Here is a 72,089-nt window from a genome sequence, read left to right as displayed (position 1 = left end):
TCAACAAACCACAAGTGTTGGCAAGGATGTAGAGAAAAGGGAACAAACTTTAGTGCACTGTTGGTGGGGATACAGACTGGTGCAGCCACTGTGGAAAACAGTATGGTGTTTCCACAAAATTAAAAAAAAATGGAACTTCCTTTTGACACAGCAATCCTACCTCTGGGAATACATTTTAAGAATTCCAAAACACCAACTAGAAAGAATATATGCACCCTTATGTTCATAGCATTGTTGTTTATAATAGCCAAGATCTGGAAACTGCACAACTGTCCATTAATTAAAGAGTGGATAAAAAAGCTGTGGTACATTTACCCAATGGAATACTATAAGGCTGTAAAAATGAAGGAACTATTACCTTTTGCGACAACATGGATGGACCTGGAGATTATTATGCTAAGCAAAACAGACCTGACAGAGGGAGACAAATACCATATGATCTTACTTATATGTGGAATCTAATGAACAAAATAAACTGACAAAATAGAACCAGAGACAAGGATACATGGTACAGACTGACAGATGTCAGAGAGGAGGTGGGTGCAGCAGATAGGATGAAAGAAAGTGAAGAGAGTAGCCAAAGAACATATATACATAGCCCATGGACACAGACAACAATGTGGTGAGGGCCAGAAGGAGGGGAGGGAGGGGGCTGGGTGGGGGTGGTCAGGGGGAGGAGGTAATGGAGGACATCTGTAATAATGTCAACAATAAGAATAAAATATAAGAAGTTTTTAAATAAAAGAAGAAAGGCAGAATCGTATCAACTCTAAAAAATGTATTTTTTCTAAAACTAAATATGTACACCAAAAATCTGTCTCTAAGAAACTAGTTTAAAACATCTCTATTATGTAAATCCAAAGCCTCTTGTTAAGCAGAGAGAAATGACTGTATCCACTCACTGTGGGGCCAGTGGGTCTTCACGATTGTCCTTTCTAAGGTTCTGTTTCACGTTGCCTTTTTGTGACCTGAAGAATGTCACTTGATACATTTTCGCAATCAAATCAGCTGCCAAACTGGATAAAACCTTTCCTTACAGAAACCCAGATGCTGCCTCTAACCTAACCTGCACTGAGTACATCTTAACCTCCCGTTCCCCCTCTGCAATCAAGGAAATAGCAGTTGATATCTTAATTGCTGCTATCTGGCAGAAAAAGCATACACCTGTTGACAGATTGGCTCGAAACTATTTTAAAGGGGAACTTCAGAAGTTCGACAAGATTCTTCTCAGGCCAGCACCACCTCACACAGGCTACCGAAAGGAATGCCCAGTGCCCCGATTTGCTAGGATACGTTTTCCAGGGAGCACAGGTGCAAGTCACCATTCTTCCTGACTGACGTGTGGTCCTCACCTACTCAGATGACAGAACAGGAAACCCCACAGAGACCTGCCAGAAATCATCTCACCAGGACAATCGTTCCAGCTTTTGAATAATGCCTGGATAATATATTTATAAAAGATGTTCGAGATTTTCGAACTTGGCAAATAATATATGTCTATGAATCCGTTCTTAAGTGAACACATATTGTAAACAGGCAGGTCAGCTTAACAGGGATATCCTGTAAAATGCCTTTGGTAAATATACAATTAGAGAGGAAGGCTTGATGGCTTTGCTAGACGGACTTTTCTTCTAGCTGCCTTCAAACCCCAGAGCTCAGGTTTGTTCGTCGTAGCTTCTTCTGACCTCGGGAGAATTACTGTATTCCTGACTGCAACCCCAAGCATTTATCTCATTCTGTTTTTCTTGGTTTTCCCAAGTCCAATTTGGCCAGCTCCACCTACATGTGTTCAGCTTTGCCGTGATTTATTTCATATGTTCCTTCTGCTTATTTCAATTTGGCATTTGCTCCTATCATTCCCATATGTCAACAGGTTACTTTGAATTCAGTTGTCTTCTGTGGGCCCCCAAGATAACCATGGTTTTCATATCAGGAGAAAAAAAAAATCATTATAGAAAAATAACCTCGGTATTGGAACGAGCCGGTTAATTACAGAATGCTCATTTCCCACGGATTCTTGATTCCTGAACAAATGAAACTTGAGAACCCTCTCTTCTCATGTAGGCCCTAATGCTATGACTCCTGTTTCTCAGACAAGTCTTGTTTTCTTTTCTGTTCGACTCCAACCCTCTTCTGAGGAGTGATGATGCTGCCTGCTCCATAAACACCATCAGCTCAAAGTGGAAGCACATGATACTCAGGAGCCTTTGTCACCAAATTTTATAGATCAGCTTCTCGACACCGGTCTCTCCGCTTCTGGACCCCAGAGCCAGCTGCACGTAACCGCCTCCCCTTCTTGAGGACTACTGTTCCATTGTTGGAATGAATGAAGGAACGCTTCAATATGCTTCTTCCCTTAAGAACACGGTACACTGTTATTTTAAGACACAGTATCATTTAAATATGAAAATGTATTAATTTTACCAAAGTTCCCTGGAGAAATGACTGATCTTCAAAAGACTTTGGTTTTCACCAAAGATAGGAAGCTAGCACCCTTGCTGGCACTCAGTCAGTCATGCATTTGTTCGGCCGATACAAAGGACCAAGCTGTGGCGACACAGAATAAGAACATCTGGGTGAAAAGTGAAAAAGTCAAATATCATGATGCTTCAGTAGCTGACACTGTAGCTGTCACATTTCAGATAGAAATGTTTCTTTTTGAATTAGTCACTTTGTCATCCTGGCATTCATATAGATAAGCTTTTGCAAGGTTTGGTTTAAAGCACATTCTAAATCCTTTGGTTCCCCCTAACAGCTCTCCTGACAAAGTGACATAACACTATTTCTGTATGACAGACTCAACTGACCCACAGAGAGTCGGCTACGTTCAGTCGCCTCACATTCAAGACCAGAGAGCAGCATGGCTTTCGCCTGATTTGTCACTGTAGCGTTTCAACCCTATTGCAGTATTAAACAATGGGTATTTTGTACCAGGTTCTTTTAGGGCCTCGTTTTAAACAGAGATTTGGCAACACACTTCAGAGGGAAGTTGTCATTTCTGTTCTGCAGCCAGGGAAGCTTTGCAGCGATTTTGATTTCATCATGTTAGCTTGTTATTTCTTTGACAATAGCAGACAAACACTGCATTTGGGTTTTCTGTGTTGCTTGTGAGCAGTTACTGAAACTGACCTGCTTTTTAATGCAAACATTATGCAGACTGCAGCCAGACAATGGAAAGTCTGTTTGCAACCTGAGCAGGGCTGGATGCAATCTTTCCCAGTGGGTATCTATCATTTCAGGTGCTGCTGAAGAATTCATGTAGAATTTTCATTTTTCAACTGTTTGTTAAAATCACATACCAAGTCAAATTTAATTAGTTATATTCATGGCAGATGGTACAGTATTCTATAATAAAGTATAAATTCCTTTACTTAATTGAGTAATGCATTTCATATGATCTCTTTTACAAATTTCAAAACTGATTCTCTTCAAACAGGCCTGCACATTATTTGGATGCAGGCCCAAACAGGTTAAAATTGATTTAATACTTTCCCCCCAAAGAACACTATGTAAATGAAAGTGAGTCTGCCCTGGGTGACTTATTTTAATATCTGCTTCTACATAAATTACATCTGCATCTGGGAGAAAGAGGTGGGAGTATACTTAAATTATCTGGGAACAAGTTTCTGAAACTTTGAATGCAACAATTAGAAAGATGGTCATTTTAAATAAATTAAATTTGTTTCATGCTGAGAGAACTTAATGTTCATTATCAGTTGATTGAAACCAAGTCTTTGATAATATTGAATAGATTCCTCCTAAATATACCATTTCTTTTTCCAGAACAGCCAATTAACCTGAACATTAGAATTGAGGTGGGGGTGGCAGGGGTCTTTCCCTATATGTTAATTATATATTAATTTAGGCATCTGAAGCACCCACACACAATTTTTGGACAACATGGGATACACCACAATATTGTGCTCTTGATAGAACTCAGACTGCTACTAATACCCAGTCCTCAAAGGGGATTTCATTTCTGCCCTAAACACTGTATCATGGCTTCAGACATCTGCCCTACATTTTTCTCCAGAGGAATTTGAAACATGCTGAATTTCCCCAGCTTATATCAATAACCCATTAAAGGGTACAAACTAATTCATGGAATGCTAGAAGTAGAAGAGATTTTATGCATCTTTAATTCTAGGGAGGGCATATTTTCTGCACATTGACTGGAATTACTCTTCCCCACTGCCCATGGTGGACATTAGTAATTGATCACGTTATATGTGGCTTCTCAATCTTCTTTGACAAAACCCTCCAGTCATGAAGTGAATCCCATTTGCCATCCTTTTTAGTCTAACCCTTGAATTATACTGCTAAGGAAATGAAGGCACAAAGACCTGTAGTCCTTTAACTCAGTCACATAAGCAAGTGATGTCTAGGCTAAGGCTAACAAGTACCTCAACTCCTAGCCAGGTGTTTTTCCATCTAGGGTACACAATGACAGGGAGGAAAAATAATTTTCTTTTTATATTTTTTTTATCCTCACTTGAGGATATTTTGTGCATTTATCTTCAGATAGAGCAGGAGGGAGACAAGGGGGAAGAGAGAGAAAGAAACATCGACATGAGAGAGGCACATGGACTGGTTGCCACCCACACGACACCAACCGGGGCCAGGGACAAACTGCAACCAAATACATGTCCTTAGTGGTAACCGAACCCGGGGCTCTCCTGTCCATGGGCTGACACTCTAACCGCTGAGCCAAACTGGCCAGGGCCAAAAAAGTAATTTTCTTCTACTCTCTTATGTTAAGTAGATGGGTTTGCAAACTCAATGGCCAAAGGACAAATTAACAGGAGAAAAAGTGCAATTTATATTTATGTTAATTTTATGTGCATAGTAGCCTCACAGAAGAAAAGTGAAAACTCAAAGAAGTGGTGAGACTTAGGGGCTTACATATCTTTTTAACAAAGGGCAATAAACTGCAGAGAAGTGACTGGAAAAAAGAAAGGCAGTTTGGGTTTCTAGGGCAATAAATTATGAGCAAATGACTAGGAAATATATAGGGGATACATAAAATGGAAAATAAGGGATATTTCAGTAATATTTGTTTATGCAGATTCACTTCAGTGTGACTCCCTGTTTCCAGTGATAAGAGTAGGTAGGTCGCCTTTTCCTGGGCGCCTCCCTCGGAGGAAAGTGTGTGCCTTGATTTTAGGCCAACAAGGGGAGGGCAGAGAGCTCTTCCTGCATCTATTGATTCTCAGTTGCCTTCAGGTCAAAATAATCTTTATGCACAATTTGGGGTGGCATATTCTGCTCCCTTTCACATTACACAGTGAAGACATGTAGCAACTCTGGTTTTACATTGCTTAACGAATTTAATAAAGGCACTGAGTTATCCCTCCAGGCACATTTACCCGCTCCCCCGCCATTTAATCTCTGGATGCTCTGTCTAGACCCTGCCGCTTGAAGTTTCTATATGACAACTTTGCCAGTCTTCTTTAAATTGTCTAATCTGTTTAGCAGTTCTTTTAGTTTCTAGATAGAAAACACTCGACTTACCTGAGTTGTAGACATAGCTTTTACATGCCTGAGCCCTCACGTTTTGCAATTACATGGTTCCTTGGCTCCCAGTTTACTGGACTAGAATGTTCTACACAGGGTGGTCTCTGAGAACCCTGGTGAAGAGGGGGCAGGGCTTTGAGAGACAGAATTGGAATCCAGTCCTTGCTCTGCTAGTTACTGGCAATAAGACCTTAAACAGGGTCATTATGGACACTAGGTTTCAGGGCATGTAGGTGACCCAGCATAGAGTGGAAGCTCAATAAATTGTAGTTTTGATGTTGGTCATGATGATGATGATGATGGGGACTAGTGAAAATTTACTCCTCAGTTTTATATAGTTTTCTTTAAACAACAACAATAAACCTAGTTAATTCTCTGCAGATTTCTTCCCTCCCCCTTACATACTCCACTGACTTCATTACATGTTAAGATACAACACTTGAAAATCTTATACAAAAGTCAGGTTAGATGTCTCTTCCCCGAAGCATCAGTCTCTGACAAAGTAGATCACCAGCACCTGGTGCGGAAAGGCTGTATAGATCACTATTGCCTATGTATTCATACCTCTCTGTTTAGATTATGAACTCCTTTGGGGAAGTCGGAGTCTAGTTCGGTGTATCTTGCATCAGAGTAGGCAATTATTTCTGAAAAAATAAATGAATTAATGTTATCTGGAATGGAAGGTATTGGGGGGGGGTCAATTTCCCAGTCCTTATCATTTGGGAATAATAAAATTTGGACAAAGAAATGGAAATTACCTAATTTAATGTGATTAAATTGGAGCTATTTAATTAACACTTTTCCATTTAAACACAAATAGCTAATATACCAAGGTCCCATTCAGATGCATTTAAGCAGAAAGATTCATTTTGTTTCTTTCTTTCTTTCTTTTTTTTATGAAAGCCAAAGCTCTCAGTGATTCATATTTCTAGGAACATATTCTTACAGGCATTTTCATCTCTGAATAAACATTAATCTTCAAAAGTATGTTTTTAATAAAAAGGAAGACTGGTGCATTTATTTAATGTTTCTTGGTGAACAGTCTCCAGAGGTTTTTTAAAAATGATATCTGTAGGGCCCATTCCAGGCAAACACATGTCATAGGAAAAGCTTGTCTTTACTTTTCTATAACGGGACAACCAATCCCCGCAGCAGCAAAGGAAATGGCATGATCGTGCAATGACTGAACGGATAGATACCATGAGGGCTCCCGTAAACTCCCCAGCAGAGTGACCTGGCAATGGAAATTCTATCATTACACCTTCATTCTTTTGACAGCCCATTTATCTCCCTGTTCCAATGCAGACACCTCTATTCTGGGAAGAAAATATTTATTATATTCTTTTGCAGGAAACAACTTTTTGACTGAGGCAAAGTTAAAAATGCCACAGAGTGGGAGAGAATATTCCCTACATAGATTTAATAAATGGCTCATATAGTGGATGAATATATATTCTAAAAATCTTTAAGGAAAAGGTAGATAATCCAATAGAATAGCAGGCAAAAGACTTAAGTAGACATTAACAAATACAGGCTGCTCTGGTCCTGTCTATCCCAGCTTAATAAAAACCCTCAAAAGGATCCAACTTGTTTCCAAGTTAATATCTGAGTCTCAGAACAAACCCTGAAAATAATTATAGAAGAATAAAAATATCCAGCACTTGACACGTTAGAATTCACACTGGCTAGCATTTAATAATAAAAAAAAATTACCAAATGTGCAAAAGAAACAGTAAAATTATCCAGAATGTGGAGAAAATCAATCAATAGAAACAGATCTAGAAATTACTCGGCTGACAGTAATTTCTATTAGTAAGTTAATTAGTAAAAAAATATTAAAACAACTTTTATAACTATATTCTGTACTTTAAGAAAGAAGAAAACATGAATGCTAATAAGACAGAAAATAAAATAAAAATTAGCAAAATGAAAATTCTAGAGAGAAAATAAAATTCCAGGGAAGAAAAATAAAATAGATGCAATTAATGGGATATTAGATGTTGCAGAAGAAACAGTAAACTTGAATAAGTGGCAATAAACTTAGCAAAATTAAACACAGGAAAAATATAGAAAATAAAGAAACAACAGAGCATCAGTGAGCTATGGGGCAACTTGAAACAGCTTAACATATGTGCAGTTGGAGTCCCTGGCCAAGTGGAGGGAAGCCAGAAAAAATGTATATTAAAAAAAATAATGGCCCCCAATTTTCAAATTAGATAAAAATAATAAGCCTAAGTACAACAATGCCCAAAACAAGAAATATGAATTGACACCGATGCACCATAATCCAATGACTTAAAACCAGAGACAAATGGAAAAATCTTAAAAGGAGCTAGAAGAAACATTGTGTACATGGGAACAGACATCAGTGGTTGCCCTGCAGCAACAGGAGAAAGAAATTACAAAGGGGTGTGAGGAAATATTTAGGGGTAATGGATATGTTGTTTATTACACTGATTGTGCTAATAGTTTAGCAGGTATATACATTTAACAAAATTCATCGAATAATACATTTTAACAATGTGATTTTATTGTATGTCAGTTATAACTCAATAAAGCTGTTAGTAACTTCATCATGAAATACTACTACACAACCACTAAGATAAAATTGAAAGTAGACACTGCCAGGTATTAGCAAAAGAAAAATTTTTGCACATTTTTAGAACATATGCAATAATTCACTTTGGAAAATTATTTGATAGTGTCTCCTAAAGTTGAGCTTGTAGCATACACTATGCACCAACAATTGTATCCCCAGATACAGCAGGAAAAATACGTGCACATGTTTACCAAATTATATGCACAAATAGAACTAATAGTAATAGTGTAACGTGTCAGCGAGATAACCAGAGATGCACAGCCGAACTGTAAAGGAGCACCTCATTACACCTGCGGGCTGGGGGGTACGGCTTCCCCAGATCTTCAGCACCAGATTCTTCTTGCTTATCCAATTTTAAAGAAAGAAGCCCCATCCCCCTTCTGCCCCTCCCCACTCCCCCACCCCCGTCAGGGGACTCGCACAATAGTGGGTGTGACAGCGATTACAGAAGTCAAAATTAGCATTATTCACTGGGCTCACAAGTACCTGCAAATGCCTCCCAATACGTGGGGAAACTATAATCTTAGGCAAAATTCCTTTACTTCTAGTGGTAATTAACCTGATATTGGAAAAATATTGAGGAAGGTCCATTGTTGATAAAAATGGAATCTAGTCACTTTAATCTCAGGCCCAGGTCAATGCCCACCCTGGGAAATCTCAAAGTCCAGCGAAAAGACAATGAGTCAAGAACAGTATATTTATAACACAGAAAGGAGAAGGAAACACTGATAAATACAACTTCCTAGATGAATCTTAGAGATATCATGTGTAACAGTTACAAGGGTGTATATATCATATGATACCAACTATATCAAGTTCAAAATAGGCAAAAGCAATTTAGGTGTTAGAAGTTGTGATGGTCCTGGCCGGCGCGGCTCAGTTGGAGCATCGTCCCAGACACTGAAAGAGCGCAGGTTCAATTCCCAGTCAGCACACATGCCCAGGTTGTGGGTTTGATCCCCATTTGGGAGGCAACGAACTGATGCTTCTCTCGCACATTGATGTTTCTCTCTCTCTCCCTCTCTCCATCTTAAAAATAAATACAAAAGTCATGATGGTGGTTCCCTTTATGGAAGAAAGTGACTGTGAGGGGCATTAGGGACAGTAGGGATGCTGATAGTGTTATATTTCTTGAGCAGGATACTAGTAATGCCTGTGTATTTATTTTGTAAACATTTTTTAAGTTGTACATTTTATGTGCTTTTCTGTATATATTACACTTCAAAAATAAATTTTTGAGAAGGGATAAAAAAGTCAAATCACTATATTGTACATATGAAGCTAACATAACCAATATAAGATTGTATGTAAAAGAAATTTTAAGCCCTGGCCGGTTTGGCTCAGCGGTTAGAGCATCGGCCTGCGGTCTGGAGAGACCCGGGTTCGGTTCCCGCTAAGGGCATGTACCTCGGTTGCAGTTTGTCCCCGGCCCTGGTTGGTCATGCGGGTGGCAGCCACTCGATATGTCTCTTTCACGTCGATGTTTCTCTCTCCCTCCCACTCTATCTGTGCAAAAAAAAAAAAAAAAAAAAAAAGGATAAATGTCCTCAGGTGAGGATAAAAAAAAAAAAAAAAGAAATTTTAAAAATATATGTAGTTTTGGGTTAAAAAGTTAGAAATAATGATGTATGTATAAATATATATATGGATATGAATATATACATACACAATATTATCCTGTAAATTAAAATGCATGCATACAAAAAGGTAATACACATTTTATAAAAAGCCCCAAAACAAAATGATACATATTACACATTTAATTTTTTGTCTGTGGTGGAGAGAGGACAGAATGTGGGGAATGAAGATAAAAAGTGGTCAAAGGAAGGAAGAAAGGAAGGGAGGCATTTAACTTGTTTGTCTCATTATGAAAAAAATGATTACTTATGTTTATAAAATGCACTATTGAGTATAAAATAGTACGTGCCAGGCACTCTCAGTTTTACAGGCCCAAATCTACCCTTAACTGCTACATTTTATGCCCACTACATCATTCCTTCCATCCAACCTTTTTACTGATGTTCTCCACCTTAACAATCACACAAAGGGTCATCATTAACTAATTATTTGGTGGTAAAATTGGATAATAGGCACAGTTTCAAACACATTTTAAAGAAATCTTGTAAATCCTCCAACCAAGACGACAGTATCCCTAGAAATCCCATATATTTAGTTATATCATTTGTCCTCAAAGCCATACTTTCATGCCCATTTCTTATTGAGTTCCGGAGCTGCTCCAAGTCTGGTAACTTCGTATTTCCTTTAATAGGCAGTCCACTAATGACGTAGAACTCCTAAAGAAAATTCCGAGGAAGTTTAACTATGAGCCACTTAATATGTATAAAATATACAAAGAGAAAAAGAGGTCATCAGTCTAAACCTAAATGAAGATTTCCTAATAAAGAGAATGGAAATATTTAACTCTCTAAAGTTTCTAGCATCATCTTAAATGTTTGGACATAGAAAATCTAGTTGTAATTCTTACTTCATTCTTCTTTCCCTACCACTCACCTTCAAAGGATGAATGATAAAGATGAATGATAAAGATGTGATACATATAGATATATATATATATATACACACACACACACATATATATTCATATTCTATGTTATATATACACACAGACAATGGAATATTATTCAGCCATGAGAAAGGAAACCCTGTCATATAGAACAACATGGATGGACTTTGAAGGCATTATGCTAATTGAAATGCCAGAGAAAGACAACTACTTCATGATATCACTTATATGTGAAATCTAAAAACAAGTCAATTCATAGAAAAAGAGTAGAATGATAGTTATCACAGGCTGGGAATGGGGGAAATGGGGAGATGTTGGTCAAAGGGTACAAACTTCCAGTTTTAAAATGAATAAGTTCTGGGGATCTAACATATGTCATGGTGACTATAATTAAGAGTGCTGTACTATATAATTAAGAAAGTATATCTTGACTTTTCTCACTATAAAAAAAAAAAAATGATAACATGAGATGTGATGGAATTGTTAGCTAACACTATGGTGGTAATTATTTTATAATATGTAAGTGTATCAAATCAAACATTGTACACCTTTATCTTATACAATGTTATATGTCAACTATATCTCAGTGAAGCTGGAAAAACTAGATAAAAACTAAGTACAGATAGGTAAATATATGTAATATATTCAGATAATGGTATATTATACAGTCATTTAAAAGAATGAACTGTAGCCCTGGCCAGTTTGGCTCAGCAGTTGGAGCATCAGTCTGCGGACCAGAGAGTCCCAGGTTTGGTTCCCACTAAGGGCACGTACCTCAGTTACAGTTTGTCCTCAGCCCCGGTTGGGGTAGTGTGGGTGGCAGCCACTCGATGTGTCTCTCTAATGTTGACGTTTCTCTCTCTCTCTCTTCCTCCCTCTCTCTCTCTCTCCCACTCTATCTGAAGATAAATGCAAAAATGTCCTCGGGTGAGGATAAAAAAAAAGAATGAACTGTAAAACATAAAACAGTATGGATTGTCCACTAGAAGAGTAAGCAGGAAGCTGGAATTAATTAATAATAGAAGTATTTTGCTGCACAGAAATTCAGCTGTGAGGTTGGTTGTTTTTTTTTTTGTTTTGTTTTTTTATTATGGACATCATATTACATTAGAAAAGCTTAAATGAAGAAACTATTATATCAAAGTTTAAAATAAGTGAGAGCAGCCTGGCCGGTGTGGCTCAGTTGTTGAGCATCGACCCATGCACCAAGAGGTCACCGGTTCAATTTCCAGTCAGGGCACATGCCCAGGTTGTGGGCCAAATCCCCAGTTGGGGGCTTGTAGGAGGCGGCCAGTCAATGTTCTCTCTCATTGATGTTTCTATCTCTCTCTCTTTCTCCCTCTCCCTTCCTCTCTCTCTAATATCAATAAGGAAAAATAAACAAGTGAGAGCAGGCTCAGATATTGTGAAAGCATCTTATTACATATTGTGATATCTGCAATCTGCTAAGACAGCGCTTTCAACCTCCGGGTCATGACCCATTTGGGGGTCGAACAACTCTTTCACAGGGATCGCCTAAGACATAACAGTAGCAAAATTATAGTTATGAAGTAGCAACAAAAATAATTTTATGGTTGGGGGTTACCACAACACGAGGAACTGTATTTAAGGGTCACGGCATTAGGAAGGTTGAGAACCACTGCTCTAAGAGGAAGCAAGAAGTAACATTTAAAATGCGTGTTTGTCCATTCGTCTACTGATGGACACTTGGGCTGTTTCCAGGTCTTAGCTATTGTAAATAGTGCTGCTACAAACATGGGGGTACATATATTCTTTCTGATTGGTGTTTCAGGCTTCTTAGGGTATATTGCTAGAAGTGGGATCACTGGGTCAAATGGAAGTTCAATTTTTAATTTTTTGAGGTAACACCATATTGTTTTCCATTGTGGCTGCACCAGTCTGCATTCCCACCAGCAGTGTACTAGAGTCCCCTTTTCTCCACACCCTCGCCAACACTTGTTGTTTGATGATTTGTTGATGGCGGCCATTCTGACAGGTGTGAGGTGATACCTCATTGTTGTTTTAATTTGCACCACATACACAATGGAGTACTATGCGGCTGTAAGAAAGAAAGATCTCTTATCCTTTGAGACGGCATGGAGGGACCTGGAAAGTATCATCCTAAGTGAAACAAGCCAAACAGAGAAAGATAAGTATCATATGATCTCACTTATTTGTGGAATATAATGAACATAACAGTCTGAGGAATGGGATAGTCCCAGAGATGTGGAAGTGGGGTACAGACTGACAATCCCCAGAAGAGGGGGTGGTGGGGGAGAGATAAACCACAGAACTTCTATGCATGTATGCATGAACAATGGACATGGACAACAAAGCTGGGGACAGGGTGGGGAGGGAGGGAAAGGGGGGAACATCTGTAACAAAAATAAATTAATTAATTTTAAAAAAATAAAAAATAAAATGTGTGTTTGTGCAAAATTCCATCAGAAATTTCACTTCCTAGAAATAGGTTTCTATAATGGAAAGATACTTTATTAAATTACTAGAGTGTTCACTGCCAGACATGTTTATAATACATATTCAATATTATAAAATCAGCTTAAATTTGGATAATGTAACATTCCAGTACTGAAAACATAGATGTCTCTCCCTTTGAAGTTAATCACCTTGTATAGATGTCTGTCATCTAATCTGGCTTTAGATGTCAAATGCAAATGTTTCAAATTTGTTAAAATGAAAATTTACGTAGTAGGGAGTAAAGTAATTCTGTCACTATTATTCTTCATCACTGATAATTAAAAACTAAACTTCTTTCAAAGTGATACTTTAAAAATGACTTCCTTATCCCCACACACAACACTTAATAAATCAGCTCAGGACATTTTATGATTTTTTTCAAAAATATGAGCTCAAATTCTAGCAGTTACAGATGTATACACAGCATACAAACCTATGTTTTATTCAGTGTTTAGCAAACCACAATTGTTCTCTTTGGCATTTGCTTCCTACCTTCTATATCTCCTAATCCTTGACATGCACATTGAAAATGTCACAAAGTTCTCTGAAATTAATTGCATCTTCATGTTTGAACCAGACAAATCTTGTTTATTTCCCTGAATAATTCAGGAAATGCAAAACTTCAGAAAGTTCCTTAGACACCTATTCAGTGTCTAGAAAAATAAGACAAAAACACAAACTCACCCTGGTAGAAACCACTTTCTCTTTTGTAAGAAATATTTTCTGGTAGACTATGAGGACTTTTTTAAAGCAAACATACTTTTTCATATATTGCAGAATTATTCAACTTTGGTTAGGTTGTTCTTCTGTTAGAGTGTGATAATGTATCAAAGAATTGGGGCGTCTTAAGGCAGCACAGCGAGAAGAAAACACATTCGTGAAGAAAACCATATAAGAAAGGAAGGTGGAGAAACAAATTTAGCATCTACCCACTATCAATCTTTTTCATCACAGCACATTCAAATCTGCCCAAGACGGCAAAGCAAACAAATACATTCATCTTCTCTTACTTCTGATGTTATGAGGGTAGTTTGTGTTTAAGCTGCTTTGTAAAGTTGAGTGCTAATTTATTCCCTATCTAAAGAACCTAATTTATATCATGATTACTTGTTATGCTCTAAAGATAAATAGTTGTTCTCACCTTTTCCCTCCCTTAACTCAGCTTTTTAACACCTTTTCTAGAGTCTGCATAGATGATTTTTGTCATTTTAAAAATGTTCTTTCAGGAAGCTGCCTATCTAGTTTCCAAGTTAAAGTGCAGAAAATGTATGTTACTATTCACATGTATAGAATGGTTTTGTCTGTATTTGACTTCCATAAATGTGGTCAACATTCATTGACATTGAATGTAAACCATACTAGACAAATGGTAAGTGCCCCTTCCAGGCCAGGGGGTTACCGATGACAGACACATATATATGCACACATCCCTCCTGCTGAAAAAGTTCGTCATAATTGCACAAAATTACCTTCCAGAAGCAATTTCAATTTTCTGAAATTTTGAATTACATATTAAATACTGTTCTTGGGCAGACTAGTAATTAGGAGAAAGAAGAATGTATACACACTGTGTCATGCTATTTTTAACTTTCATTGAAAACATGGTCAAACTCATTAATTCAAATGAAAGAAAAATTTTCATGCCATTGTTTATTTTCAAAGGAATTCAAAACCTTCATTCAAATTCAAAAGACAATAATATAAAACAAAGTTTCACCCATTATATTCATTTCCTACTATAATTTTGTTGCCTTTTTACTCACTTAGAGCATCTAAGTGGGTACTTTTTGTTTTCTTGTTAGTTGCATGAAGTCATTTTTCATGGAATATAATTCTCTATAGTATTTGCTTTGACAGAATGCTTAATGTGTTTCTGATATTTAATAGGAACAGTTTTCACATGTTTTGAGTACACTATAGTGTAATATTAAGAATATAAGTTCTGGAGTAAAAATGTCAGAGTTTGAATCTTGACACCAATACTTATCAGTCATATAATTTTGTACAAAATATTTAATGTCTCTGAACTTTCATTTTCTTATTTAAAAACTAGATTAATAATACTATATTGATCAAGTTACTTTTTAGGAGGATTAAATAAGTCCATTTATGTAACGCATGTAGAAAAGTACATAGGCTATAGTACATTCTCAGTAAATGCTCTATTTTAATTATTTATATATTACTCATTACCCTTTTATTAAATATAATATTCTGACATAGTTGACGTCTGTAAACAGTTTTTAGAAAGTGAACTGTTTTTATTTGAGGAAGTATCTTGAACAAGGGATGGAATTTAGGACTAATAGCAATTTTTAAAAGGGGAAAAAATAAGAAATAGTAAACAAACTCTGAAGAAGAAATGAACAGAAATAAAGAGAAGTGGGGTGGGGAAGACTGGAGGTAAAAAGGCAGAAAAACTACAGAAGATACAGGATGGACGATCGACAGCATGGCAAGGGGCCACAGCAGAGGGGAGGGGAAAGGAGGGAGCCCCGGTCAGAGGCGGGACCTCGGTACAGCGCGGGTCTCTACAGTGCTTACATCTGTGCACAGGTCCTGGCCTAGACTCCGCTCCAGTGTCTACCTCCAATGAACCCGACCCCTACAACTACAAATCTGATGGCTGTATTATGATATTCATCACATTCTTATCTTAGAAGCTCATGAAGATGTGTACACAGTAAAAGAATGAATAATATCCTTACTTTTAATACATGTTTGATGCTTGGATAGTTTTACAAACGATTCTGCTTATGTGGGGCAGAGTTGGTCGAACAAGAAGTGTTTCAGAATTCCATGAGCAACAAGTTGCCCCCAACTCCCCTTTTAAAAACACACCTGCAACATAAAGATTGTTATTAAAAGTAACTTTAGGACCCAAATCTAATAGTCATACCTACCTGCATTCTTTCTCAAAATTTAGCTTTCCTCAGGCTGGGAGGTTTTGTGATTGCAATGATGCCTTTTAGCTCAAATTCATTTTGAGGGAAAATCAATGAAATTCCACGCTGAAGCAACACCGTGGGATTCAGTTGTAGGAGTTCCATTGATTTAATATGATATTCACTAGTTTTCAGACCTCTGAGATAGATCTCTGCTAGAAAATAATTATGGGGGGGTGGGGTGGAGAAATAGCATATTTTTACCAAAAAAAGAGTTTGAAAGGGATGGTAATGTGACGTGCGTAAAAATGCTATAGGAATAGCTTGTGCATAGAGAATCCTAAGCTTTGGTTCTGGATGTGAGAGGAAAACTCTGTTGCTCTCCATAAATATATAGAAAACTCAGAGAAACGAGAGAAAGCATAAACCAAAGCAAAGAACCAGAGTTTTAGAATAAGATAATTCTGGGCTCACATCTTAACTGAAATCTTGATTTCTTCTAGGAATCTGATTTTTTTCCTCTGTTTTTTACGAAATGTTCTTGACCAAGATGAGTCATATTGCTGCTTACCCAGATTGCTGTGTGGCATTTTTTCTCTTCTATTAAGGCCAGGAAAGCTCTATAAGGCTCTAGATTTTATGTAAGGGGCTCGGTTTCAGCTTCTGCCTCTACATGTTAGGAATCATTTCCTCTGTCCTTGGGAATGTTAGCACTCTAGTGCCTAAGACCGACAGTCGGTCCCCACTCTTCTGGAAGGGCTAAAACGTAGATGTGCTTACCCTCTGGCTTAGATTTTTTACTTCATACCTTTCTTTTGAGTTAACCTATATAATTAAAAATTTTTAGTTTAATTTTTTCTCTTTTTTTCTATTCATGTTTTCTTATGTGTTTGTGGTAGAAAGCCAAGCACCTGGCTAGCTTAATTTGCCACATTGCCAGGCATCTTCTTTCTGTAAGAGACAGTTTGAGACCACTGTATTCTCGGTTGTTCATATTTGCTTTTAAAATAACACTGCTGTGTGTTTTGTGGTGAGCCTAAAATATGCAGTTTCATGGTGAACGTGTGTAAAGACTGAAATTTGTCTGGTTTTAAGTGAATGAGCCCATTGCTAGGAAAATAAATTAAGGAAGTATTTGGACCTGATTGTTGTTAACAAATCACTAAATATTATTGCCTATAACTTATTAAACAATGAACCCAATAAATTTATTATAGAAGATAGGAAACATGTGTTCCTTAAGCTAAATATTGTCTAGTACAGTTAATTATAATTTTGAAATGGTAACTCAAAAATATCCTTGAAGATGAAGATATTTTTAAAAATCTTAATAATCCTATTTTTAGAAAAAATATTTTATAATGGGAATGTGGATAGGAAAATACAGAATCAAAAAATATATATTTCTAATGATATTATTGAAATTTATTTGTTTCTGTACAATACAATCTATTAAAATTAAAACAAAAATGTTTTCTGAAAAATTTAACAATATGGAAATATTGAATGTCTTTCTCTAAATAGAACACTAACTTTGTAGATTTTCCTAGTTGTATTTTCCTTCATATTTCTCTGAATTGATTTTCTCTTTTCTGTGTTTAATTTATGTCAGTAGCTCTGGTTAAAAATAGAAAGACAATCACTTCTCTTTATAATATCCCAAACAAGAGTGAGCCCAAATTATTAACAAATTGGCTAATCATTTTGGCATTCATAGAACTAGCTACTTTTTTCTGTGTGACCCAGCTCTAAGTTTGTTAGTAATAATAGAGTTTAGTGAAATCTTTGTGTCCTATTTTTTACTCAAACTCCACAAATTATAGAAGGTGTTCGTGGCATAACGATTTGGGGTTATAGTGATCTAACTGTCTAAATAGTTATCACCGTTTCGGGAAGTGATCTTGCTTCGCCACAAACTTGCAGCTCCATTTAATGTGCAAGTACGCAGTTATCCTCTGCATTTATAAGTGTAGAAGACTGCTGAAGTTCTCAGATCTATACTGATGTCTCTGTTCCAGGCCAGTTGTATGTGTTGATCAAATCATTGAAAATATTTTCAAATATTCACAACATTTTTCATCATAAAGACTTCACTTCAGAGTAATACATATCATTAAAAAAAAAAATACACTAACTGTGACTTGCATGATAATCATTAACAATGCAGGATTTTAAGTTCAATTTGCAAAAGAGATATTCTCCCATCAAAATTTTGTTTTTTGCCTGGCCAGAATGCTCAGTTGGTCGGGCTTGACCATGAGTGCCAAAACATTTCAGGTTCGATTCCCAGTCCAGGCACATACCTGGGTTGAGGATTCGGTCCCAGGTCAGGGCAGGTATGGAAGGCAACCAATTGATGTATCTCTCTCACATTGACGTTTCTCTCTCTCTCTCTCTCTCTTACTCTCTTTCTAAAATCAATAAAAATATTATTTAACAAAACTGTCTTTCAGTAAAGTGTGTTGGCAACTGGTGGTGTCTTGGTTATGGTTATGTTTCCCTAGCAATAGCAATTGGTTTGCTAATGCAACCACATTTATTTGCTGTATTTATGACCAAAGGTGAGCATTTATGAGGCAGAGTTGTTATCCTAGTTAGTAGTCATGGAAGTGCTTGCTTCTTGAGACGCTAAGTGGCTCTTAAGGCAATTTAACTTGCTGTGTAGACCTCATAAATACCACATTCACCAAAGGAATCGACCAACACATGAATTATCCCTATACCCTATTAACCATGGGAGAAAGAGGTAAAAATTGCTCTCTTTTCAGTATTTGCATGTATCTTATGCAGAAGTAGAAATAGAATAGAAATATAAAATAGATATGTATAGTATTCTCAGATTCATCATTGATAGTTACCTCTTTCTGTTTTATTTGAATTTGTGCTTGCATAAAATGAGAATATGGTTTAGAATATGGAGTAAGATAACTGAAGTGCTAAAATTTTGGCTGTCTTATTCCTGTTTATACTTGGGAAGCAAAGTAGGTCATGGGTGGGCTGGTGTGTTGCAGGTGTATTACAGGCTGGTCTTCCAACACAGGAGGACAGCCAGGTCCAAACATAAACAAAGTTCAAACCAAGAAGTTCAGCCCTGCAGCTAGGTTTCCAAAATGAAGGATAACTCAAAGATGCCAAATTAAAATGGGAAACAATGAGAGAAAGAGCTTAACGTTAGAATAGATTATGGATCATTCAAATGCTGGCAAGAGATTGGTCTTATATTTTAATCCAGAATCCATAGGTTTGGGGAAGATGGTGGCCTATGGAGGATTGGAGATATTTTATGGGTCAAAAGTACCAGCCAGAAAAAGACATTGACTTTAAAATGTTAAGTAAATGGAATATCTCTAGAATTTATTCACTGTAAGGGTAAACTGGGATAATGTAATTAGTCTATAACAATGCTCAACAAATTATTTGTAGTTATTTATTTGTAGTATTTTTACTTCTCAAATTGGCTGGGATTTTACATATAACAACAACAAAAGTATTAATTAAATATATTCACTAACTATTGAAGTAAAAATGTCCTATAACATAATGAGAATAGAATTTTACCCCACTTATATGACTTTTCCATCACCCATTTACTTTGGGGCAGTGGTTCTCAACCTTGGCGAAGAGCAGAACTAGTATGTGAGCTTTTAAAAAGTATCCACATGCCCTGGCCAGTTTGGCTCAGTGGTTGAGCATCGGCCTGTGGACCAGAGAGTCCCGAGTTCGGTTCCTGCTAGGGGCACGTACCAAAAAATAAGTAAAAAATAAAATAAATAATAAAAAGTATCCATGCCCTGGTGCTACCCCAGCATAATACATTCAGACCTCAGGATGAAGCCCAAGCACCAGTGTTTTTTCAAAGCTCCCCGGGTGTTTTCAATGTACAATAAGGGTTAACAACTACATTAAGGGACACTAACCCATTACCCAAGTTGATAATCTACTTGTTAGCTGAGCTGATTTGCCATAGTTTTCTCAACAATGTCTTATTCTGATAAATCGTTTATTGAAAGATAAAAATCAGGGGGAAAAGGCTCTCATCCCTTGAAATTTACTTTGGAAAATGTAATGCCATTCTGACATTGCCAGACCTCATAAGGTATCTAAGATTGGCAAACTCTTCTGATATTAAATTGAAACTGCATTCCTTTTTCTTTCTCGGAAAAGAAGTTTAGAAAGTGCTCATGTAGTATATAGTCTACCACAAAACTAGCAACAATTCAACCAATCTATGGAAAGAAAAATTCTTAATCTCCACACATTTTTCTACAGATATGTTTTGGTTTTAGAGGACTCTTCTGGCAAGCACAAATACAGCCTCAACATACAGCAATTCTCTTCTCTCTATCCCATACACAGGCAGATTCATTCTCTCTTCACCTTTCAATGCAGGCAGAAACCTTGTGGGATGAAGGACAAGGCAGCCTATGAATTATGAGCCTAGTATGTATATATCATTGTTTAATCAGCAGAATACTTGCTCTGCTCCTCAAACACCAGCTAAGGCTGAACAATGAGCAAAGCACTAACAATTCCCCAGACAATTTGGAATAAGCAGACCATTCTGCATAAATCACTGAAAAAAAGTTGCATGCAGTTCTTGAGAAAAACCTAGCTGCACAGGGTGACTGAAGTGGCCACCCAGGGTAGACTAGTAACTGTATTTTGGGTGAGAGCTCAAGGCATGAAAAATGATATTGTCACTGTATAAATCTAATTCTCTAGGTCAATGTTACTGGAAGTGTGTCTGTAGATGGGTGGTGGTCTGTGGACTATTTGTTGCCAATTGAGATAAGTACAGAAATGGAAAGTAAGCATTCGGATACATTACAAGAATTTTACAAAGTAACATTATACCTGTTAAATCTAATAACAAAAATTAGGCTTTTTTCCCATGTCTTTTTTAAATTTATTTTTCTTATAATTTCTTTTTATGATGTTTTATTTTTATAAAAATAAAAATAAAATAATTCTAGAAAGATGGCTCTAGTTTATCTCTGTAGAAAATTTTTATTTTTTAATTATTTCTTTATTTATTTATTATCTTCACCCGAGGACATTCTCGCATTTATCTTCAGACAGAGTGGGAGAGAGGGAGAAAGAAAGAGAGAGAAACATCGACATGAAAAAGATACATCGAGTGGCTGCCACCCACACGACTCCAACTGAGGTATGTGCCACCAGTGGAAACCAAACCTGGGACTTTCTGGTCTGCAGGCTAATGCTCTAACCGCTGAGCCAAATCGGCCAGGGCAGTAGAAAAAAATTTTTATGCGTTTTTTTTTTTTTTTTTTTAATCCTCACCTGAGGATATGTTTTTATTAATTTTTGAGAGAGAGGAAGGGAGGGGAGAGAGAGAGGAACATCAATGTAAGAGAGAAACATCTATTGGTTGCCTCCCAAATGCATCCTAACCTGGGATCAAAATCAACCTAGGTATGTACCCTGATCAAGAATCAAATCCGAAACTATTCTGGGGTACAGGACAATGCTCCAACCAACTCAGCCACCTTGCCAGGGCTCAGTAGGAAATTTTGTAAATGCTTGTGCTTAAATTATAATTATAATAAAAAGCAAGATGGAAATTATATTGTTATTATTCCATCATTCTGCTCTTGAACTTAATGTCAAAAATAATTTATCCTGATTATTTCCTTTATAAAATTTAAATGTTAATGACTATACTACAGGATGGATATAAAGACTAAATTAGTACACTGTTAGTGGGAATGCAGCTACTATGGAAAGCAGTATGGTGTTTCCTCAAAAAATTAAAAATGGAACTGCCATTTGACCCACTTCTAGGAATATATCCTAAGAAGCCTGAAACACCAATCAGAAAGAATATATTCACTCCTATGCACTATTTATAATAGCAAGGATCTGGAAAAAGCCCAGGTGTCCAACAGTGAATGAATGGATAAAAAGGTTGTGGTACATTAACCAATGGAATACTATGCAGCTGTATAAAATAAATATCTCTTATCTTTTGAGAGAACATGGAGGGACCTAGAGAGTATTATGCTAAGTGAAATAAGCCAGTTAGAGAAAGACAAGTATCACATGAACTCACTTGTACGTGGAATCTAATGAACAATATAAGCTGATGAACAAAATAGATCCAAAGACATGGATCAGAGGGAAGTGGGGGGGCAAGAAGAAATAAACCAAAGAACTTATATTTATATATGCATAACCAGTGGATATAGACAACAGTACAGTGAAGTGGGGGGCAGTCAGGAGGGAAGGTGTCAGTAAGGGGAAAAAGGAGAGATATCTGTAATACTTTAAACAATAAAGATAAAGTTTAAAAAATTAAATTAGATAATAAAAGTGCTTCAGTCCTTAGCAGGGCATATATATGGCCTTTCTTATCTGGTTCATATCTACATCTTCAACTTCTACTCTTACTTCTTATGCACATGAAACTTAAACTACAGTCACCTACAAACATTTTAGTTGTTTACTCTGTGCCTTCTCTAAAAAACATAACAACATAAAATTTCCCAATGTTTGTAAAACTTAACAGAAAAATATAGTCAGTTATCTGATTCAAGTAACCATAAAGTAAACATATACCAATTACTCAGAAGAAAACAGATTGTAGCAGACAGTTACACCAGAAAGAAATATATCCCATTATAATCTATAGAGAAAATATTATTATGTAATTATTGAATATTTTGTAATGTGTTGAATGTGGGGATTTAAATTAATGGCTACAAATTCTCTGATATTCCTGACATGGAAAGAGGGGTTTATAACCTTTTTACTTCAGTTGCAACTCTGTCAACCAATTGAATGTAACAAAAGTGACAGGCTGTGACTTTTAAGGCTAGTTCAAGAATGCACATTTTTCCATCTAAGTTTTTGGAAGGCTTGTTTCTGAAACATTTTCTCTTAAGCCACTTCCTCTTGAAACCCAGCATGTGTGTTGGGAGAAGCCCAGGCAACACAGAAAATTCATGTCTAGGTATTTTGGTTGAACCCAGCTTTCAAGTCATCTCATTTGTTAGTGACATATGTGTGCATGAAGAACGTTCTAGAACCCCCAGCCATATAAGTCACTTCTAGACACTCAAATCACCCTAAGCTGTTCCATTTTTCCCAGGTAATAACCAGATAGTATGAAGCTAAGCCAAGTCTTCCCACTGTTCTTGGCCCACATAATTCACAAGCATATTAAAATGGTGGTTGTTTTATGCCTTCAAGTTTGAAGTGAATTTTTTGCAACAATAGATATACTTGATAGTACAGAATATTTTCACAACATCCTTATGCATACAGATGGTTTTCACTTTTTTCCTTTATTAAAACTTTCAGAAGATTTTGTTGTCCAAGAGTGAAACAAAGCTCAGTCAATGCTGACGAAAACTTAAAAATGGAGAGGTGCTACTTCTTGAAGAAAGGTGGTTTTTAACGACTCTATGCCCTTGCAAATACTACCTTTCTACTTGTACTGCCCACAACCCCACCTCCACCTCCACCTCCAGGCATCTGTATTTCAAGGTTCATTTTAGATGCTTCTTTTTCCTCCATATTATCCCTTAAAAATGTCACCCTACTTCAGGCAGAATTAGTGGCCCCTCCCACCTGCTTCCAGAGCCCTCTATGTATAGCAGGCATAACACTGTAGTAGGGTTTATACAACTTCCCTGACACTTCTCCAACTGGTCTGAGGACTACCTGAGGATTAGGTAACTCTTTTATTCCTTGACTTACCTATTTTATCAGAGTACTGGTATATAATTCACACTAAAAAAATGCATGTTGTGTTGATTAAGCACAAAATATGTAGGGTGAACACCATTTTCTACATTCTGGTTCCTGTGTTATACCCAAATCAACAATGTTCTACACTGCTACACAAAGATTAGAAACTTTAACAAAAAGACCAGTAAACACAGACACACACACACACACAAATGATATTTGTATGTTTTGGAAAAAGCATGCTATTTTATGTGAGGCAAAAGTTATTGGTTATTAAATAACGGAACAAATTTGATTATGTGTACATATTTAGATAAACTAAAAGCATTTTCTTTTTCCTAAGTATGCCTAGTCAGAAGAATGAAATAACATTTTTTTTTACTTTTTATCCTCTTTGTACTAAATAAGCTTCTTATCTTTCCAAGTGTTCTCATGCTCTCATCTTTAGCTATTTTTTATTACTAAAGATATATTTCTATACTTTAATGTTGAAGGCAAGATAACTATAATTCTATAAATGGTTGAAAACATTAAGAAAAAAATTGTTCAGACAGAAGACTATACCTTATAAAAAATAACTACCTTCATCGCTCCTCCACCAACCAGCTCCCACCCTCAAGTCTTCTCTTCTTCCTCTGGAGAGTAAAACAAACCTGTATGTGTTTATGCACAAACTATTTCATTTATTTTTAATTTGATGTTGATTACATGCACAATGTAATGACAAATGAGTGATATTTTTATTGTTCAATTAAAATATTTTTCTATCTGTAAAAATCATTTGAATATTGGGTTGGGATGAAATGCACTAAAATTTTTTCATTAAAATCAATGAAAGTGATTTATCTTATAATGACTTTTCACTTAGTGGCAAGATTTTTAGGAACAAATTAAGGTTGTTAAAGAAGAGCTCAGTCCATATGGAAGCTTGGCTAACAAACTCTGCGATTCATCTTACTAAGTGTGGAGGAGCAAAGGACAGAAGCAACGCCACCTGTTAGGAGACTTCTTTAATGGCACAGAGAAGAGATGATGGTGACTTGGATGAAGGTGATCCAGCGGAAGTAGTAAGAACTGGTCAGAGTCTGGATATAATTTTAAAGATAGCACTATCAAGTTTTGCTCTTGGACTAGAGGTGACATGTGTGAGAAAAGGAAGAGTCACAAATAAGTTCAAATTCAGAGATATATAAAGCTTACCTCATGCCACATAAAAGGTAAATTTGACTTAGAACTGGAATCAAGGTGTGTTTGATGTCCATTCAGGAGTTCTATTCACTCTCCCCGCTACTTCAAAGGAGATCATCTTGTGTTTGAGGTCTCAGTAACCACTTTATTATAAGACAGCTGGAAGCCTTTTCAGTTACTGTAAAAGAAGGTTTTTATCAGGAATTTTTGCTTGAAGAACTTAAAATATATATTCTAGAACACTGAGGACCTGCAGCTGCTTTGAGGATTTACTCTAAAGCATTCTAAATCCTTAACCAGTTATCACCGAGGTCAGAGGGAGGAAACATTATTTTGATGTTATTGCAGATTTTCTGGTTGACTCAAAATAACTCCATTTGGAAAGAGCATTCACCTGGGAAGAAAACAAGTATTTTTGTTGTTTGTTTATTTGTTTTTGTTTCTTAATCCTCACCCGAGGATATTTTTCTATTGATTTTTAGATACAATAGAGTGGAAGGGAGGGAGAGAGAGAAACATCAATGTGAAAGAGACACATGATTGGTTGCCTTTGGCATGACCCTGACTGGGTCTAGGGTTCAAACCTGCAAGCCAGGTATGTGCTCTTGACTGGGAATCGAACCCATGACCCTTCGGTCCATCTGTGGGCCGAAGCTCTAACATCTGAGCCAAACCATCTGGGGCACGAACCAGTTTTTAGTTCTCAGCAGTACCACCAATTGGCTAAGACTCTCTGAGATTTAGATTCCTCATCTCTAAAGTTAGGAGACTGGATAAGTAGGAGTTTTGAACTACTTGCTATAAATCTTGTAGAACACTCAGAGTCCTCCCTGAAAGCTGCCTTCTCACAGTTCCTGGGCTAATAGAAAGATTTCAAATATATTGTCTTCCTCGCAATCCCAAGCTTCTGAGGACATAAAAGGTAACCCTATTTCTTAAAAAAGTGGGAAACTTTTTATAAAAATTTTTTATTGATATTTAGAGTGAGAGGAAGAGAGAGGGAGAGAGAGAGACATCAATGTGAGAGTGAAAAGTCGATCGGCTGCCTCCTGCACACCCCCACCAGGGATCAAACCTGCAAACCGGGCATGTGCCCCAACCAGTAATCGAACTGGCAACCCTTAAGTGCACAGGACAATGCCTGAACTACTGAGCGACACCAACCAGGGCAGGGGAAAACACTTATAATCAATGGTTTTCAAAGTTCTTCTAGCTCTCAAACTTTGATTTGATATTACTAAACACTTTTTAAAGTGAATGAGGTATTGATTATAACTTTTTAAAAAGTATTTGAAAGTAAGAAAACTAAGAGTTTTGAGCTTCTATTATGTGGCAAGCAATGGAATAGATACTTTAAGCTTATAATTCTATACTCATTGTAAGTAGGTTTTATTACCTCTTGTTTTACAGATAAGGACACTGAGAATTACAGAGGCCAAGTCACTTGTCCAAGGCCACGCAATGGCGGAAGTGGAGTTCAAGCCCATATCTGTCTGGCTTTAAAGCCTTTTCTATTACACCAAACTGTTATTAGTAATGAAAGCCAGCATCATTATAAAATACTATCAAAGAAGGAAAGGGGCCTGTCCAGCGTGGCTCATTGGATTGAGCATTGTCCCATGGACTGAGAGGTCCCAGTTCAATTCCCGGTCAGGTCAGGGCACATGCCTGGGTTGTGGGCTCCATCCCCTGTAGGGTGTGTGCAGGAGGCAGCTGATCGATGTCTTTCTCTCACATCAATGTTTCTCTCTCTCTCTCAAAAAAAAAAAATCATTAAAAAATATTTAAAACAAAAAGAAAAAGGATTTACATTTATAGGCTTTTACTACTCACAAAGTGCCTTCTTACTATGGGTAGGTAGAAGGATATTTGGACCTTGAGTTAACTCCCAGGAGACAGTCTGTTCTGTTCATTTCTCCAAGGCTCTGTCAACTGTCCTTAAAGGCACATTCCTTCTTGGCCACAGCAGGTGGACAGTGGTCCCTTCCTAAAAGCCAGATGCCTGATGTGCGACATTTTCCAGTATGAGAGAACTGGTTGAGTGGAACAGGTTAATTTCACTGCAATTTATAAAATCAAAAGAAAATTACATTGTACAGAAAAAGGTTGGTTTTTTTAAAGTAGGTAAAATTTTCTATGTGTATTTTCCTTTTTGTTTGCCAAAAACTGATAATTATTTATGTATTAATAGAAGGTAAAGAAAATTTTCCAGAACTTAAATACAATATTAACTTAAAAGTGAAAAGTGATTTTGTTTTTAGAAGTTGGGGAGTATATACTGATGATTGCATGAAAGAGAGTACAGGCAGCTCAGATCCCATTAAGACAAAAATTAAAAGCCAGAAATGTCACACTTTAAAAAATAGTTTTATGGAGAAAAACATAATAAAAAATGAACCAAAACATGGTTAAAAAGAAGAAGTAGAAGAAGTAAGTGGGGACTAAGGAGAGGGAAACTTGTAAGGAAAATACGCCTAGGTTATTTATTTGAGCAAGGATATTTGGGCCATTTTGAAATACAACTATAAGAAAAAATGTTCCCACATTTTAGAAATAAAGAAAAACAAATTAAAAGATATTGCTAATGGGGAAAATGGCACAAAGCCTGAAGAACTTTTGTCTATATTTGACTAAGATTGGAAGTCACATTAATTTTACATTATAATTCACCTAGGAATATTGTATTTGAAAATTAGTATATTATGATTAGAAGGTATTTGAAAGGTAACTTAGTCACTATTCTGGGCTTGAAAGAACTATTAAATCATAATTTGTGATTAGTTATTCTTTCAGAAGGAAAATAATAACTACGCTTCAATGGTGGCAGCAGGCCCTTGGGTTAGATAAGAACAGAGAGATAAGAGAGGCCCAGAAATAGTCATTACGGCAGGTATGGATGTCTGCCTCCCTCAAGAACAAGCCGGATCCATATGGAATGGTTTAGGGGAGAGAACTGGAGACTCTGGCAGGACTCTCAGTCAGGGTGCTTTGTCAGACTGTCCAGAGGACTTCGTCTCATTTACCATTCGTCTTTCATTCTTCCTTTCATCGCTTACAGTATCAGTGCTTTCCCTAAATTTGGAGTTTTGGCTCAGATCCTTACTTCTGGTCCTTCACTGGGATTCATTGTTTGATTTTTCTTTTGTTCCCATCTAATGTTAACCCTAGGTGAGGGAGAGGAGGGAGGGGAGACAGAAATTGTATCCTGGAATCAAGAAGTTTCTTCCATGCTCAGTGCGAGGTAGGGAAGAGACATACTCAGGAATGCTCCCACAGGGTGGGAAATTGCCAACTCACCAGAGCAGATGTTAGACATGCATCTGCGTAGCAATGAAATGTTATTTATTACTTACTAAGAAATAAAGTTGGAACTAAATCACTTGGCGCATTAAGACCAAATATAAAATTAATAGATAAACAATAGAGAGTTTTATTGGAGCATATTTCAACATTAAAAAGAGATTGAGGGTCTTTGTCACTTTGAGGCTTGAAAAAAACGGAACACTGAAGATTTCCAATGACTTAAGTGAAAAAGGGATGAACTGAGTCTGTTATGGAAAAATGTTAAACGCGAAGCAGATTTCTAGCTTTTTCAAGGCTGTAAAAGCCCCTTTAGATGGAATGCAAACAAGAATCCACCCTTCAGTTATGCAATTCTGCCAGAAGAATGCAACAGCGTGGTCACCAAAATAACACCGGCACTTCTGGCTCTTAGTTAGTAGTTAGGCAAGATGATTTTGAATGTTAACCATCTCTTTTATTACTTGGCAGCTTTGGGGCAGCCGATTTAATCCATGAATAATCCTCTTTGAAAACAAAACATCTCTTCCAGAGGGATAATTAGACTATTACTAAGGATAAACTATCCAACATCAAAAGCAGAGACCCTAACAAGACACACAACAGCCATTCTTCTCCCCAAACTAAAAGCATGCTTAGCATCCGAGGTCAGTGTAATAAATAAAGGGACATGAAATTATTGTTACTTAAGTTTCGGTCAAAGAGCTACAGCACACGCTATATATATAATACAAAGTGACTGGCTTCTGAAAGTGAATATGCTAATTATCTTCAGTGTTCGAATTGGTGCTTGGAAGCCTTTTCCTCTTTCTGATTAAGTCATTAATCATTCCTGTGAGGTCACTATTATTCCAGGGATCCTCGATAACAGAATCAAGGATATTGCTGCTAACAGTATTGGAAATGGGAGGAAAAGTCAACGAAAGGCCCAGATGGTAATAATTACATTAACACTACCCCCCAAATTACAGGACTATTTTCTCTCAAGGTCAATATGTTCAATTTTCTTTGTGCACAAAATGCATAACGAAGTGACCTATTATTAATCATAACACCAAGCCCACAACCACTTTATTTATCAATTGAATAATAATAAAATAATCAGCTCTGCTGATGGCATTGTTTGCTTGTTTTTTAATTGGCCACTAAGTTATTCACAGTAACTTTTAAAAGTTACTAATGAATGATTAGAGTGCAGTAATTTTCAATCAAGTAATCCCAAACTCACCCTACTCAAGGACTCTTTTATACCGTCAGCACTAAATAATTTGTGACAATGGAAGGTTGTCACTAAAACAAAGATTTTAGATTTCCTAAGGATTTTACTTAAACCACTTTTTCTGTCCAGTCATTTGGGAGATCTGATAATACACAAATGCTTACTGAATTTTTTCTATTTTCTTTTTCTTTCTGAAAGGACTGCTAATGTGCAGTGAAATTATCAAAAGGAAGACACTCAAAGAGAGGAGCAAATACAGAAGGCTGTGGTCAAGGAGACATTGATGGCAACATTCCTAAAAAGCTAGTCAACTGAAGGTTATTATAAATCAATTGGTATTGCCGGTTTGGCTCAGCGGTTAGAGCGTCGGCCTGCGGTCCAGAGAGACCCGGGTTCGGTTCCGCTAAGGGCATGTACCTCGGTTGCAGTTTGTCCCCGGCCCTGGTTGGGTCATGTGGATGGCAGCCACTCGATGTGTCCCTTTCACATCGATGTTTCTCTCTCTCTCTCTTCCTCTCTTTCCCTCCCACTCTATCTGAACAAAAAAAATGGAAAAGTGTCCTTGGGTGAGGATTAAATAAATAAATAAATAAATACATAGTTATTCATAAAGTTGTTATGAAATCTGAAACTATTTGAGTCAACTCCTTGAAAATAAATAAAATTCAAATATATTCCTCATTCAATGGACTTAATTTGCTCTATACAACTTTGGTATGGTAAGGCTTAGAATTTTTGTGGTCAAAATTTGTTATCCAACTCCATCCGACTGCACTTGACCCTCAATGCCTCAGTTCGCTTATCTATAAAATAGAAATAGTAACAGTGCCTTTCTAACACTCTTGATCTGAACATTAGAAGGGATAATGTAAAGCAAATGCTTAGAATGAACCCTGCAATACAGTAAGCAGGAAATATAAATGGCTGATATTATTGTTGGTGGTTATGCAAAATTTAAGAGCAGAGATTTTCTGAAGTGTGCACTGACCTCAGTTTACACACCACCCCAAATCATCTCCGCTCCTGCTGAGGCCGCCGATGGCTCCCGCAACACACCCCTCTGCTATGTTCACCCTCCTCCTCCATCTCATGTTCCTTTCTCCCACTCTGGATTTCTTGGAATAACACCCTCCGAAAAAGGACTAATAGATAATGTCTGTTCAGTTCTCTCTTTCTCTCTCTCTCTCTCTCTCTCTCGCGCGCGCGCGCGCGCGCGTGTGCGCACACACACACACACACCCCTTCCTTAAATATATCCAGAAAATCACTATGGTGCCCTACTGCCTTGTTTCTCCAGGGCATCGCCATTTGGGGACAATTATGGACCTTTCTGAACACCCACTGATCTCATGAGTGGCAAAGAAGTTGTCACAATATAAATAGTGTTATGTGAAGAAGAGAAGTGAATTTGATCTCAGTCTCTCTTCAAAATAGACATAGCTAAGAACCATGTCTCTGGAAAGTTCCACTCTACTCATGAATTTTATGTTTTTAATCATTCTTATTTTATTAGTTTTACTTGTTTAAATGTGATCTCAAATAAAATTTTATGCAATATTAATTTCACTACTAAGCAGATTCTAGTTGAGCATTGGGGAAATACATGATAGTTTAAATATTTTTCAATTCCCCTCTAATTCAATTATCATATGCTTATTTGGGATATTGTATAAAGAAAATCACACATAGAGATTTAGATATTACAGTTTTGTGAAGAACCACATGCTCTTTTCATGCAGGAAAATCCCTTTTCTGAGCAAGTAATTGCAAATAGCATATATTTAATATTAATTATCCCTCCTTCATAGCATTATATGAAGATGCGGCCTATGTTCATTTTCTTATCCACAAAAATGTATTCAATATAAGTACAAATATAGGCAAAGGAAGTTCCCAGATCACAAATAAATTTTGATCAGAAAATTTACTAATAAAGCTATTTGGTACTAGGATTACATTTCTTCATAGAAACGATGTTGCAAATTTATGATTAGATAGTCAGATAAGTTAAACATATATGTACTTTATATGTCTAAAATATACATATATATGTGTGTGTATGTGTGTATGCCATATATATGTACACACACACACACACACATCGTAGTACTTTTTTTTTACAACATATAACTACAAGTTAGAACACTGTTTCTGTGGGAATTAAAGTCCCTGTGCCAAACTGGTGCCAGGACTCTCTTGCTCCAGGCCCAGGCAGAACCAGACCTTCTGCAAACCCACAGTATCACAGTACAATTTGAGGTTTGAGAGCGGGAGGGGCATCCTCTCTGCTCTCCAAACTTGCTAACTGTCTGAGGCTGCATAATTGCATAGAAGAAGTTATCTCTCCATAGGCATAACTATTTCTTTCTATTTACAAAAGAATAAACCTATTCTACTAAAGTTTTTAAACTCCAAGCAGCTACCTTATCCCACGGTAAGTGAAAAATAGGTCAATAGGTCCTCAGCACCTGCCTATGTGATTTTTTATTAATTTGCACCCCATTATTGTTCTCAAATGGTTTAAAGCAATTTATAGAGTCACTTAAAATATAGAAAGATAATCCATGTTTTTAGAATTAAGGAAAAGTAGGCAAAGGGAAAATGAGGTTAGAAGAGTGTAGTGGGACCAGGAATTACCTCCATGCCCACCATCTAATGCCACAAAGTCTCATACTTGCTAGAGTCAGGCTACTATCTGTCAACTCGCTATGAGACAGCAGAAGAAAGAAATTTGATCAATTATATGATTAATGGTGTCTACAATACAACAACAAATGTAAGGGCTCACGACTAATCCTGATACTGAAATGAAACAGGAACTTTTGTTTGATAGGTGTACTGAGAACTGTGTGCAGTGAACTCAGCATTCTTATTTTGCTGCAAGGAGTTTTGTAAGCCTGTCTCTTGTGATAGGCAGCTCTGTTAGAATTCAATAGGATGCATTCTAAGATGCAATTCCAAGATTTTCTGGCTTAACCGAAAGGGAGGGCTGTGAGTTTCTAGATGATGGGATGGGTGTTTTCCAGGCCATCCTTCATAAATACCGTTTCTTTCAGCTGAGCTTTCAAAGGTATTTAGTGACAAGGATTATACTTCCTTGCGAGAAGCTGGAAAACAGCTGCATTCTGTTGCCGGTTGAGTTCAGGCTTCAGCAGCTGAGCTGTGGGTAGGATTGATATTCTCCCTTAATGACTGAGAAAACAAACAAATATAAACCCCCGGGGAGAAGACCACCATAGAGCCCCTTTATGGTGAGTTAAGGAAATAAATAGGCAGGGCAAGCTCCCCCTCAGAAAGTCATATTTGGACCATTCTAACAGACAGATGAAACAACAAGAACACATGCTTGACTCCAAAAAGTATTCCATAATACTTTCAGCCAGGTAATATGTAAACATCAAATATTCATAAAAGTATACCTTAAAAGTTTTATGTGTGGACCATGGGAGATCATCTTTGACATTTCCCTCTAAATTTTAATGACAATATTTATGAAGTGTGCTACATGTCTCCAGCATGCTTCCACAGAATGCATAAAACATATTTAAAATGTTTAGGGTAATTTTCAGGAAACTTGTAAAAAACTTATTATGGTAAAACTGACCTTAAAGACTGATAAGATTCTTTTTCTTATTTATACTCTAAACTTTGAGAATATACAGCTATTGATACAGATGCCGATGATTTGAGATACTGGGTGGAAGAGGTGCCAATCCTAGTAGGAGACACAAAACATATAAACATTCCATTATCAATTTACTTTCTTGAAAAACAGAGGTTGGATGCAAATATCTGTGGTAGATTAAAAGGGGCCCAAAACGCTTTGCTTTTCTTCTCACTGAGAGGTAGTATCTCATTCTCTTCCCTTTGCATCTCCTCAGCCGCCTGCTTGGCCAACAGAGTGTACTGGAAGTGACTCTTGCAGCATCCGCCTTGGTTCGCTGCAGCACTTGCTGTAAAGCCCGAGCTGCCATGTCAGAAGTGCAGATACTCGGACACTGCCCTGCTGTGAGGAACTCCAAACTAGCCACGTGGAGAGAAAAGGCAATGCTGGCCAACCCCAAACTGATCCAGCCACCTCGGTGCAAGCACCAGGCACGTGGGTAAGTTAGCATGGACCCTCAGTCCAGACCAGCTACCTCTGACCCCAGTTGATGCCATGTGGAACAAAAGAACCACCCAGCTGAACTCTGCCTGGATTCTCAGCTCACAAAAATCCCATTAAATAATGAAATGGTGGTTATCTCAAGGGACTAAGTTTTGGGCTAACAATGGAAGATAGTTGCGACAACATCTGAATCATACGGTACATTTCACACCCTGTGGCTGCTTTCCAGAGAACTGGTCCATGAATCAATTACGTTTGTCCATTCACTTGCACAATAAACATTTATTCAGTACTACTGATGTGCCAGAAAGTTTGCTAGAGGTAGGGATGCAAAGTTAAGTATGACATGATTCTTGTCCTCAAGTAGCTTCTGCGCTAGTGAGGCAAACAGAAAACAAAGTTAATAGTTTTAGTTTAATAATAGAAGCAGGGCCACCATGCTGCTCAATTCCAGGGGAACATTCACATTGTAGCCTATGAATGATGCCCTCCAGAGCTGGACACACACAGCCATTTAAAAGGCCACGACGTGGATGTTCTCCTAAAGTTGGGCACACAGAGGCCCTGGTGATACGCATTAGGCTAGCAGTATGCACAGAGAACTAGGGGACCACAGAAAGAAAGAGAAAATGACTTCACCTGCAGCTTTTTAAAAATTTTCACTATTAAGACAGAGAATTACTAAGCCCAGTGAAATGTATTGATATTGATAAAGGAATGGTGACATTTACCCTAATGTGTATAATACAGCTAGACTTCAATCATTTAAATTATTAATAAACACATATTTTCATATCTACTTTAACATACATGAAAAACTATCAAGTAATAAAAGTGGTTGTATCATAATTTCAGGTGCTTATTCTTAGTATTGACCACAGGAAAATTTTACATCACACTAAATGGTGAAGAAAACCCACTAAAAATCGAAGAGATCAATATCAGTTTAAATTCCAACAGGTAAAAATAACAGAAGTCAACTGACTCGACAAGGGAACAGAATTAAATACATAAATTGGAGAATCTACTCTCACTGGACAAATCCAGATCCATCCCATCTGATTTATGACTCTTTGGTGGAGCAGGACTTTATATTTCATGGTTTTTATTTGTTTAGCAATAAATGTGAAACAGGACTGGATTCTCCAATGCAGTGTTTAGTTTGTCAGTATAAACCAACAAATACACAGCTCTAAGACTAGGTCTGTAAGCTTATTCAAGTATCTTAACACAACTTTAAAACACAAATATTTAGAAGTGTATTGCAATATTTTTTCTTGTGATCATGTTTATTTCAATGTTACTTTAGCTCTAAATGGTTGAACAAAGCATATTTGCAAAATTGAAAGAAGCCTCCAGGTCCCTGACCAAGGAGACCAAGAAGTTTCTCTCTGTCATATTTTGAGGAAAGCAACCTTCCTTTAAATCGTTTTTCTTCAAGCTAGTTGTTCATATTCATTCCTAACATATGGAGGAGCACTGGTTACACCAATTGTCTATCTTATTCTACTACTTAATTATATATGGTCACTAATAATTCAAGGTAAAATATATCTGTGTGGATAACACTACTGTGACATTTATATTTTCCCCTAATTACCTCTCCCTTCATCTCAAAACACTAGGGACAAAAATAGCAGCAGGAACTAAAGTCAGAACACCCATGGCTATTAATTACATTCAAAGATGACATAAAAATCCATATTTGCTAAACTATTCGAAATCACCTAACACTCCATTTGGGAAAGAGAAGTGGACACTTAGTTCAAAATAACTAAGCTGTAGTCACTCCTCTGTCATCGACACCAGTGAAATTGAGAAATGGTTTTAAATAAGTAAATAGTCTGTACAATACAACTGAATCAATTACCACATACATTAAAATTTTCCAAATTTTTACCATAGTTTATTCCTAACTCAAAACTAATAATTTCAGTAGCTTATGATCTATTTACTTCTAATGCTCCAGGGTCACTTTAAACTCAACAAATGTTTTATTCTTATTCTTCCAGCTGCCCAAGATATTTCATGGTTTCCATTGACTTGTTCCTTTTCCTCGTTTCCTACAGTTCACCAGTGTCCATGACCTCTTAGTTCTGTCTCTGAAGTCAGTGGTTCCTAAATTTGCTCACACATGAGAAAACACATGAGGAGAGCTTTGAAAATGCTTTTTTCTGGTACTCAAACCTGGAGATTCAATGAGTGTTGGAACTATATTCTGTTTAAAGCTCCCAGATAATCATGATGCACAATCAGGTTGGAGAAACATTGCCGAGGATATTTTTCCATTTTTCTTCAGACAGAGTGGGAGGGAGGGAGAGAGAGAGAGAAACATCAATGTGGGAGAGAAACATCAACTGATTGCCTCCCACACAACCCCCAACCAGGGCCACGGGATAAACCACAATCGAGGTATGTGCCCTTGACCAGAATGGAACCCGAGACTCATTAGTCTGCAGGCTGACACTCTAACTGCCCAGCCAAACCATTTAGGGCTCAACAATGCTTTTTAAATAAAATGAATCATGCATGAATAAATGCCATGACTTCATTGACAAATAGGAAATCTTGAGTCTGAAAGTAAATGAATGAAGACCAAATCCAGTTGTTAGGGATAAATTTATGGTTCTCAGACACAAGTATTTTGAATTTGGATTAATCCAAGTACAAATAAATAATGAGTAGTTGAACATGGTGCATCACAACTACAATAATAATCTAAACCAATGAAGTCACAGTCTAGAAAGCCAAAGACCTGAGTTATAGCTCAGGCTCAATACCATAGGGCTTTGGGTAAGTCGCTTTATCTTGCATGGCCTCATACTTTCTGTATCTACTTTAAAAGGGAGTGGGGTTAGAATACATGACTCTAAGGTACTCTGAATCTTAAGCATTCCACTGTCTGAACAATCTACAGGAGAAAGAAGAAGTATTTCATAGTTCATCATATAAGCTACCAGCTAAGAAACATAAATGTGTTTCTTTTGATCGTTTTTTTTCTCACTTCTTCTTTACTATAGTATATCAGTCATGAAATGAAGACACTCCATCAATACATGCTAAACAGATAAAAAGTCACATAATGTTTTCAAACGTAATGTTCACTGTAGCTGCTAGCTTTCCTAAGTTTTTTTTAACAGCTTTACTGAACTATAATACATACAATATTCAATTTACCAATTTAAATTATATAATTCATTGGTTTTTAATATATTCATAGACTTGTGCAATCATTATTACAATCAATTTCAGAAAATTGCATCAGTTCCCACCAAAAAATTTTGTACCATTAGTAGTCAATCTCCCAATTTCACTCCTCACTTTCATCCCAGGTTTAGGCATCCAGTAATCTGTTACCTGTTTCTATAGATTTGCCAATTCTGAATATTTTATTTAAGTGGAATTATACAATATGTGGCCATTTGTGACTTGCTTCTTTCACTGAGCATAATATTTGCAAGGATCATTTATGTTGTAACTTCAATTCATTTTTATAGGATAATAAGATTCCATTGTGTGGATAAACCACATTACTCATTCATCAACTGAATGAACTTATCAATTGACTATTATGAATAATACTTCCATGAACATTCATGTATAAGATTTTGCATGGACATATGTTTTTAGTTCTCTTCAGTATATACTCCAGAGTGAAAATGTTGGGTCAAATGTTAAATTTATATGTAAACTTTGAGAAAGTGTTAGACTGTTTTTCAAAGTAACTGTGTCATTTTATACTTTTACCAGAATTGTATGAGAGTTCTAATTTTTCAACAGCATTGTTATTGCTTTTTATTAACTCTTTTTTATTTTAGCCATTTTAGTGAGTGTAAAATGGTATCTCATTGGGATTTTGGTTTGCTTAAAGGCTAATGACATTAAACCCCTGTTTGTGCATTTATTGGTCATTTGTATATCTTTGCAGAAATGTCTGTTTAGATCCTTTGCTCATTTTTAATTGTGTACCTTATATTTTTAATATTAAGTTTTCAGAGTCCTTTATGTATTGTAGATAAAAGTTCCATATCAGATATGTCATGGAAGTGCTGGACATATAGAATAAGTTGGAAAGTATTGTCCCCTCTTCTCTTTTTTAGGGAAAGTTAGTAAAAAAATGGTATTTGTACTTTAAAGTTTTCAAAGAATTCACCAGTAAAGTCACCCAGACCTGAGCTTTTCTTTTTGTGAAATTTTACAATTACTAATTCAATTTCTTTATTTGTTAATTTTATTCATACTTTCTATTTCTTCTTGATTATTAATATTTTTTGTCTTTCCAGGAATTTGTTCATTGCATCTAAGTAATCTAATTTATAAGCATGTCATTCTTTATAGTACTCCCTTATTCATTTTATTTCTGTAAGGTCAGTAGTGATGTCCCCTCTTTCATCCCTGATTGTGGTAATTTGCATCTTCTCTCTTTTTTCTTGGCAAGTCTATCTAAAGGCTTGTCAATTTTGCCGATGTTTTCAAAGAACCAATTTTTGGTTTCTTTGATTTTTTCTATTATATTTTATTATTTAATTGATTTCTGTTCTAATGTTTATTATTTTCTTCCTTCTGCTTGTTCTTATGTTTAGTTTGCTCTTATTTTCACGTGTCTTAAAGTAAAAGTTAGATTATTGATTTGATATTTTTTTAATATAGGCACTCTATGGTTATAAATTTCCTCTAATCACTGCTTTAGCTGCACCCCATAAATTTTATGTTATTGTTTTCACTGACTTCATATTCACTGTAATTTTTCTTGTAATTTCTTCTTTGACCCATTGGTTAATTAGGAGTATGTTGTTTAGCTTCAACATTATTGTAATTTAAAAATTTTCTACCATTATTTTTCAATGTTATTCCATTTTAGTTCGACATAATTTACATGATTGCAATCTTTTTAACTGTATTGAGTCTTATTTTATGGTGTAGTATATTATCTGTTCTGGAAAGTTTTCGTGTGAGCTATTGTTAGATAAAATGTTCCAGAGATTTCTATGAAGTGTAGTTGGATTATAGTGTTGTTCAAGTCTTCTATTTCTTTGTTGATCTCCTGCCTAGTTGTTCTATCTATTACTGGAAGTGGGAAAATTTAAATCTCCAACAACTATTGTTTAATATTCTATGTCTCTCTTTACTTCTTTCAGATTTTGTTTTATGTATTTTTGGAAACTGTTGGTAGGTGCATTTATGTTTATAATTTTAATATAATATTTGAAAGATCAACAATTTTATCATTATAAATGTTCTTCTTTAATCTCTGGTAACGTTTCTTTTGTATGTAAGTCTACTTACCCAATAATAGTATAGCTGTTCCGGCTTTGATTGCCGCTTGTATGGTAAATATTTTCCAAACTTTTACTTTAACCTATTTGTATCTTTAAATCTAAAATGTGTCTTTGTAGACAACATTTAATTGGATCTTTTTTTTAAAGTCCAGTTTCACAATCTTTGGCTTTTGATTAGAATGTTTAATCCATTCAAACATATTAATATGTTTGAATTTACATTTGATATTTTACTTTTTGTTTTGTTTCATATTTATTCTGTTCTTCTATTCCTTCTTTATGTCTTTCTTTTTCATTAATTCAGCTAAGATTTTATTAATAACTTTTAGTGTAACATTTTAATTCCTTCATTCATTATTTCACTATATTTTTATTTTCTTAGTGTTTGTTCTAGGCTTACAGTAGACATATTAACTTATCAGAATCTACTTTAGATTTATACTAACTTAATTCTAGTGAGATATAGAAATGTATTCCTATATAGCACTATTTCCTCTTCCCTCTTTACATGTTCTTATTGTTATATATATTATGGCTATATTACAAACCCTGAAACACATTGTTATTTTATTTAATTATATGTCTTTTAAGAAGTTGAGAGAATGAAGAGATCAAGTATTTATTATTTTTAATTTCTATAATAATTTTTTCACTATACTTTTTTGAGTTAGTTTTCTAGTGGTTGTTCTAGGACAACAATTTGCATCTTAATTTATCAGAATAGACCTCAGATTTAGTTCCAGTGAGATATAGAAATGTAATCTTTATAAGTGCTACTTTCTCTCTTTTTTGTGTACCATTGTTTTACGTTGTTATACATATTATGTATACAATAATACACTATTATAATTATTACTTTATATAATTTTATGTCTTTTTCAGATGCTAAGAGAAGAAAGAAAAAAAATATTTATTTTGTAGGGTTTTTTTATATTAACCATCTCATTTACTATTTCCGGTTCCCTTTAGCTTTCTGAAAATGTAAGTTATGATCTTGTATCATTTTATCACTCCAATGCAGCTTTGCTACCATCCAGTTTCTATTATGAATATAATATTGTATTTCTATATGTTGTCAGCACAAAAAATAATTACATAATTATTGTTTTTATATAACTGCTTTTTAAACAATGTGAAATAAGGAAGAAAATATCCAACTATAGTGTCTTTTATAATTACCTACTTAATCATCTTACCAACATTGTTTTTTTCATTGGATTTGAATTATTGTCTGAGATCACTTGCCTTCAGCATGAAGATCCTCTTTTAATATGCTTTATAAGACAGGCTAGCTTACAAAAAATTATCTCAATTTTGTTTATATGGGAATGTTTTTATTTGCCATCATTTTTAAAGGTACTTTTGCTTGACATAATAATTTTGATTAATAATATTTTATTTCAGCACTTTGAATATGTCATTTCACTGTCTTCCAGCCTCCTTTGTTTTGGACAATAAGTTTGCTATTGGTTTTATTTGGGAAACCCAAGTTCTTGGTGAATTATTTTTCTCTTGCTTCATGATTTTCCTTTTGCCTTTGTCTTTCAATCTTTTTTTAATATGATTTGGCTATATGTGGATCTTCTTGTATTCATCCTACTTAGAATTATTTAAGCTTCTTAAATATATACATTGTTTCAATCAAATTTGGGAGATTCCAGCCATTGTTTTTTAAAGTAATTTTTCTGCTCCTTTTCTTTAAAATGTTTTCTGGTACTTCTGTAATACTTTATAATATCCTACATTTCTCTGAGACTTTTGTGTTTTGTTTTTGTTTTTGTTTTTTTCATTTTTTCCCATCTCTGTTCTTTAGGTTACATCATTTCTATTGATGTATTTTAAAGTTCATCCCTTCTTTCTTCTGCCAATTTAAAGCTACCTCTTTGAGCCCTGGCTGGTTTGGCTTAGCAGTTAGAGCGTCAGCCTGTGGTTCAGAGAGCCCCGGGTTCGGTTCCCACTAAGGGCACGTACCTTGGTTGCAGTTTGTCCCTGGCCCTGGTTGGTCGTGCGGGTGGCAGCCACTTGATGTGTCCTTTTCACATAGATGTTTCTCTCTCTCTCTCTCTCTCTCTCTCATCCTCTCCCTCCCTCCCACTTTATCTGAACAAAAAATGGAAAAATGTCCTCGGGTGAGGATAAAAATAAATAAATAAAGCTACCTCTTTGAGTTAATTTTATTTTTCATACTGGTTATTATACTTTTCAAATCCAAAGTTCCATATATAATTTTTTATATAATTTATCTCTCTCTTGACATCCTTCATTTGATAGGACATTTTTATCATGTTTTTCTTTAATTATTTAAGGATGGTTTCCCTTAATTCCTTGAACATATTTATAATAGCTGCTAAATCCAAGTCTTTGCTAAATCCAACACTTGGCCCTGTCCAGTGTAGTTTCTGTTGTTTGTTTGTTTCCTATATGGTTTATATTTTCCTGTTTCTTTGCCAGTCTTGCCATTTTTTTTTTTTTTTGAAAACTTGACATACAACTTTAGATAGCGATTTCCTGTCAACGTGGGGTTTATTGTACTTGTTTCATGTTCGGTTGCTCAGTGACTTCATGAGCTATTTTAGTGAATTCTATTTCTGCTTTAGTGTAAAACTTCTAATGTTGCTCCTCAGATGTTATAGCCTTGGGCATGTGTACAGTCATCCTGAAATCCACCTTGCTCAGAGATGACAGTGGTTTTTAACTGGGCTGTCTTTCCCTGATCTTCATGCTATGATGCCTACTTGTCTGCCTCTAATATTACCATTTCCCAGTGGTTAAACTTTAATAAATGCAAGTTGGTTCTTTTTTTTTTTTTTTTTCTTGGAAAATTCCTGAGGGCATAAATCACTTCATCATCTGAATCAATTACATCAAGCTTTTTAGCAAGAGTAGTCTTTGAGGTCAGTCTTTCTGACTTAGTCATACCCTAGGAGAGCTCTTCTTAGCTTGTCTTATTCTGGTTCTCTTTACTAAACTTCTAGCTAAGCTACCATTTTACTTATTACTCTCATGGCACTATCAGCCTTCCCCTAACTGCTCACCACCAAAATCTCCTTTTGATTTTTCACAGTATATTTAGGCTTGAGCTACCTGACACTCTATTACAAATAAATGTAGTCCCATTAAGGAGCTATGGAGCTCTCTGCTTATAGTCCGCTTGTGCAGAACCTATATAATGGTCTGCTTGTCTCAGATAGATGTTTCTTATCTGCGAGTAGGGTACTAAGTGGAGGCAGCAGCCTTTTGTCCTGGATTTCCTTTCTCAGTGTAGAATCTCTGCCCCGAGAACAAACTGGGATAAAGGCAACCCCTTACTCTCTAGTTGGAAATTTGGTGGAATAAGAGAATCAGACTCTAGAGCTTGCCTGAATAGAATTTCTGCCACACAGTATTAGGGAGGATGAGAATGCAGACACCTGCTTCTCACTGAGATAACATGTAATCATAGGCTGGGAGCTGGGGGAAAGGGAGCCCCCATTTCCTGGGTGGCATAAGCCCAGAGTAGGGCTTCCATGGTATTGTGGTGAGGATGCCGTAGAGTGGGTTAGGACTCACATGACAAAGACTCTCACTCTTCTGAGACTTAACAGATTTTCCTAGATAAATATTTCTCCATTTGCTGTGTGCCCTTAGGAAAATTTCCAGAGACTATTCATGGTTGTTTTATAATGAGTTTCCCAGTTATGTTTGTTTCGCTGGGGAGAGTCAGCAGAGCCCCTCATGTTCTCCCTCCAGAAGTGCTTCTCCTCCCACATCTGTTCATTACACTGATCGTAGAATTTTAACATTGTATTATCCCAAAATGGACCAGAAAGCAGATCAGTCTTTATGAAATGTGGAAAATAATTTAAAGAACTCATTAAGCTACTATAAACTTTAGTTAATTTTTAAACCAGCAGGCAAAGCATTGATATAATTCAAAGTTTAAAGAGTTAAAAAGGCTTCATTTTCTTAGCAAAAATGATGATTAGATACTCTGGCATCTTTGAGCATAAAACATTTTAAAATGTTGGATGAAATACTGGATGATGATTTAAAAATCATCTTTTTAAATATATCAATAACCTGCCAAGAATGGGAAGGAAATAGAGTGATGCATTTTTCTCCATCAATGTTTCTGAACAATGATCTTACCTAATAAGGGTCTACTTTTCTCATCAACCAGAAATACAGAGATTGGCGCTCTGTAGCCAGCATGGCAGCTCCATCAGCGTCCCTGGATCCTTTTATCTTTCTCTTACATCATCCTTATTGTACGTATTTCACCCTCATACTGATACCTCACAGATTCAAGTCACTGTTCTGTGTCTAGTCTCATATCTGTACTCCAGGATACTTCAAAGACAAGGAAGGAACATAAGAACTATATGACACATGAACACATTTTTAGAAACAGTCAGTAGATTCTAATGATACCCCCTTGGCCAGAAGTATATCACATAACCACCTCTACTCACCAAAGGAGGCTGGGAAATATTCCTTTGGAAGTTGTACATGTTGCCAATGGAAAAAATAAATCAGGATTCTATTAGTAAGAAAAGCATAGAAGATGGGTATTGGATAGAAAACTAGTAGAGTCTACAACAATGAGGCTGTGGGAAAATGGGAATATTCATACTGCTGCTAAGAGTATATTTGGCACAATGATTGAATAAAAAAATGAATAAACTGAGGTTACTGATAGCAACATGGACAAATTTCAAAAACAATTTTTAAACAAAAAAAATCAAGTCGCAAAACAATATGTATAAGACTTTATATACTATATGAAAACTACCTTTCACCAAGAAAAGACTTTAAAATGTTTCACTGGAAATTGGAAACATTGTCCCAGATCCCATTATTTTTTAATTTAGTCCAGAAATTATATTATATAATAATTAAAGTAGATCCTATTTTTGAAAAACCAAAACTGTTTTAGGAGCACATCTTTCCTAATCATAAGGAGGTTGGATGTTTAATGGTTAAGAACATGGGTTTGAGAGGCAACAAACTAAACTTTAAATCACTGCCCTAAAACCTGGGAACTCGGTATCCTTAATACGGCTGCTTTAACTCTCTATTTCCTCTTCTATAAAAGCACAGCAAGAATTCCTACCTTCCAGGATAGTTGTGAGGACTAGAGACAACAGTGTGTCTAACTGAGATGAATTAGATGAATAGAAAATTCATCCTTATTAGATGAATAGAAAATTGTTGCTTTGGGATATAAATTAGTTTCTCAGTTTCTGTGCCCTGAATGATTTCTTACACAAATTGTGGTATCACTTAAAACTGCTATCAGAATCCTTGAAATTGCCTGGCTGAGATTTTTGCATTCCCATTACTGTTAAGTGCTCAACTATCCTTTTCAATGACACACCCAGGACAAAATAAAACAGGAAGTGGAAACTGAGCAGTTTGTTGAATAAGTTTAAACCCAAGGGGCCATGATTTTTAAGGTATTCTAACAACATTTTAAAAGTGTATCCTTTTTATGAGAGAAAATACTACAAATGTTTTAGTGTTTGGTGTGGCTCTTACTTTATAATATATACATAGCTTATATTGTATAAATAGTTTATATTCTTAAAATTATAATTTTTTTTTTGGTAAATCTAAGATTCTTACCAAATTACAGAAAAAAACAATGTCCTTTATATATATTATAAGCAATGCAATTATGGCTCACAGCTCTTTGAAAAGATGTTATGAAAAAGTTATGGTAAGAGGTCAATCGTTTATTTAAAAAATTCAAAAAGAGATGCCAATATAAACATACACATTGGACAAGGGCCATTTGGACCAAGAATTAATGCTGAGATCTTATGTGTTGTGTGATAAAATACCATATTTCAAACTGAATTCCTCATTATTTCCTTAATGTAAGAACAACACATTCTTCTCTGACTACTTTAGGGGTTATACTTTTGATTAAAATATTTCATTGTGCAAAAAAAATGTATAGTACATTAATAGATGCTATCTGACGATACAATCTTTAAATGTGACTTAATCTTCCCTAGCTCTAGAAGAAGAAGAACAAAAATGCAATATAGGAACACATTCCTGAACACTTTTTATTAACATGAAAAAAGTTGAGCACTCTTCAGTCTTAAACGAGAGATAGGGAGAAATCATTTGATGGCTGAGATATTCGAGTGGCAGGACTAACTCCATGATGGTCTAGAGTTGGCCATCTACTGCATGAGGCCATGGTTGTTTATGGTGCAAAATGATTGCTTCATCTTTCACTTGTAAGAGGGTATCAAAATTTCATATAACTTAGTCCTTTAGGAAGATTAAGCAATTTTAATATACTATCATTATCAGCCATCAATAATGTATTTTAAATTAATTTGCCAATGAACTTCTCTTGAACTTGAGAGAACACGTCTGATGACTGATGATGGGAAAAGAAAAATCCAGAGTCTCAGAGGGTTGTCAGAGTGTGAACATATTAAAGAAAAGAAAGGTGAAGGAAGAAAGGAAGGACAACAGAAATGGCGACAGAACTGGTCACTTTCTAATCATGTCTGAACTTTCAAAAGAGGAAGAAGACAGATGGGGGAAAGAATGCTAAAGGCTTCCGGATTGTAGAGGCCTGTCAACTGTGTGCCATTTTGGGTCTGTGCACTAAGGGCTCAAACCCAAATACTGGGGAAAAGATAATATTCTTAGGAAGGATATAAAGATGCATATGCCCTCTGTATTAGTCACAGTTGTCTAGAGGAGAATATATAATAATCAGTAGAATATATTCTATAAGATAGTATATATTTTTATACATATAATTAGATCTATTACAAGTCATTGGCTCAAGTGACTGTGGAGGCTGAGAAGTCCCGCACTCTCCCATCTGCAAGCTAGAGATCCAAGAAAGCCAGTGATGTAAATTTCAGTGCAAGACAAAGGCCCAAGAAACAGAAATGACAATGGTACAAGTCCAAGCCCAAGGACAGGAGAAGACCCAAGTTTGAGCTCATGCAGTCAGGTAGAGAGAGTAAATTCATCCTTCCTCCACCTTTCTGTTCTACTCAAGCCCTCAATAGATTGGATGATGCTCACCTACATTGGGAAGGGCAAACTGCTTTATTCAGTACACCAACTCAAGTGATAATCTCTTCTGGAAATGGCTTAAAAGACATACCTGGAAGTCATGTTAAATCTGGGCACCCCAGGTCACAATCAAGTTGACACAGAAATTAACCATCACATTCTCCATTTGCTAATTAGTCTTGTGTGGAGTGTGGACCTTCTACTGAGGCTCTGAAACTTGGTGCTGTATCTCTCAGCTTAGGAATATTGAGAATATCCAAGTGTAAAAAAAGAGAGAGAGAGAGAGGAAGAGAGAGAATGACTAGGAAAGACAGAAAAGCTTAGGGTTAGGCAAGTGGGAATATATCATTCTTTGGCTAACACACTGGAAAAAATCACTAAAGAGAACACAAGTTTTTAATTGGAAGGTTAAAAATAAATTACTATCTTTGTTCTTGTGCCTTTATTCAAACATTTTAGTAGAAATATTCAAAATTGGAAATACATTGAGCCCCATGCAAAGAGATTAGAGATGTTTTTCCTTTTTTTTTTTTTTTTTAGCAAAAACAAAACATAAACATTATAAACAACTCAAGGTATGAATACAACTTCCCTACATGTATTTATTCCAAATATAAATCTTGTTTGGCTACCCTTATCTTCCTGTCTTGATGGGATATGGTCCATGTATTCTTTCTTTCATTTCTGTTCAGATAAGATACTGGATGTTCATTGTAAATAATAAACTGTACATCATAAGCTCTCTCTTTATTATTATTTTATTACTCTAAATAACAAACTGTACACTATAAGCCCTGACTTCACAGTCCCAGGCAGAGAGGGGGTTCTGATAACCTGAATGCCACTATTCAGACAATCTCCTTGGAAGGAAAATATGCCAAGGGCATGTTTAACCACAGAGAGAGCTGACGCCTTCCAAGAACTACAGGAGAAAAGACAAGGTCCCCTCTCTCAACTCAATTTAAAGCTGCTTTAGTCAAGAGGTATTTTTAAAAGATTTTGGGGTGATGTATTGAGCTGTTTTTCTTTTCCACAATCCCAAATCAGAAGGTCCTGATCAATTAAAGCAACATGAAACATAATGTTAAACTCTTTAGTCAAACATCTCCTAAAACTATTTAGTAATCTAAACTCAAATATCACCAAATGAAGGAAAAACGTCTACCTTTTTGTGTGTGCAGACTTTACACTAATCTAAACAGAGGTTCCTTCCTGTTTGTGCAGCCGGTGCTGGAAGTGCTGTGGTGTGCTACAGATCTGAAGCCAGCAGACTGAGGCTCAGACCTTGCTTCTGTACTTACTGACTTCACATGGGCAGGTTACTTCACACCTCTGACATCCGCCGTTCCATTCGGAAAGTGAGGATGATAGAGCCTGCTTGATGAGGTGTTGTATGTATTAAGTAATTCATAGTCCACGTTGTAGCACAAGGCTGAGCACATAGATAGCATTCATCAAGTGTGGGGTTTGTTTTTTCATTTTGTAAATCAATTTGTGTTGCCTTAAATATGTTGTACTCTGCAAGATATGAAACAATGGATAAAGTTATGTTCCGCATTATTTTATATACTCAAAACTTTCAGCCAATTGCGCATGATTAACTAAAATCTATGATAGTATTTTAAAGTAAAAATGTCTATTTTTTAAAATAACAACAAAAAATAAAAAGAGTTAGAGGTAGAGAATAATGCTAGGCAATATGTGTTCAGCATTTAGTAGTAGGTCTGAATTGTGTTTGGGAGGTAGAAAGATGATTAAGAAATGGTTAAGCTCCCTGTAATCTGATGAAAAATATTTGGATTAGAGATTGTATGGGACTTGCGGCACCTGTGGTCCTCCCCTATCAGGCCCCTACCATTTCCTCTAGTTTTACAGGTCACGCCGAGCTCTTGCCTCGCCTTTAACTCCAGACCAAGCACTTACTCTCTGCTGTGCTGTTTCTGTTATGGGTTCCTTTGCTCAAGCTATCTTCTAAGTTTGGTTCCCACCTAGATATCCTTAAAGATTCAAGCCAAGCACCACGACTTCCTCAATTCTTCTTCTCTTCTCCTCCTCTCCCATCCCATGACGCCCACTCTAATGGGTAATGTGCCACTCCTCAAGTCTCTACTTTTGTATATTCCTATCACTGTAATTCCACATTGTTTACCAACCATCAACTCTTTAGACTGTAATTTATTCAACTTTGAATTTCTTCTTCGCAGCACAGAGCGTGGCATCTAACAGAAACTCACAAAGATTAGTGGGATAAATGAATGAATTAATGATCTCGTGTTCGAAAACAATTTAATAGTAGCTGCTATATACTGAATGTATTCCCCAAAATTCATACATAGAAATTTAATTCCAGTGTGAAGGTGTTTGGGACTGGGGGCTCTGGGAGGTAATTAGGTCACAAGGACAGATGGCTTGTGAGTGGGATTAGCATCCTTATAAAAGAGGCCCCAGTGAGACCCCTCACCCCTTCTGCCACATGTGGATGCAATGAGAAGGGGATCTTCCATGAACCAGGAGGCAGGTCTTCACCAGACCCTGCACCTGCTGGCACCTTGATGTTGGACTTCCCAGCCTTCAGAACTGTAAGCAATAAATGCCTGTTGTTTTAAGCCCCTCAGTCTGTGGCATTTTGTCATAGCACTAAGACAGTATAGTGTTAGGAACAAAAACAAGGTCCCTGGTTTTGGATTAAGATCAGCACTCGTCAGATCATGAGCATTGCGATGCCTTGGGCAGTTCTGGACACTGCTAATGCAGTATCCTATTTTTCAAATGGTAAGATTTAAGAACAAAATGTATAATTCTTTCATGAGCCAAGAATCTGGCTTGAAATAAATTTCACATCTGTAATTATCTCACTTGGATGTTTGTGACTCTGCTGTGCACCCTCTTTCAGAAAAAAAAAAAGAGTCTAGATAAAGATTCTAGATCCTTTGGCATCATTATTCAGTAGCAGGAAACGGTGACATGATGCTTTACAATAAATGAACTTAATAAGCAAAGATTTAAGTTGAGTCTAAATGAGTTTAACAGAAAATCAAATTTCCTCAGACTTTTTTCTGTGACCTTGCAGGTTACCTCAAATTTGAAGGTACATATATTCAGAGACTTGACAGGACTAGTTACAAATTCATATGCTTTTATTGATTATATGATGGAAAAAATTTGGAATTGGTTTTATATTGTCATTGGCTTTGATGAGGTTGAAAATTTTTGTTTGATCTTCATTCAAGCTTTTTAGAAGCTTGGAAAGTGCAGACTGGAGCAATTCAGATTTATGCAGAGTTTGACAGTGAGTTAATTATCAAAACTATGCAAAAATGAATTTTGAGAAAACAATTCTGGCATTTTTGAATACTTGTATGTTATGAATGTACTTATTCGTAAGCATATGCAAGCTATCTGTCAACTAGCTGGCTCATTTTGAAGACGTGTCCACTTAAGAGAAAATATTATATTTCAAAGAGTCTTATGAAGCATAGAGAAAAGACTACAAGTACTTTGCCCTTTACCCTTGAAATGTATGCAGAACCCCTAACTAGAGTTGAACCCATAATAACTGAACTCCCAGGCACCATACTTGTTAAAGTAGATACAGACACTAATCCAAACAGGCAGGGTGGTCTCTTCTCAAATATTCACATTCCACACACTGTCACAGACATACTCAAATCAGGTCAAGGCTTAACACGGAAACAGAGAAGACAACTATCTCTGCAGTGTGATTTCAAACATGTTCATGTTGCCCACAAAAAGCAAGTCCTTTTACCAGCTAAATCTTCCCAATTTGAGATTTACTTTGATTCTTAACATTTTGAATACTGTTAAAAGGGAAATTCTCTGACATATATGCACGAATAATGATTGCGGGAGAGAGAGCTATAAAATTACATTTCCCATTGTGTAAATAAATGGATCAGATGCTTTTCTAAAATGGGTTATGATAAGAGGGAGAAAGATAAGAGGATGAGTCCCAAAATACCAAAAAGAGAAGGTGGTACCTCTATAAGTAAGAGATAGAATAAAAGGAAAGAATGAGAGCATCAAAGGCAAGCCTGACTTTGCTATCCGCCCAGGATGGGGCATGAGCCCTACAATTTATAAGGAATAAGATATCTAAAGCAGGAGTGGGGGTGGAGAGGGTGATGTTTTTCTCATTCTTCACCCTGTCTTCTTCAATGAGTCACATTTTCCATCTGAAAGTTTATTTGCTTCCAAATTTTCAATATGGTACAAAGAATGAGCCAGAAATCATCTGGTTGCAAGAAACATACACCTGCTAAAACTATGCAAATTAGCAAGTTTACTGAATAGATATTAGAGAATCTCAAGGAAATAAAGTGCTTGTCGTGTACCTGGGTTTCAGATTATTCCAAAGTTATTAAGGAGCCTCTGCCTTTTCTTCTTTGTAGCCACATCCCTTCTCTGCATGTCTGCTTTGTCTTAACCTGTTTTCTTAGAAAGGCTCTTTAGTTTGGGCTCTTTCATATGTGTAGCTTTTATTGGTCTTGGCACAAGTTTAGAATCCACCTCTAGGTAACTGTCAAGTTCAATATCCACAAGAAATTGACTCAATAAACTAACTCCCAATTCGAGAGAGAGAGAGAGAGAGAGAGAGAGATGGAGATAGAGGGAGAGGAGAGAGAGAGATGGAGATAGAGGGAGAGGAGAGAGAAAAAGAGAGAGAGAGAGGGAGAGAGAGGGAGAGGAGAGAGAAAAAGAGAGAGAGAGAGGGAGAGGGAGATGGAGAGAGAGAGAGAGAGAGAGAGATGGAGAGGAGAGAGGGAGAGGGAGAGAGAGAGAGATGGAGATAGAGGGAGAGGAGAGAGAGAGATGGAGATAGAGGGGGAGAGAGAGAGAGAGAGAGAGGGAGGGAGAGAGAGGGAGAGGAGAGAGAAAAAGAGAGAGAGAGGGAGAGGGAGATGGAGAGAGAGAGAGAGATGGAGAGGAGAGAGGGAGAGGGAGAGGGAGAGGGAGAGAGAGAGAGATGGAGAGGAGAGAGGGAGAGGGAGAGGGAGAGAGAGAGAGATGGAAAGGAGAGGGGAGAGGGAGAGGGAGAGGGAGAGGGAGAGGGAGAGGGAGAGGGAGAGGGAGAGGGAGAGGGAGAGGGAGAGGGAGAGGGAGAGGGAGAGGGAGAGGGAGAGGGAGAGGGAGAGAGATTCTAGAACTGGCCAGCTGCCCTGGCCAGTTTGGCTCAGCGGTTGGAGCAATGGCCTGAGGACCAGAGAGTCCCAGGTTCAGTTCCCACTAGGGGCATATACCGAAAAAAAAAAAAAAGAACTGGCTAGCAAAGAGTTCCGTGGTAGATATCTGCATTAGATTTTCAACAGACATTTAATATAAGATAAATTATATTAGAGCAATGTGTGAAGATAGAGACATTGAGTAGGCATTTCTAATAAATTAATATTGCAGAGATAGATGGATAAATAAAAAGGAATTAATAAAACTGTAAATCAGCTCCATCCAGTTTTCCTCATCCCTCTGTCAGGTGACTTGAGTTCTGAATGCTCCGAATAAAATGTGCATGACCCTAGTAGCAGTAACGGAGTGAATGATTCCAAAGATAAGTCCCAAATGTACAGGCCAAATATTACCCAGAACAGAAGTCATATACTTCCACCCAGTTTAGGTATAAAATGTGTTTCTTTGACATTTATCAGTGGAATGGTTAAGTGGTCCTTTGCCAATATGTGAAGAACAACAACAACAACAAAATCAGTTCTAAAAATCAGGTTCACCCAAATAATTTTAGAAAATAAACTATTTTGGAATACCCAAGATAGAGATTGAATAGGAGATAGGAGAAATGTGCAGAAGGATCTGGGCTCACAAATACAATCTTTTTTATGTGCTGTGGAAATTTCCCCAGGACCTTTCCAGTACAGAACGTTTTCTTTCTATGATTTCTTCTATTAGACAGTCCCAAGCTCCTTAGGCCAAAAACTCAGGCTCTAATAATATAGTATTAGTTCAACTTTTATGTTAATGAGGACTTTTGCCCAATCTTGTGATTCTTACCCTTTTTTTTAATCTTGCATGACAAAATATGCTGTAGGAATCAACTCTTCAAACTTACAAATAAACTTCAACAATTTTTTCTAAACTGTGAGCTGTTCCTATATATTACAGAAACTCTAGGAGACTTCTACTTAATTAATTCACAGATAAACAAGTGTTTCCCAACACTGTGCTCAGGGCTGGGAAACAAGTCAGCTCTCACATGCTCTGTGCCTAGCAAGAGTCAAGCTTCTTTTATGCCAGTTGCACTTGTTTTCATAATTATGTAATTAAATTAAATATGATACAGAATGATGATATTTAAGTGGGAAAAGAAAAATCTGTGTTATTTCTATGGTAACTAGGTTGACTACTTTGGAAAGGCTAAATTAGCTTGAGTTGTTAAAAATTGCAGTGTAATTAGAAGTTATTCACACCTGTCATTCATTCCACATTGAATGAATATTTATTCAGTACTTCCCACGTGTCAGCCTTTGTTCCAGCCATTGAAAATACAAAGATAAATAAAGCAATGCTTTTCTTCTCCATTTGCTTAGTGGCATGTGTGAGACAAACACAAGTGGCCGACTACTCTCTTGTTGTCCTGTCGATACAGGTCCGCCACATGAAGGATACCCAGTATAATTTTAAGAGTTAGGGAGGGCTTCCTGGAGATGGTTACATCTGAGTGGAAACCTGAAGGAGACGTATCCAGAGTTTGGGAAGCAGAAAGAGAAGGGAATTTCAGCTAGAGGAAAAATCACAGGCAGATGCCAAGGGGGAGCATGAATGTAGCGTATTCGGGGAGTTGAAATAAAAGGAGACAAAGATAGTTGATGTCAATTTAGAAATAATGAAGAGTCTCATGACTCACATCTTGTGTAAGGATTTCATCTTGAGAGAAATGGAGAGTTGTTGAAGGGTTTTCAGAGAAGTAAATTAATTAGAGTGACAATTCTGAGAGATCACACCAACTACAGTGACTATGAAAAGAATGAACTGGAATTAAGACCAGTTAGAAACAGTCTAATAGAGAACTAACAGTTACCTAAACTAGGATGCCATGAATTACCAAAACTGACTCAAAACAAACAAACAATCAAAAACCCTGTAACAGAAATAACTGATAAAATTATCAAAGCAATGTAGGCTCCCAAATGTCACAAAGCTCAAGTGGTTTCATGGGAATGCTATTTGAAAAATGTTTATGCTGGTGAAGCTATTTCCAAAAATAAAAAAAAAATTTCTAAATTCCAGTTGATTTTATAAAATTAGCATAACATTGGTAATGATATATTTGACAATTACACCAAATGAATCCAAACAAACAATAACAAAAAAACTCTTTAAAAGCTATTTATTAATACATTTACAAAATATCTGAGTTATAAGCCAATTAAATTAAAATTTAATTTAAAAAATCATGGTCCAGTAAGATTAATTCTTGGAATAAATTGATAGTTCACATAATTTATTACACTCATAAGTAAAAAAAGAAAAACCATATGATAATTTCAAGATATGACTGTAGGGACTAATAATAACATTCTACTATTGTTCTTATTTCTCAAAACTCTTCTTAGTAAACTAAGCATAAAACTTTACTTTCTTAACATAACTTGATTCCAAGTTATCATCTAAAATTTTATGTAGAGTTAACATTTATTAAGCACTTATTATATATTCTATATGTCTTCCATTGTACAAAGTAATCTCAATCTGCAAGCTCATTTAATACTCTACATTAATTAATGACCCTAACCTCTTACTCAACCCTACTTTGACACCTTGACCTGATTTTTTAATAATTCTGGCTCCATTTATGTTTTAATTTAAATGCAACTTTTTCAGAGAAGAATTAATTGACCCTCCAATCTAAATTAGGGCTTGAATATTTTTCTCTCATAGCATCACACTTTTTTTAAAATTCATCACCCTTATCACAAGTTATAACTATGAGACCATATCTTTATAACCTTTTAAAATTTTTATCTTTTCACGAGACTTTAAATTATCTGATGTTAAAAACAGCGTCAAATTATTTCACCACAATATAACCAGTACCTAACACAAAGACTATATACATGAGAGGTGCTCAGTAAACACTTGTGCAATAAACGAATCCTAATAAATACTGAAACATTCCCATTAAAGTCGGGAACAAGAAAAGGATTATTTCTGAAACCTTTGTTATTCATCATTGTTCAGAAGTTGAGGTTACTGAATCAAGAGGGAAAGAATGAGAAATATGTTTGTAAAAGGAGGGATTATTTGTAGAAGTATTTTTTTTTTATCTGAAGAACTGCAGATAACAAATTTCAACAGGGAGGCATGGAAATTAATACACAAAATTAAAATATATTTATATTATGTTGGCAATAACTAGTTAGAAAAATGTTATTTAGAAATATCCTAATAGAAATGACACACTTAAGAAAAAACTAGTAAGAAATATGGAAATGTGTACGTGTTAAGAAGCAGAAGGAAGAGAGGAACTCCTTCTGAGGTCTTTGATCTTAATTATGTCCTTGGCCCTTACAAATATCCCTTATGTTTGTTGCTCAATATTCTTACACATTCTCCGGAGTCATTTCAAACTGCTCCATAATTTTTAACTCTCCCCATTTTCTCTTAGAAAATAAGCTTGACGGCTACTTCACAGAGAAAATAGAGCCATCAATTGGCAGTCTTTTAAATTCCTGTTATCTATAAATAAATGAAGCTGCTTCTAACTCCCTTCCTATCACAATGAAGTAGATGTTTTCCTCCTGCCTAAAAGAAATTAGTCTAACTGTGCAGTAGCCTTGGAGAACCTCACTGTATTGCTTTTCTTCTTCATTCATTCTGTCTTCCTCCAGTTATCAACCTTTTTTATTCTTCTTCACAAGAAAGTTTTTGAAAAAGTGGTCTGCAAATACTCTCTCTCTCTCCTTGTCTTTTATATATTCATCTCAGTTTACCTTGTTTCTTCTTTTTTTAAATTTTTTTCTTTATTAATTTCGAGAGAGAGGAAGGGAGAGGGAGAGAGAGATAGAAACATCGATGAGCGAGAATATCGATTGACCACCTCCTGCACACCCCTCCCTCCCTTTGGGATTTGGCCCACCACCTGTACATGTGCCCTGACCGGGAATCAAACTGGTGACCTCTTGGTGCATGGGTCGATGCTCAACCACTGAGCCACACCGGCTGGGCTCCTTGTTTCTTCTTGAAGAGGCCACAAATATACTTTGTGAGATTAAAATTATATTTAAAGTATCTTTTGGTCCTTATTTTGCTTGGCTCCTCAGCAGATTTTATACCATTACCCATTCCCTTCTACCTGAAACTTAATTTGGCTTGAATGACCCCAAGCTCTCCTGGCTTTCGTTTTGCCTCTCTGCATCTTCATCGGTTCTTTTTTCTCTCCGCATATTGAAAGGTGGTTGTTTCTCAGCAAGAGTCCTAATCTTTAATCTCTTAGCTTCACACTCTCACCAGGTGAATTTACTAATTTCAGTTACTTCAATTACTATCTGTAACATATGCTGCTCATGTATCTACATACTTCCAACTCAGGTAAATTTATTGAGCTCCGGTCCTGAATATTCAGCTTTCTCCTTTTTTATTCTTCTATATATACCTGAATTTTAACAAAGTAGATGCTACTGGGTCATATTCCCCATGTAATCAGTTTCTTATATTCTTCTTTATCTGAGAACAGAACCTCCATTCACTTTGTCATTTCAATTTACTCATTGACTCTGATTTTTCCATCTTTCTGTCCACCCTCGTCTAATAAATCACCAAGTTCTATTAACTCTACCTAAATACCTTCCAAATGTGATTTCTCTGTGTCACTGGTATTATTTTTTCACAGATTTCTATAAGCATCTCCTTTCTGTAATTACCAACTCTCTTTTTGCCACTACTCACTGTCCCTTTTATTCCAGACTGCAAAACACCCAGCTAAGAGATAACATGTCCCTGCCTACTTTGGTGTTAAGATCGGCCATACGTTCTGGCTAGAGATACATAAGTGGAAGTGTTAAATGGAAATGCTTGATGGGTCTGCAATAAAAGCTATTTAAAGACAGCTGACTTGACTCATAGATAGAGAGCAGGCTCTGTCAGGACCGGGGTATGTGGGGGAAGAGGGAGTGCTGGGTGGAGGGATTAGGAAGAAAAGAGAAAAAAACTCATGGGCATGGACAGCAGTGTGGTGACGGCCAGGTGAAGGAGTGGGAGGAAACAGAGGAGGGTATAGGGGGATTATTGGTGACGGACAGAGACTTGACTTGGGCTGGTAAGCACACAATACAATGTACAGATGATGTACTATAGAATCGTACACCTGAAACCTGTATAATTTTATTAACCAATGTCACCCCAATAAATTCAATAAAAAGAAACAAAAAGACAGCTGACTCATATGGGAGAAAAGCTTTTGGTGCTTGCTGCCTTCTCTTTTCTTCAGTATAAAATGCCATCACCTTAGACGATGAGCTGATCTCAAGGATGAAAGCCATGAGCTAAGATGATAGAATGAAACTATAGAAGGAAGCTGGATGGTCAAGGTACCTCAGCTTCTAGAACACTTACCTCCTGACCTTTACGTAGGAAAAATAAATTTCTGTTTTGTGTAAGCCATTAATATTTTGGGTTTTCCCTGTATGTAGCAAAATCAAATCCTAACGGATACAACATGTTAGATTACACTGTATGATTGCAAGTGTGTATATATTTATGTATATGTCCAGATATCAGCTGTCAAGAGAGATACAAGAGAAGATTGTTACTGTTAGCAAACAATTTTATTTCCTGCCATCTATCTTCAGGCAAAAAGCATTGTTTAGGAATGTAAATTGGTACAGCCACTCTGGAAACTGTATAAAGGTTCCTCAAAAAATTAAAAATTGAACTCTCATATGACTCTGCAATTCTACTTCTGGGTATATATCTGATGGAAACAAAAACACTAATTTGAAAAGATGTGTGTTCTCCCATGTTCACTGCAGCATCGTTTATAATAGCTAAGATACGAAAACAACCTAAGTGCCCACTGATGGGTGAATGAATAAAAAAATGTTTTGTTTCTTTTTATCCATTATTCAGCCAGAAAATATTCAGCCACACACACACACAAAAAGAATGGAATCTTGACACTTGCAACAATATGGAGGGCATTATGATAAGTTAAATAAGTCACATAGAGAAAGACAAATACTATTTGAGCTATCTTATATATGGAGTCTTAAAAAACAACAGATAACAAATTGGGGGTTACCACAGGCAGGGGGAAGGAAGTGGGTGAAATGTGTGAAGGGGGACAAATGTACAAATTTACAGTTTTAAAATCAATAAGTAATGAAGATATAATGTAAACCATGGTGACTATAGTTAATACTGTAATGCAAATTTGAAAGTTGCTAAAAGAGTAGATCTTAAAACTCCCTATCACAAGAAAAACATTGTAACTAACTACATATGGTGACAGAGTAGACTTATTGTGGTGATTATTTCACAATATATATACAAATATCAAGTCATTATGTTCATACTTGAAACTGATATAATGTTATATGTCGATTATACCTCAATAAAAATGATAAAAAAAAATTAAAAAGCACTCGCAAGTCAAGTCTTAAATGTACGTTGGTTGATTCAATTGGGTTCCTCCCTAGAACTACACGTTTCATAGTGGAAAGTGACGTTTGCTGTTGTCTAACCTCTCCTATTTGAGGCCAAGAGAAGTCCACGGGGTGAACTGCTGGCACTATGCATAGTTATTAAACACACAGACTCTGGAGAAAGACCACTTGGACTGGAATCCTGGTTCCCCCTCTTGCCAGCTTTGTGATTTCACCCTCCTGCACTCGTGTTCATGGAACTGTCTGTGAGAGCTGAATGAATGATCACATGGCGGGCACTTAAAATAGTACCTAACACAGGTGAGCACACAAGTATTGAGCAGAACTTTGACCCCGATTTCTTATCTCCAGCCCAGTGCTCTTTCTAGTTCTAGCCTGCTGCCTCTCTGAGCACTGACTGTAAGTAGAAAGCTGAGAGAACCAGAACCACGATGGTTAAGGTTCAATGGGTACAAAGAAAACAAAGGTACCTTAGGAGGCAAAAGTACTGCCAGGAAAGGAAGGGCCAGATTCGTGCATATGACAGGAGTTCAGGAGAACCAGGGAGCAACGCAGGCGTCAGCTCCTAGGAACTGGGCGCTGAGAGAGGTGGGGGAGGAGTGGCTGTCAAACCCCTTCCATTTCGAACATTTCCAAAAGACGGCCATATCTGGGATCGTAACAAAAAGTAACAGCTGTGTGTGTGTGTGTGTGTGTGTGTGTGTGTGTGTGTGTGTGTGTGTGTGTGTGTTTAGATAAAAATCAGGAGATAATGGAAGATGACACGATGTCCTTAGTTTTGTTTGCAGAATACCATTAAGAAGCTAAAATATCAAATGTGGAGAAAGGACAGAAAAGGCTAATACTTTAGGAAGCAAAGTATATACAGGATTTAGGCATGCAAATTGCTTGTGAGATCTAGATTCTTAATTTTCATCCTGTCCATAAACATCCCTTAAGAAGTATATAAATAGGACTTTCATATCATTAAGGGTTTGTTTAAAGATTTAGTGCTATTCCTAATCCATTCCCACATAATAGCTTTGAGGTGTATTTCTCTCGTTTTTGTTAAGAATTTGAAACACTGAGTGAGATTAGTATGAGCCAGGATCAGACCAAGGATGACAATGCTGTGTTATTGTAGAATGCTAATGCTTAGGAGAATCTATTATGCTTCTGTCACTCCAAATAAGCTGAAGCACCAAGTGCTTTCACATGTGGATTATCTTTCCATCATCACAGATAAAGGAATGTTGGTGCTGTTACTTTCCCTAAACCTTCACAGGAAGGATTTTCTACCACTCTCTGCAGATAAGCAAGGCACACACGAGAAAGAACAGAATCCTGACATAGGAAAATAAATAGCCCTTTTACAAACTGAGTTTAAAATATGAATAGATGAACAAGCAACAATTAACAAGATAAAACACTGAGTTGTTTTTCAACTCAGAGGAAATAATATTTCCTTTAGTTTATGAGATGCCATGAACTTGTTATAAGAAAGACTTGAAATCTTAAGTAGAAAAGCAATCCAGCAGTGAGTCTCTGTATGACCTAGCCTGCATATCCAAATGGACAGTAGTTCCATTCAAGGACTGTTCTTATCATTACTTTTCCTTTAATAAAGGAAGAATTATTTGGAAAATAATTTTTATTTGAGGTGGATGACTCAAATGTCCCAACAATTCTATGATTCCTTTTGTCAGTTCACCATTAACCCAGGAAAAGCATGATTTAAAAGGCCAGATGGCTACATAAATGACAAACCTAGTTTTCAAGGAATCCTTATTAATAAGAACAACAACAATAATTACTGCCATCTGCTGTGCTAGATTCTCTATAAGGATCATCATATTTAATTCGACAATTTTATGTCATCAATATTATTATCCAATTTAACAGATGCAGGAACTGAGTCTCAGAGAAGGACAATAACTAATACACAGTCAATCCGCTAGTTATTAGGCAGGTTCAAGATTTTAATGTAGATCTGTCCAAAGTTCCTCGGGACTATATGCTGAGTTTTTATTCCATACGTCACCATCCTTTTCTTTATTGCAAAGACACAAATGATTATGACTCCAAAGTCCAACATCAACTACTTTTTTTTTAAATTTATTTATTTTATTAATTAATTTTTGTTACAGATGTTTCTCGTTTTTCCCCCACTGATTCCCCCCTCCCCCTCCCTCCCTGCCCTGTCCCCAGATTGTTGTCCATGTCCACTGCTCATGCATACATGCATATAAGTTCTGTGGTTTATCTCTCCCCCACCACCACCCTCTTTAGGGGATTGTCAGTCTGTACCCCTCTTCCACGTCTCTGGGACTACCCCATTCCTCAGATTGTTATGTTCATTATATTCCACAAATAAGTGAGATCATATGAAACTTGTCTTTCTCTGTTTGGCTTGTTTCACCGTTCTTTACGTTCCGGTCTAGACGATTTTTATATAGTACTCTCTACTTCAGAAGATCACCCAAGCTTATGAATTGGGAACCAATGGGCACATGTCTGTGCCCTATAATACTCAGTCTTCCCCCAACCCTATTATGAGGGCGTTATTTTCCCTATTTTGCAGATTCTAAAACTGAAGCTCTCGGTTAAATAACTTGCTCAAAGTTACACATAAATTAAGCCTATAATTATCATTAATACAGTGCCCAGTAAATGATAAGTATTCAATAAATACTTGTTAATGGATGAATGAACAAAAGTAATATCAAATCTCCAATATTTGACCCAGATCTTCTAATTAAAAATCTCTGATTTTTATTTTATCTCACTGATTCAGGCCTGGGTTAAATTTAATAGGGTATTACATATTAGCAAAAATGTAACTGTTTATTTCTCTGATTATCCTTTTTAGATTCCTCATTATAACATTTTGCTACATACAACAGGTACCTCCAGAAAAGAATATACAGGCAGACCTTGTTTTATTGTGGCAACCCTGCACTGTTGAACACATCAATCAGCACCATTTTTCCAAAAGCATTTGTTCACTTAAAGTATCTGTGTCACATTTTAATAATTCATGCAACATTTCAAGCTTCTTTATTATTATTACATTTGTTGTGGTGCTCTATGATGAGTCATATTTGATATTATTATAGTAACTGTTTTGGGGAGCCATGAACAATGCCTAAAAAGACAGTAAACTTAGTTGATAAAAATTGTGTGTGTTCTGACTACTTCACTGTTCCCTCATTTCTCTCCCTGTCCTTGGGTTTCCCTGTTCCTTCAGGTACAACAATATTGGAATTAAGCCAATTAATATCCCTACAATGACCTCTAAGTGTTCAAATGAAAGGAAAAGTCACCCATCTCTCATTTTAAATCAAACACTAGAAATGATTAAACTCAGTGAGAAAGGCATATTGAAAGCTGAGACAGACTTAAATCTAGGCCTCTTGAACCAAATAGTTAGCCAAATTGAGAATGCAGAAGAAAAGTGCTACTCCGGGGAACACATTAATAAGAAAGCAAAACAGCCATCCTGCTGATATGGAGAAAGTTTTAGTGCTTGGATAGGAGACCGAACCAGCCACATTTCCTTAAGCCAAAGCCTAATTCAGAGCAAGGCCCTCACTCTCTTCAATTTCACAAAGGCAGCGGTGAGGAAGCTACAGGAGAAATGTTTGAAGCTAGCAAAGGTTAGTTCATGAGGTTTTAGGAAAGAAGCCATCTACGTAACATGAAAGTGTGAGATGAAGCAGCAAGTGCTGATGTAGAAGCTGTAGCAAGCTATCCAGAAGATCTAACTAATTAATGAAGGTGGCTACACTACACAACAGATTTCCAACATAGGACTTCATAGTTAGGAGAAGTCAAGGCCTGGCTTCAAAGCTTCCCAGGACAGGCTGACTCTCTTTTTAGGGGTTAATGCAGCTGGTGACTTTCAGTTGAAGCCAGTGCTCATTTACCTTTCCTAAAGGCCTAGGCCCTTAAGAATTATGCTCAATTTACTCTGCCTATGCTCTATTAATGGAACAACAAAGCCTGGATGATAGCATATTTATTTACAGCATGATTTACTGAATATTTTAAGCCCACTGTTGAAACCTAGTATTCGGAAAAAAAGATTCTTTTCAAAATATTACTATTCATTGACAATGCACCTGGTCACCCAAGAGTGCTGATGGAGATTTTCAACAAGATTTCTGTTTTTCACGCCTGCTATTACAACATTCATTCTGCAGCCCATGGTTCAAGAAGTAATTTTGACTTTCAAGTCTCATTATTTAAGATATATTTTGTAAGGCTATAGCTGCCATAGATATTGATTCCTCTGGTGGATCACCTCAAAGTAAATTGAAAACCTCTGAAAAGGATTCGCCATTCTAGATGCCATTCAGAACATTCATGATTCATTGGAAGAGGTCAAAATATCAACATTAATAGGAGTTTGGAAGAAATTCATTTCAACACTCATGGATGACTCTGAGAGGCTTAAGAGCTCAGTGGGGGAAGTAACTGGAAATGTGGTAGAAACAGCAAGAGAACTAGAATTAGAGGTGGATCCTGAAGATGTGACTGAACTGCTATAATCTCATGATAAAACTTTAACAGATAAGGCCTTGCTTCTTATGACTGAGTACAGAAAGTGGCCTTTGGAGATGAAATCTACTGGCGAAGATGCTGTAAAGATTGTTAAAATGACAGCAAAATATTTAGCATATTATATAAACTTCAAGTTGAGGCAGGGTTTGAGAGGAATTAACTCCAATTTTGAAAGAAGTTCTGTGAGTAAAATGTTATAAAACAGCATTGCAAGCTAGAGAGAAATTGTCCAGAAAGAAATAAGTCAATTGATGCACCAAACTTTGTTGTTGTCTTACTTTAAGAAGTTGCCATAGCAACCCCGATCTTCAACAACCACCACCCGAATCATTTAGCAGCCATCAACAATGAGGAAAGACCTCCACCAGCAAAAGGATCCCAATTTACTGAAGGCTCAAATGATGATTAGCATTTTTGGCAATAAAGTATTTTTTGTTGTTGTTTTTAAAAAACATCTTTATTATTGAATGTATCACAAATGCTCAATAAAGTATTTCTTAGTTAAGATGTGTATAATACATTGCTTTTTAGACTTAATACTATTACACATTTAATAGACTAGCATATAGTGTAAACATAACTTTTATATGCACTGGGAAATAAAAATTTGTGTGACTCTATTGTGATGTTCATTTTATTGCTTTGTTCTGGAATAAAACTCTCAATATCTCCAAGGTATGCCGGCATATGTCATGCATACACACATAAACAAGAAAAGGCTTGGGCTTAGTCTATTATGTATTTCCATAAAAATACTGGACAATTCTCAGGAATCTCTGTAGATTTACAAAACAGATGTGGGTTAATCTATGGAAGCATCATGAGTTAAATAATTAGGTTACTAAAGTTCTTGGACAATAAGTAAGAAATTACAAACATAAAATTTAAACTACTACTTGGCATCTCTGTTCCCCACAAAAAATACTTAAATTTGATAACTAAATAATTGTGCAAAATTGTTGTTAGAGACTAAAGATCTGCAATAAGAAATATATGTGTTATCACCAAAAAGATGGAATAAGTCAATTTATTTAAAACTTTAAAATGTCTGTAACTTTATTAGGAATACCTAAATTGTCATAAAAGTTTGATTTTTTGTTTGTTTGTTAATGAGGAGTCTACTAAAAGAGAAATGATAGGATTTTATCTGTGGTTTAAAAAAAATGATTTTGTTTTCCAATTTTTGTTGGTTCCATTGTACATTTATTTCTGAAAATGCCATACAAAAAGAATCTTTTCATAAGAAACTGTACAAACTGACTTGCTTTACAAAAAAAAAAAAAAAATGATAGAAAAGCATAAACTAAAAGGCAGCTATGAGAGAAACTCAATACTCAGCATTCCTGACTACAGACATATTGCATTGCTCGACGAACAATTGTGCCTATCAGTGTGCAACACTGTGACCTGATCCTTTATCTCATGAATTAGCTTTTTGCAAATGATGCAAGGCATAAAATTCTTACCTTTTAAATTCTTTTTTTGTGTGAAACCATTTTCTTCTCTCTGTGCACTGGCATCCATGCACACATTCACATGAATTTGTTTTTAATTTTAACTAGCTCTTATCTGCTAAAAATGAGGGTAGGAGAAATGAGTCATTGAGCTATTAAGAAATGAAAATCCAGAGAAATAATTTTACTTTTAATGCAAGGAATTATTTCTAAACATAAAGTAAACAACTCACATACTACTTAATGTCTATGGAAAGAATTATTCTTATTAGAATTGGATATTTTTTAATTAAAAAAGTACAAACAAATGTCCATTCTTTGCTATGAAAGTACTGTGAATGTATAGAATAGGGCATAACAGGACATTAGGAAAAAATATTTAGCACTATAAAAAATTCCCATCTTCAGAGTCTTGCCTGATTAGACCAATATTTAGCTTTTATTTTCTTAATGATAATTTTAGGCACATCCTTAGAACTTTAACTTGTAATTGCAGCCAAGTTTTTCCCTTGTTCTCTACCCAAGAGATAGAAAGAAAGAAAAATAGACGTGGGATATGATTAAGAGTCTCATCTATAAAAAGTCCTATCACAATTAACATATTTTTAAAAAATTTCAGAAAGTCTTAGAATGATTTATTTGAAGTACAGAAATACAAAGAAATTTACAAAATTTCAAAAATAACACTCTAAACATTGTGGATTGATAAATTAAAAGTGAAGTTATTTGAAGGAATCCTATGCATGATTATAATTGATTAACAGAAGCCAATAGCTTATGATGGCTCTGAATTTCTTTGGCCTCTTAGTCCTATGACTGCTGAACAAAGGATTTGAGGTTGAGGGGGGAAATGTTGATAGAGCAATCCAACATTCACAAAGTAAGATGTGATAACTTTACTGTAGCTCAGAAGACATAGGAGATGGGTTTGGAATGTAGCTGGATTTCAGGAACAATACAACTGACTGAGTGATAGTATGCTCTAAATGGTACCAAATGGACCTTCCATCAGTGGTTTTCTTTACAGTGGCATCACAAGCAGTTATGATTCCTCCCAATTTAGTTAACACTCCCTGCTCATGGAAGGAAGCCCAGCATTCCTACATAGTCCCGTCAGCGGTGCTCCAGGAAACGGAGCGCACTTGAGGCAGGTCTATACTCCTGTGCCACGCCCCTTTCCATCCGCACCTTGGGAGGCAGAGACATGCCTTTAGTAAAGGAGCTAGTCTCTTGGAAACAGAATTAAATGTTGAATGAATTAATGACAGATGCACAAAAAATACGATTAAATTGCACCAAAGAAACAAGTCTAAGGTCATTTATATTTAAAAGAGCATTGTTTTGTAAGCATGGTATGGATTAGAAATGGCAATCAGATAGGGAACATAAAGGTTTCCAAACTCAATGTGAAACGTACATGGTTTGACTAAACTGAACTCATGATTTATTTCTTATCCACTCTCATCCTCCTATTATTTGTTATCATTTTATCCAGTCTTCTGAACTAGAAAAGATCAACGTAGACTCCTCTACCTCCCTCATCAATAGCCCTAACAATCACTCTCCAAATCTGATTACTTTTATGCCAAAAAATATCTCTCAAATCTGAGTTCTCCACTCTATTCCTAGTGTCTATTAATTCAGATCTTTCCCATCTCATTCCTGAACCACCCCAACAGACATTATTTCATAACTGGACTCTCTGCCACCAACTTCTTTTCATCCAATTATATCCTTTACAGCATTGCCAATTATACCACCAATAAATGTTTTCCAAGTTCTCATTCTTCTGATGAAATCTCACCATGTCCCCACTACCTAAAGAATATATTCTAACAATGCACTTGTGAACTTCACCTCTGACCCTAGCCTATTTCTCCAGCCCCGTCATTGGCTACAACTCTCCATCTAGCCGTTCCATTCAGAATTCACCCGGGCTCTCATAATTCCTTCCCCTGCCACGTACCTTTGACTTCGGTGCCTTTACCTGTGTTTTTTCCTCTGCCTGGCACACCCTTCCCTGCATTTTCCACACAGCAAACTTCTACTTGTCCTAATTATGCCATTTAAACAGTGTTCCCTGCATGTCTCCTAGAGTCCCCACAAGTAGGCTGCCCCTTTTTGCCACTGTTCTCCCATGAGATTTTGTTCATCATTTTGTTATAGTGCTTATTATATTGTATTGCAATGATCAGTTTTCATAGATTTTAGCTATATAGTCATTCTTCAATTTATTTGCTCAGTCAATAAATAAAATTGCTATATGAAAAGCCTTGGAATATAATAACAGCCAACTGCTCTGTCCCACTATTCACATGTATTTCTTATTTAAACTTTGTCACTCCCCATGTGATACAATTTGCATTATGTTCATTTTTAAGATGAGGAAATTAAGGATTGGAGGAAGTACATGCTGATGATTTGCAGCTAGTAAATGGTGGGCCACAGTTTTCACACAGATCTTATTGATTCCAAAGGCTGAGCTATTTACATACTATCTCTCTGAGCTACTCACTCCTCAAGGTATGAAGACACAATAAGAGAGGTAAGGTATTTATTGTTGTCTCCCTGTGGCTATCAGAATATACTGGACATTTGACAGTATGTATATGAAAGAATGAATGAGTGAATGAATAGATGATATTACTTCCTCTCACATGATGGATGTTCTCTAAAAAGTTGTACATACATAGATTTTGGAAAATAAATGATATTTTAAATATATGAGAGTAGTTTTCTGGAAGTTCTCCCAGGGTGAATCTTCTTGAGAAGTTTATTTTTTGGCTCTATCTGAATATTCACGTAGCGGAATTGGATAAAATGAGGTGAAGCCACATGGATAGAGTGACATCAGGTTGATGCTATGTGCCTCCAATGAAGTAGCTTCCCACTGAGTCAGCGTGTCTTAGGAGTCTACACTGCAGCACTAGGACCACTGGGGGCCACCCAAGGAAAGAGAATTTGGAGCAGGTCCAAGGAAGAGCAATGAAAATGATTAAATGTTGGGAAAATTATCTCCCTGAAGGAAGGTCGCGGGAATGTAGCCTATTTGGTGTAGAAATATTAAGGGGCAAACCAATCAACATATTTTAAGGATGTGAAAAGAAATAGAGGTAAAAAGCTGTTTTAATTTTTATTTATGATGGTAAAAGTACAGGACAGTGGATTTCAAATGCAGCCAAAAGATTTAGGTTAGTCGTTGTAAAGTTTTTATAAAACAATAGGCTTAATTAACCCAAAAAGTTTACTTTTTTGGAAACTTGTGAAAAGAGTCACCTTCTGTGGAGAGGAAATGTACCATGCTTGACCTAATTAGAAAGAAGAGATACATAGTTAGGAATGTGCTTAGAAAGAAAGGTCTAGGTAAGATCCATGCATCTGTATTATGTACTTTGGTGGGGGTTTTTTAATTGAATTTATTGGGGTGACATTGGTTAATAAAATTATATAGGGTTCAGGTGTACAGTTCTATAATACAGCATCTATACATTTTATTGTGTATTCACCAACCCAAGTCAAGTCTCCTTCCATCACCATTTATCTCCCCTTTACCCTTTTCTACCTCCCTCCACCCCCCAGAAATAAAAATTCTATCCAACAAACTTGGCTTTTAGAAAAAGTCTTCATTTTTTTTTTTTTCTCTCTCTTTATGTTTTTTCCTATCGTTTTGGAAAATGTGAAATCCAAGCATTTTACGAGCAAATTATTTTGGAAAATCTATCAAATATTCAGTGAAATACTTTTTGGCAAGAAACATTACAGAGTTATGAGCAATTTAAGCAATGATTTATGAACAATTATCCAGAGAATGACAAACCAACAATGCTAAGGAGGAGAGTGCCTAGGGTTATAAAAAATGCAGAGCTCACAGAGTAACGAGTCTGAGTGTCTGCTTTCCTTATCTCTGGACAGCAGTGTTGGTGTTGATAACAAGACAGTTTATACTACTCAAAGGCACCCAGGACACTGTCTATTTTGCCTTTTCACAGACATAAAGTCTGTGAGCTGGAATTGACAGTAATGGTTTTAGTCCAGCAGAGCCATGTGAAAGTCTTAGGGGGTGAGCAATGTTTCCATTGTATCGTGTTACTGTTGCATTGCTCTAATGTAGTATTAATATGATACAGATGTATTAATTTATTATGGCGTCACAGATATTGAAATATATTGGCAAAGGAAGTGTGTGGGAAGAGTTACCCAGGTCTTCTGAGACTTCCTCAGTGATCCAAAAGGAATCAATTCCCAGAAAGAAGCCCACTTACCAGAGAGCAACCACACTGTCTAGACTGCCTAAATTGGTGGTATGGAAAAAATGCTGAAAGGAGATGATGGAATCAAAATGGCATATACCTGCCATTTGGGTCACCAGGAAAAATAAAAATCATATTAATTGTAAATGCCAGTGATCTAAAGTGTGTTTTGTTTTGTTTTGTTTTATAAACTCTGTTTTCTCCCCAGAGACTATTGTCTTCAACTCAGTTCTTCCATGGAGAAATAAAATCAAAAGGCATCTTCACCATACAAGGAATTCTTTGTTCAGACTGGCTACTGACATTCCAGACTTAGACTTCAGATAAGGTTATCCTCTCAGAGAACTCAGACAGTTTTTTTTTTTTTTCTTCCCCATCATCAACTCGCCGACATTAAAGGCAGTCCCCACTTTTAGACCCACAGTGTTGGATGCAAATGCAACTTAAAGAAGATGACTTCAAGGCCCAGCCTGGTCAGTCTGGTATTACATCCTGATTATACACACGCTGTCAGCTGGGGGTGCGAGCCACCAAGTGAGTTGCTATGTTGGTGAAAAGTGAAATATGAGCCTTTATGGTTAAATGTCAAGTAAAAGGTGTGGTGACTAGCAGGACTCCCAAAATGAACTGGTGAAAGGTGTGACCTCTCTGTACCTTCCAGCAAAATAAGCAGAACATTTCCTTGTGAGCACTGCAAGCAGTCACTTTGCTATAGTTGCTACTTAAATCGTGAGAGAGAGGGCATCTTGATACCATCTTCAGTTCCCAAGGAGGCTCCCTTCCCCTCTCCGTCTTCACACTTCCCATTCTCATTAACTGTACACGTCGCAGTAAGGTCCATGCCTTGAGGAACCATTTGTGAAACTACTGAATTATTAAAAGCATGTAATTTTTCACTGGGACTCAATTTAAGACTTGAACTTGGAGCTGTTTTTACTGAATTGGCAGGAGGAAAAGGGAAAGTATAAACATTCACAGATACTACTTCCCAGAAAGTTGTTTTTCAATGGCAGTTTTGGTCAAGCCAAAAATAGGTGGCACCAAATCTTCAGAAAGAAAGATTCCTGTGGATAATTTTTTTTGCTCTAAATTTTGTAGTCAGCTGTTTGTATTTTTTCTAAAAGCCAAGATATCTTCAAACACTTTCTACGTATTTATACTATGGTATGGGCAAGAAATAATATAAATGACATTGAGATATTTAGATGATGAACATTTTGTCATGTCCCTTTATTTTATAATAAATTTTTCATAGTCTTCGTTAGAAGGAAAAAAAAATCTTTCATTCATATGTTATTATAACCCCTTCTGCCACCAGAAAATCTTGGGAGATAAATGTCACCCTATACCCATGAAAAATGGCTGAGTGATTCTGACCACATACCTTTCTATGAAATTTCGGCTAATTATATACCAATTAAATACTTTGTACCTAGTGCTGGCATATATGATTTATGCATAATATGTCCTTTTTCTCTAGAAATGTTCAATACTTTTAGGAACATTTTCAGGATTGCTCAAAGCCACAACACAAAATGCTAAGAAAGCTAACCTCTTTAATATCAAGATGTTTTGGTAGTTCAGAGAAGAAAAATTAAAAGAGAAATTGAATAAAGGATCCAGATTTGAGAGATACATTCTAGCATAAAATTAATCAAATTTGGTGAGTAACTGTTTGGGGTCACACTATGAAAGGCAAAGGAGTAGATGTCAACTTCTTTTCTAGTTTAGAAGATTGATTAAGAGTATAATGACTATATGTTTGGGGGATGAGAAGTGGATAAAAATAAATCATGATTTCAGTATTAAGCAGGTAGTTTAAAATATGGTATAATAGGAGATGATATTAAGAGCCCAGATAAGGGCCAGGACCTGAAGGGTCTTTAAGTTGTACTAAGAAACTTAGGTTGATTCAATAAACAATGAAGAACCTTGGCAGAGTCAGAAGCAGGAAAATGACCTGGCCAGGATTGCATTTCAGATACAGCTCCCAGATAGTTTGAAGAGCCATGTAATGTGGAGAAACCAGTCTGCAATCAGGGAGCAGAGGGATTTGGAGAGTGAAGAATTCCAGGTGTGCAATTATGATGAACTGAACCAGGAGAGTATAAGAAGAGATTGAGAAATAATCACGAAGTAAAATTGGTAGGAATGGTTGGTTGACTGTATGTGGGGGATGGGGGAGAGGAAGTGGTTTAGGATGACTCTAAATTTCTGGCTGCAGAGACTAGATGAATAACGTTGCAATTAATTAACATCGGAAGGAAGAGTGGGCTTGGGGAGAGAGAGGTAAAACAATTTGAGATCCACTTTGAACATGTTGTCTTTGAACAGGATGAGTGAGACATCTAAATGGATTTAACTAGAAGGTAGTTAAATATATGAGTCTGAAACTCAAGGGAGATACCAGAACTGTAGAACTGGTTTTTAAATCAGCAGGATACAGTGGTGGTTAAAATAAAGAAATGGAACCAGTTTGCCCAAGGAAAGTGAAGACAGGGAGAAGGGAAATGGCCAAAGACAGAATCCAAGGACACAACCAATCTTTCAGAGTACAAAAAGAGGAGCAGCACTTAAGGAAGATTAAGAAGAAATATTTATGGAATTAAAAGAAGAGAAAAAAGAACAGCCTCATAGATGTTAGCACAATATATATTTTAGAGAGTCAATGCCTGGTTGACAGTGTCAGAGTTGATGATACGTCCAGTGAGACAGGAACAGCAATAGCACAGGAACTTGATCAGCAATTGGGTCCTTATCATACAGATGTCATAAGATAACCTGGTAGCTTACATTGTCATTCAGTTAAAAGACACTTTTTCCCTGACCTCTTCTCTCTTTCCAGCACCACAGAGTCTGATTGTCAATATCCATGTAACGAGGTTTTGGCCTAACCATCAGTCTGTATGTAGTCTGTTCAGTGACCTTGCTTTTCACCTAATAACTGTATCCAAAATGCTTTCTATATCTCTTGCTTGTCTGTTTCTTTATATTTGTTTTATATTTCCCATATATCCAACCATGAATTGAGGGCTTGCCAAGTATAAACAGCTTTCTACATTTCTACCCTTTCCCTGAAATCCATGTCCCTAATGATGTTTCAGACCTATTGTTTGGCCTTGCCTGAACTGTACATAAGATGACCATGTCCGCTGGACTCATGCTCTGAGACATTTCCAGCTGATCTTGCTGGGGCTGACTCTACAGAAGAGTTGACTCTCTGTGTGCCCTCATCCCAGTTAGGGTTCCTGCCCTTCTACAGTTCAACATGTCCCAGATGATACATCATAATTATGATGATGTTGAATTTGAAGTATGGCAGGGTATCCAAATAGAATTACTGGACAAGCTATTTCATTTTATACATGGGCTGCAGAGGAGATATGGGGCCAGAGCTGAGATGCAATGGTGGCACAGGTGCACATAGGGATGACAGTGAGAACTATTTAAAATACTATTGCTACTTGATAAAGTGACTAAAGAGAAAATAGTACAGTTTTTAAGACAACACTTTAGCAAGCAACTAGACTTAAGGGGTGAGAGGAGATGAAGAATAAGTCTAAGACATGAGAGGAGGACTCAAAAAGCAGAAAACAGAATATACAACAGAGTGAACAAGGAAAATAAGGACAGAGAAAAGATTTAATAACACCAAAAAAGTCATTCTTTTTTCTTAATACTCAAGAGAATGGTATCAGTGGAGGCAAAACCAGACAGCAAGAGACTTCTGAAGGAAACGGTTAGAATAAATGTAGAGGGAGTGAGTTTAAGGAAAGTGTTTGAAGAAAGTAAAGAATTCAGTTGATATATAGAAAGGTTAGCAAGTACATGAAAGACTGAGTTTACTGACTTATTTTCTTGTATCCTATACACCTACAAAAGTGCCTATACAGAGCAGGTGTCCAGTATATATTTGTTGAATAAATGAGCTTTGTTCTTGTTTCTGTTTTTATTTAAAATGCATGGGTCACCTGGTCGGTGTGGCTCAGTGGTTGAGTGTCGACCCATGTGCCAAGAGGCCCCTGGTTCAATTGCCGGTCAGGGCACATGCCCAGGTTGTGGGCTCAATCCCCAGTGGGAGGTGTGCAGGAGGCAGCCAATCGATGTTCTCTCTCATCAATGTTTCTATCTCTCTCACCCTCTTCCTTCCTCTCTCTCTAAAATCAATTAAAAAAAAATAGTAAAAATAAAATGCCTGTGTCTACAGATGGAATAGAGTGAAGATGTTAGATAAAAAATAGTTACTTGTCATCTAACGTCCTGAAAATGCTGGTAATGTTTGGAGTTCAGAATATTGAGAGAGCCATGACTATAAACTTGAGGAGAGCAGAAGGGAGAGGAACATAGGGGTATGCAAAAGTGGGCAAACCTGGAGTTATG

This window comes from Molossus molossus, unplaced genomic scaffold, assembly GCF_014108415.1.
Source record: "Molossus molossus isolate mMolMol1 unplaced genomic scaffold, mMolMol1.p scaffold_m16_p_10, whole genome shotgun sequence".
Classification (NCBI taxonomy): Eukaryota; Metazoa; Chordata; class Mammalia; order Chiroptera; family Molossidae; genus Molossus; species Molossus molossus.
Note: the sequence above shows the minus strand (reverse complement) of the source record.